Source organism: Acinonyx jubatus, chromosome C1 (genome assembly GCF_027475565.1).
Source record: "Acinonyx jubatus isolate Ajub_Pintada_27869175 chromosome C1, VMU_Ajub_asm_v1.0, whole genome shotgun sequence".
Classification (NCBI taxonomy): domain Eukaryota; kingdom Metazoa; phylum Chordata; class Mammalia; order Carnivora; family Felidae; genus Acinonyx; species Acinonyx jubatus.
In genome coordinates, this window is record NC_069381.1 from 31110558 (window position 1) to 31181115 (window position 70558).

The following is a 70558-nucleotide window of genomic DNA, read 5'->3' on the forward strand; positions in this document are numbered from 1 at the left end:
GGGCTCTACTCACCACACCTGGGTTTGTTGCCACCTTTAGGGAGTTCCTTGATTGGGTCCGGTCACCTCTGGCCTGATCATTCCATCACCTTGATTCGATTGCGGGTGAAATCTCCCCCAGCATACCAGTGATGGTGGGAGCTCACCGGATTATTTTAAATCCACTGAACTCATTTCCTTTAACTGTCCAGTGCCGGCTGGGTTCAAGTGAAAGGCAGGGCGCCTCTGCTCCCCGGGTAAGGCCACAAGATGCAGGCGCTCTGAGGAGTCATGGACATGTCAACTCCAAGCCCCTGACTAACCGCTTCCAATCACACGACTGAAGTTGCCTACTGTCCCCTGTTTGAATACAAAAAGTCCCTATTTGGGGCACCTGGCTGGCTCAGTCGGTTAAGCTTCTGACTTCGGCTCGGTTCATGATCTCTCAGTTCGCAAGTTCCAGCCTCGCATGGGGCTCTGTGCTGATGGCTCAGAGCCTGGAGCCTGGTTCGGATCCTGTGTCTCCTTCTCTCTCTGTCCCTCCCTGCTCACGCTCTGTCTCTGTCTCTCTCTCTCTCAAAAATAAATAAACATTAAAAAAAAAAAAGAAACAAAAAGTCCCTATTTTACCTCTCTGATCATTCCTTTCATCTTAAAACACTCTCTTGCCGTGGGCCCCATGACACCCCGTGCTCCTGGGTTTCCTCCTGCCTCTCAGGGTGCTCATCTCCAGTCCGCTTGGTGGACTCCTCAGTCTGTCTGGGGCCATAAATGCTGTTCCTTGCTCCTAGGTGCTGTCCCTCCTCCCTTAATATCCCTTTTGAAGGGTATATGTTTGCAGACACCTCTCAAATGGCACGCATCGCTCAGTTCTCTCTCTGAGCTCCTGGAGGACACCCAAATGTCAACCCATGTCCTACAGTGCACTTGATTCTTAATAGCTCAAAGCTAGGACCCTCCACCTGCCCATTCTTTGTCCCGTCAGACAAACCTGCTCTTTTTTTTTTTCTTAATTTTTATTTATTCTTGGGAGAGAGAGAGAGAGAGAATGAGAGAGGGAGGGGCAGAGAGAGAGGGACAGAGAGAGAATCCCAAGCAGGCTCCATACTGTCAGCACGGAGCCCTATTTGGGGCTTGACCTCACAAACCGTGAGATCGTGACCTGAGCCAAAACCAAAGTCAAACACTTAACGGACTGAGCCAGCCAGGTGCCCCTCACCTGCTCTTCTAATCTTCCCCATCCACCCTGCTGCCTAAGCCAGAAACTCGAGTGCTAAGCTTACCTCTCCCTGTATCTCGCTCCCAACGAGTCAGTAAGTCCTGCCCATTCTGCCTCCTTAATTCATCTCAGATGGCCCCCTCCATCCTCACCCCCTGCGCAGCAGAGACCAGTCTAGATTCTGTGCGATAGCTTCTTACCTGCACTCCTTGCTTCCTCCTTCGGTGTAGTCCACACGCGGGATCTGAGCAGTGTTTCTAAAACGTGATTCTAGCCCTGCCTTTCTCCTTCTCAAAGTCCACTCTCTGTAAGGTGGCTTACGGAGCCCCACCAGGAGAGACCGCAGCTCAGCTCTTCGGCATCTCTCTTGCAGAAACTCCCTAAAACCTCCACTGGCAATGACCGTGTCACCACAGAGTGCTCTCTCGATGCCAGGTCTTCTTCTGTGTCGTCTCTTTTCCCCGGATGTTGCTGCCATAACAACCCCACGTCTTTAGCTCTGCTAATTCAGCACCTCTCCCCACCCACCCTCGACCCTTAATTTTGGGGCCCAGGCAAGGACTCCTGATGTGGTCTGGCCACTGTGCGGCCTCCACTCCAGCCACGTGCGTCCCGCTCTCAGTCTCCTTATAGGTGTCCCCTGGGAAGTTTCTGTCTCTTTCCAGAGCCACCGAGTCTGGCGTGGCACCCTTCTATGTGCTTCCATGGCACCCTGGGCCTCCCCTATCAGCACTTTTCACAGGGGTTTCTGATGACCTTTTGCTCGTGTCCCGTCAGATGGTAACCATTTTGTGACCACAGAGCGCTGTTGTCCTACTGGCTGTTTTTCTGGAGAACCATGACGAATACGGTCTATTAGGAGTTCAGGAGTTCATGCACACACATACAGACAGTAATAGGACAGGGTTCACTGATAAAGCAGAGGTTCTGCTCCAAGGTGGGAGGCTTAGTACTGCTATCACCTCCCGCTTCTGCCCTGAATCAGAGGAATAAAAGAAAAAAATATATTTTTTAAGTTTTTATTTATTTATTGTGGGGGAAAGAGAGAGCAAGCGCAAGTGGAGGAGGGCAGAGAGAGAAGGAGGGAGAGAGAGAGAGAATTCCAAGAAGACTGCACCATCAGCACAGAGCCTGACGAGGGGCTTGATCTCACGAACCGCGAGATCATGACCTGAGCCCCAACCAAGAGCCAGAGGCTCAACTGCCTGAGCCACCCGGCCTTTCTTCCTCTGGAAGACCCTCAGAAATGGCTACTATTGGTATCTTGGTTTAAAGAAGAGGTGCTCCGGGGCACCTGGGTGGCTCAGTCGGTTAAGCCTCTGGCTCTTGGTTGGAGCTCAGGTCATAATCTCACGGTTTCGTGAGTTCAAGCCCCGCATCAGGCACCATCTGGCAGCACAGAGCCTGCTTGGGATTCTCTGTCTCCTCTCTCTCTGCCCCTCCCCCACTTGTCTCTGTCTCTGTCTCCCTCAAAAACTTTAAAAAAAATTTTTTTTAAATCTATTATAATACTGGGAACCAAGAAGGGGTTTCCTTGATGGACCAGAGACGATTAGGAATCCCTGAAAGCCAGAGCTAGATTGGCTAACAGGGACACATCAGCGACAAAGATGAGTACGTGAGAATCCCACACATTTGAGGAATTCTAAAATCATAAAAGAAAGAGGCACAACGGAGACAGAAGGGGTGGTTGTGCCTTCTGTCGTTACATCCACGTCCCCTTATATGCCCGTCCCATTTCCCCAAGTGGTCATTTAATGACAAGAGCACAGAACCAGGTGTCCGGATTCTGGTTCTGGGACTGTTCCAAGGCCGTGTGGCCCTGGGCAGCTGTCTCTCTCTCTCTGGGCATAGTTTCTTCTTCCTTAAAATGGAGGTAACACGCCCGCCCTGTGACATTCTCGTGGGACAGAGTGAGAAAGGTATGGGAACAGCTAATGCAATAACCAGAGGGAAGCTCTAAACTCTCCTTCATTCCTTCTTCTGCTCCAGGACCTTCTTCCCCGGCTCCCCATACCCAGGCCTGGATGGGAGCTCAGTGGTTGCTCGGTGAGTGGGTCAGTATTGCTTTTCATTTCATGTTCAATCTCTTTCCTGGGCATATGCAGCAGGCTTTCTCATGGTAGGGAGGTAAGGGGCTTCTTCTAAATTCCGGCAATGCCTGGACAGGAGCAGAAGGCGCCTGTCAAGGCTCCTTCCAGGATGCTAGAGAGTGGCCACCTCCCTTGTGGGCCACCTAGGGCGGACCCTAATGGGCAGAGGGGCCCCCGCCACTCCCTGGAGAGCCCTGTCCTATGACCCACTGCCAGTCTGCCTAGAACTGGTTTTATGAGCTCTGGATTGGGTTCTGCCCACACCATGTCTCTAACTGACTGGTGGGTGATTTGGGACAACCCTCTGGGCCTTTGGTTCTTAATTTGTCAGGTGGAGAAAGCTGTACTCGAGGATCTCAAAAGTGCCTTCCAAGTCAAAATGTTGTAGAATCTGGGACTCTCTTTTGACAGAGTCGGAGTCACAATGGAATCAAGCAAAGAAAGAATGCAGAACGCTGAGGCCATCACACAGACCCTCATTTCTCAACTGCGAGCCATGCAGAAGAAGCTGCCTGGCCTCACTCCTGCTCAGCGTCCTCTTCATCGCACTCCTCCTGCCCCCTCCCTGCCCCCTGTCCCGCCTCTTGTCCCTGTGACTTCCCTGCCTCTCCAGCCTATGCCTGCCTCGGTCACCAGTTACTCAGACCAACCTGGTTCTCTTCCTACATCATGCCCAGACCACTTGCCTCCTCTTACGGGTTTCACCCCTTCCCAGTTCCCTGCCTGGGGCCCTTCCACCCTTGCCTGCCCCCCTGCTCCTCCCACCACCCGCCTCCCCCCTCTCTCTCTCACCTGCATCCGCCGCCCCTTCCGACTGGCCCCCCTCTCCTCCCACCCCTCTCCCTTTACCCCTGCCCCTCCTCCTCACCCTACTTCTTCCCCCACCTTCATGGGCCTTGGGCCCAGATAGGCCTCCCCTGCTCCTAGGACATCTGCCCCCAACCAGCCCTCACCAGGCCTGATGATTCCCACACTCCATCATGGAAGCCTCGCGTCCCTCCCAGAACTCCTGGGAAGGTGATGTCCAGCATCCTGGTGACATGGTGAACACGGGGGGCACTGGATGATGACCAGCAGGCACACAACCAGGAGGGGCACTTCCCTCAGGTAAAGGTCTCTTTCCCCCATGTCCTGGTTATCTTGCTGCCTGAGGATAGCATATGCCTCCATATCCATTCCTTACATCATATAAAAATGAGGATCTTATTATTTTTACTTAAGAGACTCCACAGGGAATAGAGCTTGGGGAAGATTGCTGAATTCTGATGGTCGTTGTTCATCTCAACACTTAAGTCACGGACACCCACACACACACAGGTATCTGTGCACACCCCCAGGTCCAGGTCACCAGAGATCAGCACGGGAGGTCCAGGCAGCTCTGGCCTGATGATGGTGTGAATGGAATGTTCCAAGATGCTCTGTTTTCCAGCCCTTTTACGCAGTCTGAAAAACTTGGTTCTGATCTCTCAGTTTGCTTCTGTATCATGTTGATTGGTTGAGGTCCATTTGTTCATAGAAGACCTTTCTCCTGGGATAAGGAAACTCTGTTTTCAAGTTTGTTTGTTTAGAGAGGCAGAGAGAAAGAGAGAGAGAGAGAGAGAGAGAGAGAGAGAGAATCCCAAGCTGGCCCTGAGCCCATCACAGGGCTCAATCCCAAGAACTATGAGATCATGACCTGAGCCAAAATCAAGAGACAGACACTTAACCAACTGAGCCACCAACTGAGCCACCGAGGTGTCCTGAGGAACCTTTTTTTTTTTTTTTTTTTTTTTAACACCAGGAGCAGAGTCAGCTGAGTTAATCATTCTCTTGGGTTCCTAACATGCTTGTATCATTGGCCTGAGGAAGTCCCCTCTCGTGTTCTATTTATTCACTTTTATGCCCATTTCTCACTTCTTTCCTCATGTAAACACCACTCAAAATATTTTGACAGGTATGTGTATGTATTCTCACAAAATCTGTGGTGTTATTTTGTGAGCTGTATTTTTAATTTTCATACATGAGATTAGGCACTAGGTTTCATTCTGTTTGCTAACTTTCACCCAGCACTCTATTTTCAGGATGTGCCTACGTGTGTGTGTGTGTGTGTGTGTGTGTGTGTGATCTCTGCTTCTAACTTCTGCACTGTCTCCTGCCAAGCTTCTCCCCCAGAGGACGCACATCCATTTCCCCAGGGACAGTCACACACCCCAATGCTCTGACTCTTCACCACTGTGGACAATTCCAAACCAACCATCCTTGTATAGGCCCACTTGTGACGCCATGTGAGAGTTCTCAGGGATGGGTGCCCAGCACTGAGACCACTGAGTTAAAGGGCCTCATCTTCCATCATTCACAAACAAGTGTTCTTGTTGGGGTGAGAAACTGTTCATTAAATATTATTCATAAAGTGAGTTCAGTAAACTCCTTCTGGTCCATCTATGCCCAAGACCTAGGAAGTGAAATGATATTATCAAACCTATAAGATGACTTTTGGCCTTTAATAACCAGCCTACATTTCACAAATTTTCCTGGATCTCAGGTGATGTTTTTTTTTTTTTAAAATCAGTTTCTGGAGTTTCGAGGCAAGTGCACACACATATGAATCAAGACTGTAGACTCTCTACTTGACCGCCAGCACTGGCCAACATTAGCTATGGGTCAACGCCTCATTGTTGGCTTTATTTACAAAATAACTGCTTGTTGGACATCTTCTGCATCATCTTTGCCATTTGTTCTTGTAATTTTTAGTATTACTAATTACAGTAGTTGCTGCTCTACGCCAGTCCATAATGCCTCACACTTTCAGAAGCTGTTGGGATCTTTGGTAAGTTCCTTTTCCTCAAGCAGATTACTTTCCCTGTGTCCCTAATCCTTGTCTGGTTGGTTGGCCAGTCTCCCTTGGTAACTGTCCTCTTATACCACCTGGGCTTATGGCTAAACCAATGGAAGATGCGGGACTGGTGATGGCCGAGCCGGAAAGAATGCAGGGGCCTGCCCTCAGAGAGACCATGGCTGGGGGGGTCCTGGGTAACTTCCTTCCAGGTACACCATCTCATCTGTATCCCAGAAAAATCCAGAAAAGTCCTCTGTGACCACCAAGGCTTTCACATGCTGAGAACGCACCTTTTGCAGGAAGAGGGAAGGTTTACAGTGTTTTTATCAAAGCCATGATCTTTTCAAGTGGCCCTTACCCTGAAATTGACAAGGTAGCATTGCTAAATGTATATGCCTAGGGAATCACTACCACCTCCAGATATAGGATCGCCCCCAAATGTTTTTATGATCCTTTGCAGTCAATACCATCCACCCCAAATCCTCAGGAAACATTGATTGGCATTTTATCCCTGTAGATTAGTCTTGTGTGGTCAGGAATTTCATATAACAGGATTTACCCTTTCATGTCTGATTTCATTCATTCCGTATGCTGTTTTTGCCATTCATCGATGTTATTTTGTCTATCAGTAGTTCATTCTAGTTAGTGCCGAATGGGATCCCGTTATATTAATACATCAAATTGTTTTTCCATTGCACTTGTTGCTAGGTGTGACAGTTATCAGTTTGTTGCCTCTCAACTCCAAATCTACCCTTCATTACCTGCTCCGCAGTAGTAAGATAGCTCTTTGAAGCATTTCTCACTTGCATCGAGAACAATATTGAGCCATGGCAGTAGATGGCGCTGGAGGGACGTGGCAGGAGGAAGAAACTTCCCTTCCGGGGCCCAGCGGGCTTCTGTTTGCTTCAGCTCCTCTGCACCTGCTACCAGAGATGAACGCATGGGCACATCCTCTGCTATGCCCCAGCTATGCATCCAGATGTGGGCTCACGGCCTCAGGCCTAGCCCAGTGCCCACTTCACTACAGCCCACTTCATGGACTCTGCAAACCTCAGGCCTCACATGCCCTGCTGGAGAACAGACCACCGACTCCCCTGGGCACCAGCCTGCCGGCCTCAGCCCACCGGCTCCCGGGGGGAGTGTTTCCAGGGGCCATCCAGACACGGGCACAAGCACCCCAGGCCTTCACCACTCTGCCTGTAAGGTTCCTGACTTGGACTCTCCCAGGGCACTCCCCGCCAGCCTCTGCCACCAGCAACCCAAAGGGACATTTGATGCTGACCTGGAGACCATCGGCCAGGCCTTGCACATTTTTCAACAAGGTGTGAATCCCAGCTTGAAGGAGAGGACCCTCTTCCCATCTGCTCCCTCCTTGGATACTCTCCTGCCTTAGAAGGTTCTGTACAGTTCTCTTAGGGTTACTCCACTGCTAAGGTAATAATTTTTACGATTAAATTTTCCGTATTCAAATTACTGTGTGGCTCCTGTCCTCTGATTGAACCTTGACAGATATGTTAGACATTTGTATGGTTTCAGTTTTTTGGCTATTATGAATAAAGCTGCCGTGAACATTTTTGCCTTTGGGTGGACATATGTGGTCATTTTTCCTGATAAACACCCAGAAGAGGAATTGCTGGGTCATGTGGTAAGTGTGTAAGATATTTAAGAGAAATTGCCCAACCATATTCCAAAGTAGTTGTACCATTTAATATTTTCAGCAAAAGTCCTGCTCACCTCCATGCCAGCACCTTCATATTGCCAGTCCTTAATTTCAGCTATTCTCGTGGCTATGCAGCTCCCTGACGAATAATGGTGATGAGTGGGTTTTTAAAGTGTTTATTTTTGAGAGAGAGAGAAAAAGAGTACAAGTGGGGGAGGGGCGGAGAGAGAGGTGACACAGAATCCAAAACAGCTCCAGGCTCTGAGCCCCAACATGGGGCTTGAACTCACAAGCCATGAGATCATGACCAGAGCCGAAGTTGGTCGCTTAACCGACTGAACCACCCAGGCACCCCTTTTAAAAATTTTTTAAGTGTTTATTTATTTTTGAGAGAGAGAGAGAGCTCATTTTATGAGCAGGGAGGGGCAGAGAGAGAGGGAGACACAGGCTCCAGGCTCTGAGCTGTCAGCACAGAGCCTTGGCTCAGGGCTCGAACTCACGAATGCAAGATCATGACCTAAGCTGAAGTTAGGTCATGGGTGGCTGCTTAACCGACTGAGCCACCCAAGCGCCCAGATGTTGCGTGTCTTTTTATGTGCCAGTTGGCAATTTGTATATCTTCTTTTGTGATACATTTGTTCTGACCTTTTGCCCCTTTTTACTTTGGTTCTCTTATGAAATTATAATTTTATTAGGAGTCTTAATGGTGTCTTTTAAAGAGATTTTAGTTTTGATGAAATCCAATTTATCTTTATATTTCAGGGTTAAGTGCTTTTTATGTTCTAAGAAACCACTGCCTACCATAAAGTTATGAACATTTTTTCCCCACATTTTCAGAATTCTAGAAGTTTTCAACTTTTATGTTTAGGTCTATGACCCATTTTGAGTTAGTTTTGTGTACAATGTGGAAGGTCAAGATTCATATTTTTCTATGCAAATATCTGGCTGCTGTAGCTCCATTTGTTGGCAAGATTACTTGGCATCTTTGTAAAAGTCAATTGGCCATGCATAAGTCTATTTCCGCACACTGTTCTGTTCCATTGGTCTATAGGTCCATCCTTACGCCAATACGCCAATACACTGTTACTTTATGTAAGTCTTAGGTAGCATAATTCTTTCAACTTGGTTCTTCTTTTCCAAAATTGCTTTAGCTATTCAAGGTCTTTTGCATTTCCAAATAAACTTTAGTCAGTATGTCAATTTCTTCAAAAAGCCTGTTGGGACTTTTACTGAAAGTGCAATGAATCTGGTGATAAATATGGAGGGAATAGACATCTTCATAATTGTTGTGTCTTTCAATCCATGAACATGGTATGACTTACTCTCCATATATTTAGTCTTTCAGTTCTCTCATACCACACGTCTCTGACCATTCCTCTGCAATCATATCTTATTTTGATGACAGCTGGGAAAAGTTTTCCACTTTTAAGGACCCAAGTGATTAGATTGGGCCCACCCAGATAACGCAGAGAGCAGAAGTGGAAAAGAAATGAAAGACAGAACCCTGGGAAGCACTCGAGCTCATATAGTGAGCCGGGCCTCATGACCCTTCTCTCAAGAGAGGGTGCCCCCTGGAACTGCAAGGCCACGGGCCAGAGCCAAGGCAGTGGTCATGCTGGAGGACCCTTGGGGTGGAGGATGCCAGCCTTGCCCCTGGCAAGCATGTGACATTGGGACACTTCCTTTACCCATCTCCCGTACCCACAGCCCCAGCCCCAGGAGGACAATGACACTGGCCAGAAGTGACTAAATGTTAACATACCTTTCTGTCCCTTCCTGACAGGGAGGGGAAGGGGTGCTCCAGGGGTCAATGGTTGCTGTAGTTCACGGGGTGGAGGTCAACTGCTATGTTTACTGCTGGTATCGAGTGGCTGAAATAAACAAGACTGTCCCCACCATATGCATGAGCAGAGCTCCTGGACCTGAGAGCTCAGAAAGCAATGTATGAGGGGTCAAAAGCAGTGGCCTTAGCTCCACATTACCTTCCCCTCTATTTGACTCTGGGCATCCCTTGCGGAGTCTGTGGGGAGAGAAGGCTTTGAGGGCCTGTAAGCAGGAACCCTGTGAGACAGCCAGGAAGCTGCCCGGCCCAGTCCCATTCCATGGCCCACGGACATCCCTGTGGCAACAGAGTTCCCGCACAGGACTCAGAGACCCAGGTCGAGGTTTCAGGCCCTTTTCCGAGACGTACTGCCCTCTCCTGCCTCTCAGCCTTCACATCGTCCTCCTCGTTTTAGTCACCTGGAACCCGGTTTTCTCTCTCGCAGAATTAAGAACCGTCTTCAGAAGGCAACACACAAAACCATTTCAAACTGACTTTAATCTTTTTTTTTTTTTTTTTTTTTTGCTGCCCAAATATTGTACATGCAGAAGCCATGTGAAGAATTTTCTCCTCAAGGGAATTGGCAAGAATGTTGGACGAAACAGCCGGCAGTCCTCCCAGCCGTCCACCTGCTACCTAGGAGCCACAGCAAGTTTGGGAAGATGCTGCACATAGAAAACGTATAGAGCGCAGATATAAAAGGCTAATTGCTTCTTATCTAAACAGTGTGCTTGTCAGTCCCTATCAGCTATCTCTTTCTTTGCAGGATGCATTTGGAAATTCTAAAAAAGGGGTTCCTGCCTCCTGTGAATTTACATTCTAAAGGAGTGGATGGAATAATCAGGCCAACTTTTCCTAAGGAAGCAGCCACTCTGCCTGCGGAGATGATGTCTGGTGAGAGATTCTGGAGAGAGGAACGGTTTTAAGAAGCAAAATACTTTGACAGGAAGTAAGTGCCCTCTCTCCTCCCATCAGAGACCATTGCCTTCAACGTCCTCAGGTGTTCAACTCTCCCACGGATGTCATTCTAGAAGCAGAAATGAGGACTGACCCGGTCTCATCTGCTGGTGGGGATACTGACCTACGCAGGGTGCAGCTGAGGTTGTGACATCACATCAGCACCGTGAAAATTGTCCATTGTAGACAACCCTTAATTATTTCTCATCATTATGCAAGAAGAAAAGAGGGAGAACAAACCACGAAGAGGGGGAAGCAGAGTCTGTTAGGATTCCCAGAGTTCTTGTCAGAAGCAGCATCTGGGCATGGACGGATGAGGACCTGCACCCAGTTGGGGCACGAGGGGCTGGAAGGTTCCGGCCCGTGGAACCAGGTGCACCAGGCTCAAAACCCTCCTCAGCTCCAGATCAGACTTTTAAAACCTGGAAGGAACCATGGAGCAACTAGCAAATGCTCTGATTTTGCGGATGAGGAAGCTGAGGCCCGGAAAAGAGAGGAGTCTTGCACAAGGTCACAGTTTTGAACAAAACTGTATATAACAGCCTTCCATTCCCTGTAACCAGCCGTCCAGGCCACTGACCCGTGGGGCGGATGCTCTGTTGCCCATAGATTCCCAGGGCCCATTTCTGTTAGCCAAACTCTCTGGGCCCCAGTCTCGCGGACCCTTCCTGACAACGGGGTGGACTCCTTGGGGTGGGGGTGGGGGGTGGGGACCAGGGCCCCTGGCCTTACTGGCTAAGTTTCCAACTAGAGCCCTGGAACGTTTTCCCAAAGCAGTAACGCACTTTTCAACGAGCATCGCCCCAAGCTAGTCTAGGCCCCTGACAGAATTCTCTTACTGGTGTGGTTCTCCTCACAGGCACAGCCACTCTGGGCCCACAAAAGCCCGAGCTCAGGGTTGGGGGAGGGGGGGAGAAGGAGTTGCTTTGCTACATGGAAAGATTAAGCCCTTTGTCAGAGAACAAGGTCCCACCATCAGGCACGCCAACACCTGCGGCCCAGTCGGTGCCCGGGGGGGGGGAGACCGAGTTGCTCTCTTTGGCATCACCGACATTGCTCTGAGATGCTCAGGCACTCTCAAAATAACCCTTTCCCAGCCAGACCAGGCCAATCCAGCCGCCATCAGGCCTCGCCTGATTGGGCGGGACCCCCCTGCCTTCAGTCGCGAGTGTTTGGTTTTGCCCCGTCCTCTTCTGACCTGAGTGAAAAGCAGACTTGAGGGAGAAGGCAGGGGGGAGTCTACACGCCCATCGCTTCCCTCTTCGTTCAGTGAGAGAGAATCCGGTACAGGAAGCAGCATTTTAGAGAACCTCTTTGCGGGCCAGGATATTGGAGAAAACGGCGAGGAGAGGGAGATACAGGGAGGAGTCGGGCCGGGAGGCAGGCCTCTTCTTTTCCGGCTCCTTGCAGACGCCGCGGAAACGCTGCTGGACAACCTGGCCCGGAATGGTACACCATCTCCCGCGCCCAGGCGGGGGGCACCTCGTCTACACCATCAAGCAAAGGCAGCCATTTCTTGCACAGAGTTTGCACAGTGCAGGAAGCAATCAGAGACACAGAAGAGCAGCCTTACTGAAGCTCTGCTGCTTTCTGGGCCGAGGAAGAGAGGGAATGGGAGGCAGCCGGAGCCCCGGAGTCCCAGGGTGGGGGAGGAGCTCAGCGTCTCCTGGGCAGCAGGGCGAGGAGCAAGAGCCCCGGTCGCGGGTCAGGGCTCCTGGTAACGCAGTCTAAGATTGTGCTACATTTCATTTCCAAAGACGGACCCTTGGAGGTCTCTAGTGTCTTTAAGGGGTGGGGGAGGGGCCTGCTCTCCTGGAGGCTGGCCCTGGCAGGCGTCATGCCCCTGGGAGAACCGGCGATCCCACCAGCGATGGGCTACACGGGTGCCCTCTCTCTGGAGCCCCGGGGCTCTGCCTCACCCCCCTGGAATGCTGGCATGCCCCAGAGGGCCTCCTTAGCCCACCACTCCTTTCCTGGGAGAACTGGGAGGTGGAAGAGACCGCACGGGGAGTCGTTTTGGAGATGGTTCTTCCCTGAAGGATCAAATCCCCCTTGTCAAACCTAGACTTGGCCCCGTTTACTGGAGCCTGATTCATACCAAAGGCCCTCAGACCTTCCTGTAGGGAAGGAGTCTAAGAAGGAAGTAGGACACATGGAACAGAGCAGAAACGTGAAGACAGATGCTCTGAATCATCCATCACGGTTCCTGCCCACAGCCCAGCAATGCCGGAGGGCCACCCCCATCTCTGCCACATCCTCCACGAATCCTGCCTGAGCAGAGGAAGGGGAATGGCAGAGTCCCATCCTGTACTCAGCTCTGGGTTTCACCTGGGGTGAGGAGGCCTTCAGAGCCAGGAGGCTGTACGTGGCAGCGAGTCGGTCCCAGTTCAGGGAGAACTCTGGAGGAGATGGTTCCTTCCTTCCCCACCATCCTCTCCTCAAAGATGCTGCCCTCCCCAGGGAAGGAAAGGAGTCTCACTAGTGCTCCCTCCCCTCCTGGGACAGGCTCGCTCCCAAACGGTTTCTCAGACAAACCCCTGGATCCAGGAGGGTGAGAAACAGACCCTTAAATCCAGCCATTCACCGTCACACACACATCAGTCTCATGTGACCTCACCATCATGGGGGGTGGGGTGGGGGGGAGGGAATCCACTGGGGATTAGTAACTTATTTGGTGCCAAGGGTTAAAAAGAATAATTCCCTAAGGTCTACCCGGGGAGGATTGCTTCCCACTAGAGAGGTGGGAGAATGAGTGGCCCAGCTCTTGGGCAGTTTTGGTAGCTAGGGACTGTAGGCAGGCCCAAGTCACCACACGTCACGCCCCATCTCTGGCTAGAAGTTCCACGGTGCTAACCAACCCTCCCCCAGAGGTGAGGGCATCGTTGCCTGCAGCTACCCAGAGGCCATTGCTCTGCGGGCAGCCCTCCACCTTCTCTGTCTTCCTGGGCCCCTAGAGGAATGAAGGTGATACCCCTCAGTGATATCCCCCGTTCCCTGGGGATGACTGTGTGGTCTGGGTCTCACCACTCAGTGCTACGTCAGCAAATGTCTACACTGTCCTGTGGATCACTACGAATCCCCCCATTCCAAAAGTGTAGAGTACGTTCACACCGTCCTGAGGGAGGCCGCTCTGAAGATGAACACCTCACTGATAAAACAAAAAAATACCCTTTTGTGAGCGAGTTTCCTCCCTTTCCCTACCCTAGGGTCAAAGAGTAGAGCCCTTCGCCTTATTTTTAGAAACATGAGAAATGCATGCATTACCCAGTCCCGACAACAGGAGAGAATTTCTGCCTAAAGAGAAAACTCGACCCAGCTGCCTCCTCCCTCGCTCTACGCCCACAGCAGTCCTCATCTGTGATCAGACAAGGATGGAGGCTCCGGCAGGAGCCAGGAGCCCATTCGGTTCATTTCTTACTGCCCGTACCCACTTTCTGTCTGTGGGCAGGGCCGATGGGGTTTTCCTGGGAGAGAGGTGACCGGGCTCTGGCTTTAACCTGATGTGGCTTCCTGCCAGGAAAGGAGGCCCTTTGGGCAGAGATGCTTCCACCTCCACCTGCCCTCAGAATCCGTCTCTCTGCCCATCCATCCAGCTTTGGTTACAAATGGAGCCCAAGCACTCAGGCCCAGAGACCCCTCCCTCCACTGCTCGGCAGGGTAGCTCCCCTCCACCTCGAGTAGGTGGGTCAGAGTCATCGCAACACGTGGGGCTGACGCCGGGGAAAGAGGCAGAGGGACAGTCTTCTCCACACCTTGACCCCTCCTGCCACCTCTTGGCTCCCCACCAGACGCGGACCCAAGGGCTACTGTGTCCCTCCCCTGGGCAACCTCTAGCCTTTTGCCCTAGACCCGAGGAGGAAGAGGACAGATTTGGGCACTTCCTAGCAGACATCTCACAGGGCCAGTCCAGGCCCCGGTCCCCACCCACAGGGCCCAGCTGTCAAATGAAGTCAGGGTTTTGGAGTGGCTTTGGGAAGCTCCAGACAAGGGTAGAAAGAAAGCAGAGGCAGGTGAGGCGCCTAGGGCCAGCCAGGCCACTCTCCAGAGCGCAGCTGCGGAGCGCAAGGAGGTGGGGAGGCAGAAAGGGGAAAGTATTGCTTGTACAGAGCTGGTGTCTATGGCAGTCTAGCTGAGTCCAGAGCCAGGCTGTCCATGGGGCCAGAAGGCTGGAGCCCAAGTGAGTCTGAGCTCCCACACAGGGACCCTGGTCTGGAAATGAGCGAACAAAGAGAGACCCAAATGATCAACCTCATGCAGCTAATCCCCAAAGGTCAGACGGGATTCTCAAGGGGCACAGGGCAGGTCAGCCCCAGCGCCCCCCATTCCAGTAAGCAGCCCCACCCTCAGCACCTCCTCCACAAGCCAGGCCCCCCCCAGCATGAGCCCAGAGAGGGACAGGACCACCCCCAGGGCCTGGAGAGGACACAGGTGCCCCCAGGAACCATCTGCTGGGGCAGATAACATCCCCCTTCTGAGGCCAGCCTCCTGGATGTCAAGACCCTCCACGTCCACACCTCCTGGGATCCACTGGGAGAGCTCCTTTGGCATGTTGGAAGTGAGGAGGTTCGGAGGAAGACAGGAGGTGAAGAACATGCCTAAGGGAGGTGCCAGCACTTCCCTCTAAGGGGCCTGGCCAGCAACCCTGGGAACTAAGGCTTCCTAGCGTCTCACCCATAGGAAGGAGGCGGCTCCGGCCTGAGGGAGAAGATGGTCTCCAAGCCCTCAGCTCCCTGGGCATCCTCTGCTCCCCAGGCCCCTGGCCAGGGCACCAGATGAGCATGGCACATGCTGCAGATGCATTCAGTGGGAAGAGCTGCCAGAGCGCTCGGGTGGGAAGGAGGGCGTCGGGTCCCAGAGGGGCCTCGGGGTGGCCAGCTGCAGTGGGTGCTACATTCCTCAAAAGAGAGCAGTGGTGCTGGGAGAAGCAAAGGTGGAACAAAGGACAAGACAGAAAACTAAGCAGGGACCGCCAAGAGGCGGCCCGGGCGGGGACATATGGGCTCGGCCCCGGGCACAGGGCCAGGCAGGACGGACTGGCGGCCACGGCCCCCATTTTTACCCCTGGACTCGGGGGGGATTGGTGCCCACACAACACTCCTTTGGGTTTCTTTTCAACAAGACACAGAGGGATGTGGATTGTAGCCCATGTAGTCACCAAGACTGACCGTACTCAGACAGATGAACAGATATAACGTGGTCACACACAGACATAGACACACACACACACACACACACACACACACACACACACACTACAGTCTCCACTGCCAGCTGGGACGGGCCCAGTAGCCAACAGGCATGCAGCAGGGCAAGGGGGCCAGAAAGACACAAAGACTATGTACAAGGGAGGGGAGGCCATCAGGCATCCCTTCCCACACTACATCCTGGCCTCTTCTGGAGGTCCTTAGGAGCACGAGGGGCTGGTGGCACTCTCCAGGGAGGACTGGGACAGGCGCCTGGTGAGGGATCCAAGCGAAGAGTCTGCCACTGAGGACGTAGGGAAGAGTTTGTACCAGCCGGCGACCGCGGCACTCAGGTCCAGCTCGTCCAGCATGATCTGGGCCATGCCCATGAAGCATTTGTGGTCCATGCGGCCGTAGTCTCCCCAGACGATCACCTGCCGGAGGGGTTGGGGGTGGCTGGTGAGACAGAGGCACTGAGCCAACTCCCTGACTCCAGGGCTCAGTAGTGGGCCCAGGAACCTGCAAGTTTCACCAGAGCACAGATGAGACCGAGAGAGCTGGAACGAAGACTGATCTGGGGCAACAGCTTACTGAGCACTTAAGATGTGCCACAGGCTCGATCCTACAGACTTATATCTATTATCTCAATTGTTACAACCATCTAGGTAAAGGGGTTGTGTACCGTTATTTTGACAAAGAGGACACTGGAGCTCAGAGTGGTTGATTAACTAACCCAGAGATATACCGTAATTGGTGGCAGAGCTGGGATGAGAACCTGGGTCTGCCTTCCAGAGCCTCCCAGAATCCCAGATGACAGCCTTCCCCATTAAGGAGCAGACTGAGAGTCCAGGACCTGAGTCATAGCTCCCAGTCTGCCGCTGGCTCATGGTGGAGCTTGGGGAGACCCCTGGCCCTCGCTGGACCTCAGTGTCCCCGTCCATAACACTGGAAGAGGGGACTAGATGAGCTCAGTGATTTTCACACTTGTGTTTTTATCGGTGGATCCTTTTTACAAAGCGGAATCCCAATATATGCGTGCGTGTGTGTATGGAAACAGACACCCAAGATCACCCCTTCCCCCACAGAACCCTGGAGCTCTACAGCCCTTGCCATTTGCAACTCTGAGGGCTGTTGCCATGCAACCGCCTCAGCCCAGAGGAAGGGCCCTAGATGAGCAGTCGCACGGCCCAGACAGTCCCTGGCTCAGGCCTCCCCTCCGCCACCCACGTGGCCTCCGGCAAGGCCAACAGCCACAGCCACCACCGCCAATACCTAGCGAGTAGCTGTCTGTGCACCAGGCGCTATGTGAGGCTCTTCACATGCACCTCTCGTTTACTCTTCACAACATACCACCCGCAGACCGTGATGGAGCTGGAACTTGAACCCAGGACTGAACCCAGAGCCCAGCCCCACTGTGAACTATCCCCACTTAGCCTCTCGAGCACCTCAGGCGCCTCATCTGCGGCTGGGGGTGATGATCCCTCCCTCCCAGTGCTGTTGCGGAGGGCACCGCACTCTCAGGCAGTTGGGGCAAGGTCACCTCGGCCCCGGGGTCACCCTGGCAGTGCAAGTTACCAGCTGAAACCTCACACGAGTCACTTCCCCTTTCTGAGACTGCAAGATGGGGATCATCATACCTACTTCCCAGGACCATCTCGAGCACAAAAGGAGGTCAGGACTGGAAAGCACTTAACACAGAGCCTGGCATGGAGCTGATGAGCAACAGACATTAGCGCCGGCTGGAAAGAGAAGGCGGCGGTCACACCCTGCTTCTACCTACCAGCAGGGCAACCTGGGGGACAGTGGAGCTGTCCCCCTGAACTCTGGTTTCCTAATGAATCAACCAGGGGCAATAACACCTCCCTGGGCTGTGAAAACAAACGTGTAAAGCGCATCAATGCACCCGGTACGGTGCCCAGCCTGGGACACATCGTACGTGAAAGAGATCTGAAATGACAACCTGCGGTTTTTGAGGATTGCCCCATCACACTCACCTGCAGCACCTTGCCCTGGGGCCCCTCGTCAAAGAGCAGAGCCTGCTGGTACAGGGGGTCACAGGTCTTCTTGGCGACCTTTGTCTTCTTTTTGGCCAAGCAGGCCCCATTCTCAAGCAGGTAAACCTTGATATAGGTGGCTGCGGGATGGGAGAGAGCATGATGGGAAGGGTCCAGGAGAGAATGCTATGCCCTGCTCCACCCCCTGACATCCAGCTGGCCCTGGAGGTGACCAAGGTGAGTGGGACGAGCTGACCAGTGGACAGCAGTAGAAAAGATGGACTCGAACACTGACTCGTCCGTCCTCCCCTCCCCCCAACCCTGTCCACTGGCCTTCCAGGCAAGCCAAGTCGAGAACACGGCTCTAGGCCAAGGGGCAGCTGAGGATGTGCTAGACTCGGAGCTCAGTTGCATACCCCTCCCTGGCAGGACCCCAGATGGAAAACCCCTCTCCCTGCTGCTCTGCCTTACCTGGGAGGGATTTGGAGCCTGGTTTGGGGGTCAGGCCCCGGGCCTCAATCACTTCCACCTCCAGCTGGCCACTCCGGTCCATGATGGCAACGTGCACGTCCCCTGCAAGGGAGAAGAGGGACAGTCCAGGCAGAGGCAGACGCAGGGGCAGGCCGGCCAGCTGCTGTAGAGAACGCCGTCTGCAGAGGACGCTACAGCACTGGAAAGGGCACAATATGCAAAAAATTGCATGTGCCAGGATTGCTCTCGGGAGGCCACTTGAGAGCAGGCTGTGAAATACTTTGATAGGTCCCCTGAGGAGAGGCAGGGGCATGGCCCTCGGTGGGGGCCATGCTTGAGTAACAACAAATGGCTGCCAAATTCCCAGGCGAGGCTGGTTTCCTGGGGGGCTTCTGTCTCACCGAACAGGACAGCAGGTTTGGGGACAGAACTTCCGGCGTCAGGAAGAAAGCGAGGGAGGCTGTGGGTTTGGCGGCTCTTATTCACCTTCTACGCAGCAGCCCTCCACCACGCCCCAAAATACATTTTGTCAAACGAATATAGACAAAATATCAGTTTGAAGAGACGCAGAGATAGGAGCTTGTGTGGGACAGGAGGCCCCTGCCTGGGAACGAGGGGCCTGTTCGTACCCTTGCCAAAGGAGGGAGGAAAGGCCGGCTTTCCTGGGAGCAGAGAGCTCAGAATTCCTCACTGTGCTCCCACAAACGATTATCTCGCTGAGGCAAGTTCTGTGTGAAGTCATGTCAGTTATTTCTAGAACTCTTCGCTTTGTTCGACACCAGTTAGCAGAATTTGAAATTATGCATTAGTCACTTGGAGCATCCTTCAAAGGAGTGCAGAATCATAAGCCTGATGCGGAAAGATGAAAATGGGCCAGACTTTGGGTTCAGCCACCCGTTTTAGATACACTGAGCTATCGTGCAATTGTTTGTATTTGCATACTTGGGAAGATGGGGATTTATTACTTTCAGGAAACCTCCTGGAAGTCATCGCCCTCCCTCTAGCTATTTCTGACCTCCCCGTGGGGGAGTGGGAAGGGGGAGGTCTCACTGTAACATCCCTAACAAGATGAGCAAATACAAGCCTGTCCTTTCCACTTCTAGACACCAGGCGGCGCCACACACAAATGTTCTAGGCTGTGGTGGTGCAAAAGCCTTGTGGAGATGGCTGGCTCCTCTCACTGCCTCCCAGCCCCTGGCTGGGCCTAGGGCTGGGAAAAGCAGATTCCCCAGGCCCGTAAGAGCCTGTAAGCAAGGGCTGGGAATTAGCCAAATCCTACCCAAGAGCCAGAGGAGAGCTGAGGGGTCCCCGTGGACCCCCCCCTTCCAGCAGACAAAGCCTCCTGTGTAAGCACATTAGAGCAAGACAGGGCAGTATGGTGGGATAGAAACCCAGCTCCACAGCTTGGCTTACGGCAGAGCACTGTCTGAGCCCAGCTCTCTCATGGGCTGTGACGTCAGCACTTTGAACCTCAACACTCTGAACCTGTGAGGTCAACATCTGAACACTGTTCAAATGCAGACTGAGTCCAGATGTCTGGGTCAGACTCCTAGGTAGGACTGATGGGGAAGCTAGTTCCTGGGAGGAGATGCTTGAAGCCAACACAGTATCTAAGAGAGGGAAAGAGGGAGGGAGGGAACGAGAAGTGCAGCTCAAAGGACCAAGTGTAGACTCGGGGAAATAGGTCCTAGCTACAAGGAAGGGAGATGAAAAAATTACTTAAAAGGCTTTTAGGTGCCAGGCACTATTAAGTAACAAGTCAAAGAAGACACACTTCCTAAGGAGTTAATGAAATACTTCACTCAAAGCAGCGAATAGGAACTCAGTGAATTGTTGTTAGATTGCAGTACTAAGGCAGGTATTATTATTCCCATTTTACAGATGAGGAAATTGAGGCCCAAAGAAGGGAAGTGACGTGGCCAAGGTTACACAGAGCATCAGTGGCAGAATGGACTTGGTGAACACCAACGCTGTGATGATTTTTGTTCACCGTTTTCCGCCCAGCACTCAGCACCGCCGGGCGGGTAGCAGGTGGTGGGAGAGTGGGGGGGGGGGTGCGTGGTGGTGAGGGCAGGGGTGTGCTATAAAGCTGCTGCAGGGTAGCCAGCAGAGCCAGGCTGGCTCCCCTTGTCCTCTCTGATGAGAGACAGACTGAGGAGTGCCGGGCTCCTTCTTGGGGCACAAAAGCCGGAGTGAGGGCTCCTCTCTGCAGCTCACACTGTATCACACGGGGCCCCCACCGAGCTCACCCCTTCCGCCCTACTTGCTCTGCCCTCAAGGAGACTCACCCATTGGTGGTGTTGCCAATGTCTGTCGCCCCACAATCTGGGCTGGTCCCAGCCCATCCAGGAAATCACTAAACTGGCTTTCAGCCCCGAGCCGGGTGGTGGGGAAAATGAACCTGGAGGAAGAGGCAGAGGGGTATGAGGTGGTCTAGATAGTGAGATGCAGTGGCTTTGCCCCAAGGACACTGGGCCATGCCCCTCTGTGCCTCAATTCCCCACCCCCTACACAGTACGAGAACACTACTTTAGCTGGGAACAAACAGAACTGCTCATCTCTGCACATTGAAGAAAAATACTTTGATGTCTCTTGAGAAATAATAAAGATAAAATGTTATTCAATCCTCAAGCACCAGGATTTCTAAGATAACCCTTAGAAGGCAGGGCTTGCTGGGCACCTGTGTCCTCCCCAGGGGGGTATGGATGCCAAGAACCAGAAACATAGGCCAGGAATTTCAATGCCTGGAGCAAGTTCCGAGAACTGAGGTTTAGTTGACCATATGTTTGAAATCCAAGTCAATAATCTGAGGTGGTGCCCCAAACAGCAGCCGAGACCAAAATAACACAATTACAGGGTTGAGATAAAAGGCGAGTGATGGTGGGTGGTCCCTGGTTGTGGGGGGCTGGAAATAGTAACAAGCGAACTGACAGTGATTGAAAGTTGGCCAGACGCCAGCAGCACACTGAATGCTCAGCATACATTATATCATTTCACCCTTATAGCCATTTCCACGCTCCAGGGGCTATTATTCAGTTTTACAGATGAGAAAACAGAGGCTCCAAGAGGTGAGAGACTTGCCTTGGCTTCAAAACAGAGAGGATGCCCAACTCATAGGGTCATGGCGGGGGGGAGGGGGAAGATCAGGGCAGGTGATGCATGAAAGCCCCAGACAAACAGGAAACAAAAAAATGGTAGTTATTACGTTGCTGCCGTTAACATCAAGGGGAAGTGCTACTTGTTCATGTCCTCAAGCCTAGATGTTCTGGAGGTGGCCAGCAGAGAAAGGCCAGATACTAGAGGGCTGACCCGGGTCTTCTCAGGACCTACGAAGGACCGAAGTTCTAAGACCTCCTAGCATAGCCTTGGTTCCTGGCCTGAGAGATCAGGTTGTCCCAGAATGACTCCCTGTTGGAGAGTTTGGCCTTGAGTTCCCCTTGGCCAGTGACAGGCAGGGAGAAAGACACAGGACATACCCTTGTTGAAGAGGGCCTGGATCTCCCCAACTAGGAAGTTGGCTGGGCTCTACTTCCTGGGAAGGGGCTTCGAGGCCCACCCGCTCTTACTGGCCAGCAGCAATAGCCTCATACTGAATTCTGAGGAAAATGGGGGGATCTGAGAAGGTTACATACATAAAGTAACAGACTCTCAAGGTCACAGAATTAGAGCGTAGAGCTTGTGAAAAAAAGATTATAGAGTCCAATGGCCTTAATTCAAATCCTGACTCCACCACCACCGAATGGCTGTGACCTGGGGTAAAGGACCTTACCCTCTTCCCATGCCTCAGTCTCTCCACCCATAAAATGGAGTTATAATGGTACCGACATCCCCCAGTGTTGTTGTTGTGTTAAATGAGATACTATTTTTGCTCTGATAGTAGCTGGTAGATCCCAGAGTAAAAGGCACTCACCTGATGCCCTGCATACAGTAAGATGCAATAAATGTCACTGGCCATTTGCATTCATGGAAGTGGGCACAGTAGTGACATATGAGGTCACAGAATCCTAAATAATAGAGCCACAGGGTCCTAAAGTCAACGGGCCTTGATGAAGCCAAACCAAAAAATCTTAGTCATATAACCAGTTGCATAGATTTAGGAGAGACCAAGGGAATATCTAACCCAGTGACTTTCAAATTTTTAACTGTAACCCCCCCTTCCCCCCCCCCCCAGGCAACAGAAGAAATATATTTAACACCATGGACCTCTGTGTATCCATATATTAAAAAAACAAAAATTCCCAAGGTAATTCATCCTCACTCCACAGGATATGTTTGAATTTTCCATTTCTTCTTCTAATGTTGGTTTTGACCCACTAAACTGATTTCACTTCCTGCCTGAGTCACCACCCACAGTTTGAAAAACACTGATCTAGTCCAACCTCCTCCTCTAAGCCCCAGGCAAGACCACTTGCGAGAACTCCATTCATCTGAGCCATAACAATGGTTTCAGAGAAGAATTTTAGGATCACATTTTCCTTTCGAGCCCTCTCCTCTGGAGCAAGGCAGCATGTAGGTGCTGGGGGGGGGGGGGTAGGGGGTGGGGATGAGACATACAGATGGGATACACTGCCCTGGGGCTGCTGGGGGGTATTTGGAGGGGAAACAGCAGCCTGGAGCAGAGGAAGACTGGGGCCTAGGCGGCGGACATCCAGGGCGGGCAGGGACGCAGAAGAACCCGGACATCCGGACTGGAAACCCCCACAGGAAGATTTCCCAGCCCTGCCCCTGGAGGGTGCAGGAGGGTGGGGCGGGGACCACGGTGGGCATGGGCTGCACGCACGTGCCCTCGGAGCTGTTGCTGTTGGTGCTCCCATCGGTAGACTCCCGGCTGCCCTGGCGTGTGACCCGACTCCGCATTTCCACGGCGATGCCTGTCTCTGTGCTCCTCCGGATGTTGCTGCGCAGCTTCTTGGTGGCCCCTTCTGTGACCCCCCCCGAAAGCACAGAAAGGGAACAAGGTCAGATCGCTGAAGAGGCTTCGGAGAGCGTGCTGCCAAAGTCACCTCCTGGGAAGGGGCAGGATGGGCAGGACTCGAACTGGAGGCAGGGGCACAGGTGAGCTGGGGCTGCAGGGTGGGGGGATCACCAGGTGGAGACCAGCCCTGCAGCCTTCACTCAGCCTCATCCCTGCCAGGCTCCCTGATGGCCACCTTCCCAACGCAATTCCAGCCTTTGCCCCAAATGGTTACGTGCTCCTTTCTCTTCTGGAAAGTTTGCTTTCTCTGGCATTCCCAGATTTGCTTTCCCCCTTACCCTCATGAACCCTATCACACCCCGACCTCGCAATCCACCTGTGACTCTGATTCCTTCACAGGACCAACAAAAAACCCCATGTGAAGTTTAGCCACTCTCACATTAACCCACATTCTCAATGTGGGCCTGAATGTGGAAAGAGATGTGTGTGGCGGGCTGGAGGGGCCGTTAGGGAAGCAAGACTGAGAGGGACCACTAGGTTGGCCTGAATTGACCTTGGTTCTGAAAGAGAGGTCTGCAGAAGAACTCCAGAAGCCATGCAGTGAGAGCTTACTCGGTGTCTCTGTACCTCTTGTTTGGAGGGCCCTCTACCCTCACCCCAGCCCCCCCTTAAGCCTTGCAGGGAACACAGGGCACTTTGCCTCTCCTAGCAGTGCACCATCCTGCCTGGGTTTCCATGGCAACCTCCTCAGCATTGCAGTGAGGTCCCACTAGACACCCTCTCCTCCTGGGGGTGGGGGGAGCAGAAGACGAGTGGAAGGTTTGCAGGGCTTTCCCCTGCTGGCGCTTTGCTGCCTACGGAGCTTCATAGGGAGGAAGGGGCACTCAGATAAGGACTATACCAAAGGAGCCATTTGCTGTCACTGGTTAGAGGCCTGGGCAAATGACGAGTGGAGATGCTGACAGGGATGGGGAGGCTGGGAGTGGGGCCGGCAACACCGCCTCCAAAAGCAGTGGGGAGGGGGGAGTTGGCTATGCTGGCAACCTCCTCTCTTGGTCACACCCAATGGTAAATTGGGGAGGGGATGTTCAAAACACCAGCCTGCGCAAAGGGGAACTTTATTCCTCCTGCTTCGTCCTACTTACCTTTCAGGAAGTCCCACTGGGAGAGGGACGGCTGAGAAGGCCGGCATCACTAGCAGATGGGATGGGGGTCCTGGGAGTGGGGATGGGCTGGTGGTGAGGAGGAATGTCTTCTCTGAAACCACCCCAGCTTCTGGGATATTGGAATAGCTACTAACCATGAGTCAATGAGACCGCTGATATGACTGTTTGCTGGCCTGTTTCTCTCCCCCCCCCCAACCTTTCTCTCTCTCTCTCTCTCACACACACACACACACACAGTCACTTTAGCTCATGTGTATTTCTTTCACATTGACATAAGCAGATATACATGAGTGCTAATGATCACATGTATGAGTACAGTGATCTCACACACCAGGTCACGTATGTTCATATAATGGGCACACAGTCACAAATGGTCCTACCAGGTCTTAGTCATACGTACACATGACATACTCTGCCACGGACATGTGACCTTCATGCCCTAACACTTGGAGTTGAACCCATCCACTCGATCACACACGTAGATACAAGCTCATAAATGGTGTGTGACCCACCACACACACAGGGCAATAACAGTGGGTGTAGGGGACTCACGGTGTCCCTGGCTCCTAACTGCCACACCCCCTCTAACCCAGTTAGGAGACAGAGGGTCTGTGGGAGCTGCACTTTATCCTCCCTTCTCATATCCCTCCCCCCAACAATACACACCCTAAGCTGAAGCCAGAGCCTCACCACCCCATGGCCCCAATCCCCCCTCTTCTACAACTTGAGAAGCTTTGACCCAGTTGGGAGAAAATTTACCTTCTTTGACCTACCCAACCCACTATGAGCCCCTGGGAAGGGTGTCACAGAATCCTGAAGTGTTGGAGACGCCTCGCTGACCTCCTACTGCCATAGATGGGGAGCCCAAGGTCCACATGCTCATAGGGCTGGGGCCAGACCCCAGGCCCACACTCTCCCAGTCTACTGATAGCCAACTTTTCACCCCCTCCATCAACTCCACATCGATTTGAGAGGTGATTCAGCAGAGATTCGGTTCTGTGTCTTTTGAGTGGGGAGAAAGTTCTTGCAACATCAGAGAAAATTCCTCTACTGGTTTGATACTTGTCCAGTCTGAATTCTATCCATCTGGGGAATAACTTTATGTAGCCTCTCTCTCTCTAGAGAACTGGGTTCCTTGCAATAGTTCTGTGGTTCCTGGAAATTGAAAGACTCAAGGAACCATCCCATCTGTCCCACCACATAGAAGGGAGAGGCAGTCGGAGCGCTCAGCACCACTCACAGGGCATCTCCTGGAAGGGTCCTGAGTCCTCTCCCCACCTTGACCCAGAGCCCAGAGCTGAGGTGGGAAGAGCTGCTGTCCCTGGTACTGAAAAGAGGAGCTCCATTTGGGCAAGGGTTGGAATAGCCCAGGGTGGGCCCTGAGTAGACCCAGCCTAAGGCCAGGCCAGAACCCACCTATGTCCTAGGACCCTAAAACTCTGACCCTACCTTCATCATTGCTCCCACAACTTAGAGAATGTTAGATACAGACGGAAGCTGGGAGACCATCTCTATAGTTCCATTTTATAGAAGAGGAAATAGAGACCCAGTGGAAATGTGACTTTCCCAAGGACCCACGGGGAGTTACAGAGCCAGAATGAAACTCTGAAGTTTCAGGGTGAGTTTCTTCAAGGCCACTTTAGGAAAATGTGAGGAAAAAACTGGAAGGGGCAGGCCGGAGGCAGGAGAATTAGAGAGGAGGCTGGGGCAATAGTCCAGGCTAGATATAATGGGTCCTGAACTAGGACACAGGAGGAGATGGGTGGGGCTGGAGCCAATGCAGAGTATGGACAGATCAGGTGGAAGGAAGCTCCTGGGAAGGGCAGACCTAGAGCTCAGAAGCTGGGGTCCAAGAGAGGAGTTCTCCCCACTTCACACAGCCCAGCCCTTCAGGGAACTGAGCCATCCCGTCTGGGGGCAGCAGGGGCACCCTGCTAGGATCTTTTCCCAGAACCGAGTTTCCAGAGCCAGTGCGAGGTAGCCCATACATCCCCCTGGGGCCAGACTCTCCTACCCAGAAGGAGGCTCCAAGTTGGGACACTGGCAACCTCAAGACTGGGGAGAAAAAAAATGGAAAGAAAGAATTACAGATGGGAGAGGAGTATGCTACTGGTGAGAGGCAGAGTTGTGGGGGCTAGAGAACTCACTTCTTGTTGGGTCCTACTGTGTGGCCATGGGTAATAATAATACCAACAATTTACCAAGTATCTATTATGTGCTGGCATGAGTCTGAGTGGCTTTGCATATCCTGTCTCATGTAATTCCCTGGAAAGTCTGCAAGACAGGTATCATTGTCCTTATTCCACAATCAAGGAAGCAAGCTCAGAGAAGCAAGGTAACTTGCCTGAATCACCCAACTAGTAAATGACAGGGTGTGGCTGTGAAGGCCAACTTGAAGTTGTTCTCCAGGAAAGTGCCTTCTCCTCTCCAGGCTCAGATGCCTCATCGATAAAATGAGTGTAGGGGACTAGATGATCCCAAGGGGCCCTCCCTGCTCTCCCATTCGGAGATTGGATGATTCACAGAGAATTTTGGTTAAAAGGGCATCTGGGCAATTCTCCTGGCTCAGGCCCCAGGCCTTCAGCTGTACCCATGCCTACCATGGAGACAAGTGATCCAGAAGCCTCACCGTCATTCATCTCCCCTCGAGGCTTGAGATGTTCTTGGTGTTTACTCCAGTCCCTGCCTGTTGACTGTGGAGTCTGGGTAGGTGGACAGCCCCAGGCAGATCACCAGAATGTCTCCCAGTGACTCAGGCCCCAGCCCTGACCTTGGAAAACCATCTGTTCAAATCACTTCGGGCATGAAGAAGCCTCTGGGTCTGAAGCTGAATCAGCCAGATTCCTAAAGCCAGACTCCTGGAGCCCAATACCTCCTCAACCTCCTAATCTTAATCCCCCAACCTTAATCCCACCCCTTGGTTCTGTGCCAGCCGAACTCCTGGATCCCCATCCCCCTGATTCCCTAGCACCAGGCCCACACTGCAAACACAAAGGCCATGCCTTCTGGGCCACTGATACCTGAAGCCCCCTCCCCATCTAACATTTCTCTGAGCTAAAAAACACACTGCAGCTTGATTGCTGGAAAAGACCATCCCACGTGCTCCTGTGAAGGGCTTTGTAAAAATCTATTTTAAGGCCTGGAAAAGTCTCCCACCCTCAACTGGGAGTCTTGATGAGCATTCTCTCTGGATCCTCCGGCGCCCCCGCCCCCTCACCACCCCCATCCAGCTGCCTATTTGAAGGTTTCCTGGGGAAGTTGTTACTCTGAACAAAATAAGCAGGAAGAGATTTTAAAACAAAACCAGCTGGTGTCTGGGCTGATGCCACAAAGTGAGGAGGTCTTGGGAGGGGAGGGCTGGCTCCTCCTCCGTGATGTGGGGTCCAGGGTGACTGTGTGTGACAAAGTGGGTCACCCCCCAGTCCGAGCATCACTAGGACTCCAAAACTAGGTGGCTGAGAAAATACGTTTTTCAGGATGTAGCTGTTAAGGCGTGTGTGAACGTGGCTTTGGGAGGTATGTGTGTGTACGTATACGTGTGCGACATGTTTCTGTGACCATGGGCTGTTGTGTGTGTGCGTATGCGACTGTGCTTCAGTGATCTGGGTCTGTACATTACTACTCAGAGGGGCGGGCTTGTGCGATTTGCATGACTGGCTTCATTGTGACCATGCACAAGCGTGAATGACTGCAGTATGATTTCCCGGCAGTAAGGGTGAGTCACCTGAGCAAATGAGCACACACCGTATGATGATACAAGGTGTGTGTGTCTCTCTTGTGACTTGGTAATGTGTGGCTGCATTCCTGCGGCTATTTGTACTTGGGAAATTCAGAGAATGCAGGTGAGACTGTATCCTGTGGATGCGTGTCTGTGGAGCCGTGCCACTTAGCACAGTGCCAGGAATACGGTGGCTGTTGAATGCGTAAGGGTGCGCACGGAGGCAGCACAGCGTAAAGTTCAGGAGCATGAACCCCGCAGCCCGGCTGCTTTGAATTCAGGCTCCAGTGACCCGCTTGCTATGTAGTTGGGGGCATCTTACTTCCCTTCTCTTGCTTGAGGATCTGCCTCATGGAGTTTATGGGGATCCAATGAGTCAGGACATGTACTGGACCCAGAGTAGCAGCTGGTATACAGTAAGTGCTATATAAGTATTTGTAGGCATGAGGACGCCCCCTGGGTGCTCTGTCATTGCAAGGTACCCCACCCCACCCCCTCTGTGTCCCACGTCCCCTCACCAGACTGGGGGAGCTGGAGTGTGCTCTTGCTCCACTGAGTCAGGCCCACGATGGCCACCATCTTGGCCCCAAGGCTGCTGCGCCGCTTCTTGGCCGTGGTGGTCCCGGTCCCACCCCCAGCCTGCTGGGAGCCACAGATTTCACCGCTGATGCTGGAGCTCCGAACCACATTCCTGGAGGCCGCGGCCGAGGCCGGACCAGGCTCCCCGTTAAACATGGTCCGAGGGGCGGCAAGGCCTCAGGCAATCCTGTGGGGGGAGGGCAGGAAACAAAGGGGTGCCACATCAGGCCCTGGGGTCACTCTACGGCAGCCCACCACTTCCTAGCTGTGTGACCTTGGGCAAGTCACTTGGCCTCTCTGAGGCTGTGAGGATTAAACGAATCAATAAACATAAAGAGGGTGCACAGGGTCTGGCTCAATAATGGAACTATTCCTATTAGCACATGGCTATCCTGGCAAGTGACCTGGTTTGGCCAGGTCAAGGCAGAGGCTGTGGAGTAGTACGGCCCACTCTTGAATTCCAAAGGCCTCTACACACTGGCTGTGTGATCTTGTGACCAAGCACCTCGCGGCTTCAGTGAACACCTCAGCAAAACGAGAAATAAAAGCACTCACCTCACAAGACTGTCGAAAGGATTAAATTAGAGCATGTGAAGGCGCCAAAACAGTGCCAGGCACGGAGTAAATAGTAAGTGTGATTATTGTCATGGCCAATAATAAGAACAGAGACAGCAAGACTGGCCCCAGCCTGTGGGGTCGGGGTGGGGGTGGCGGCTCCGGAAGGGGCCCTCCTGCTGGAAGGGACAGCACAGAAAAGTAGAAAGAAGCAGGCACAGGTCGCCCTTAAGCGCACCACGGAGTGGCGGCCCCTGGAGGCGTTTTGATCTGATTTCCTCCCAGTCTCTTTTCTATGCATTTTTAAAAATAATTGAACTCATAGTGCAAATACAATTTTGCATCCTGGTATTTTTCGTTTAACATCATATCACAAGCATTTCCCACTGTCGTGAACGCTTGGTATAAATGGTTTAACGCCACCATAATATTTCATTGTATAGAGGTAGCATAATTGACTTAAGTATTTCAATATCGTGACCTCTTAGATCGGGTCTGACTTCCTCCTCTGTCTCCTGTCTTCTTCTTTTTTTTTTTTTTTTAATGTTTATTTATTTATTTTGAGAGAGAGAAGAGAGGGAGGGCAGAGAGAGAGAGAGAGAGAGAGAGAGAGAGAGAGAATCCCAAGCAGGCTCTATGTGGTCAACACAGAGCCCAACACAGGGCTCCATCTCACAAACCATGAGATCATGACCTGAGCCAAAATCCAAGAGTCGGATGCTTAACCGACTGAGCCACCCAGGCGCCCCTCTCCTGTCTTTTAAACAACATCACTCAACACTGCTTTGATCTACTTATTTCCTTAGGATTGAGTCCCAGAAACAGAGTCACTAGGCTGAGTGTGGATACCGCTAGGAGCCTCCCCAACAGCCACACTCCCTTCCTGCTTCTTGACAGAGCGCTGGTTTTGTGCAGCTACCACCCCATCCCATTTCAGAGGCAGATCCTGATTAGTTCAAGCCAATCAGTGAGCGGCCCTCATCTTGGTAACTCGTACTGGTACAAGGGAAGGCATATGACTAAGTTGGCCCGATCTGACTCAAGGGGAAGATTTGGATTCCATGCTTACCAGCGAAGTGGGGTCTCTCTCCCCACTTCTTCCCTCAAGACTCTTCCCCCTAGAGAGGGCCCAGTCCCAAGAGGAATCCAGTGTTGTCGAGTGCAGCACAGCACAGACAGAAAGGACCTCGGCCACCCTGGAGCCTGCTTTTCTCTGGCCTTCCAGTTATGTGAGATAATGTGTTTTCCACTGCTTAAGCCAATTTGAATCAGTGGTCTCAGTTACATCCCAAAGCATCCTACCTGATACCAAGGACATAAACATTTCTCTGATTCTTGTAAAATATTGCCGAATTCCTTTCCAAAGCTGGATTCAAAAAATATCGAAGCCCCCCCAAATTTCCAGGCCTGTGCAGAGTGCCGAGGATACAGCAGCGAGCCAGGCCGACTTGGTCCTGCCTGCTCAGAGCCTCCAGTCCAAGAGAGACAGACAGCGAGTGACTGATTACGTAATTAAATATTAAATTGGATTGTTCTGATGAGTGCTAGGGAAGACAGAGGGCATTGGAAGCCACTCTGGGGGAGCTGGGTGGCTCAATGTTGCAGAGATGGGATCTCCAGCTATCGGCCTCTACAGCTCGGCTGAAGGTCCAATGCTGCGGCAGGTGCCCTCTGCTCAGAGTATGGGAAAAACGGCTGCTCTGGCAGGCTCTGCACACAGCCCTTCCCAGCTCTGTCTCAGCCTACAGAGCTCTTCCCAGGGCAGCCCATCTCCGGTCACTTTGCTCGACCCTCTGCTCTCAGCCCTGTCACCCTGAGGGAATCTGCCTTTTCAAAAGGACATAGTTGAAGTGTCAGGTCAGGGGAGAAGGAGGGAGGAGGGAGGATGCCACTCTAGAGGATTTCAGTCCCCAGATAGCTGTGAACGGTGGCCACTTGGCCTCCTGGTCAGCATGGCTCCTGCCAACCAGGCAGATTAGGGCTGACAGTGGGGATGAGTCAAAGCTGTGTTCTCCCTTCTTTGTGGTTGTCTGGACTGTTTTCGCTCACCCTGTGATGTACACAGAGTCCCGGATTGTATTTCTCCATCCATCCCCCATTAACCTTGCAGCTAATGGAAAGTCCCCCTGGACTTGGGCCTATGATGATCTCTTCTCTTCAGTTTCCAATTCTAGTGCCAATTTGTGTGGGTTTTTTTGGGTACCTGCATGGTCTTTTGGTGAATGGTGGGAGAGGGCTTCCAGCGTAAGCCTAATTTACTCTTTAAAGTATTGCTGTTAGGGGCGCCTGGGTGGCTCAGCCATAAGCGTCTGACTCTTGGTTTCAGCTCAGGTCATGATCTAATGGTTGATGAGTTTGAGCCCTGAGTCGGGCTCTATGCTGGCAGTGCGGAGCCTGCTTGGGATTCTGTCTCTCCTCTCTCTGCCCATACCCCACTCATTTTCTCTCTCTCTCTCTCTTTCTCAAAATAAATAATAAAATAAACTTTAAAAAAATGTTTAAAGTATTTTTGTTAGGTGTATGGTAATCTCCACGTCACAGATCAGAAAAATCAAGGCCTTGCCCATCCTACTTGGCTACGAAATGGCAACACCTGGACTCGAACCCAGGTCTCCTCTTCCCACAAAGATGTGAACACACTCAGCAGTTCCTGCCCCACCAACCCAGACCTCACCCAAAGGTGTAGGCCCATCCCTCTCACTCAGGCTTTGCCCTGGGTCTCCGGCTTTTTGAAAACTCTGCAAGAAAATTATCTCTGATGAGAAAACCCTCTCTGGGCCAGGTTTCCACAGCAGGCACAAGCATCTGGGGGCAGTAGAAACCCCACCCAGACACAGCTGGAGAAGCAAGCACTTCCCTAGCACAGCCTACAGGAAGCTCAAGATTATCACTCCCAGGGGTTGAGAAGGGAAGAAAGTATGGGACAAAATTCCTGACCCTGCCAACCCAGGGGCTCATGTTTCCTCATGAATAATGAATGACATTGACAAGCAGAATGTTTGACATCCAGGACTCTGCACCATCTGGAGCCACTTTCTCATCTTTAACTACCCAGGGATCACCCAGAGGGGCCTAGAGAGCTGGTGAATGCTTCAGAGGGCCCAGCCAGATAGGCCACCCTCAAGGGGACAGGAGGAACCAGACCCAAAGCAGTGGACCCAAGGTCTTAGGGCCTGACCTCTGGTGCAGGAGTGCTGGGCAGGGCAGCCTGGGAGAATGAAGAATCAGGAAGTGGGATTAGAATGCCTATGGATTCCTTGTGTCACTTTCTCTGGGCCTTGGTTTCCTCATCTGTGTGTAAAACGAAGGGGTTGGATTAGGTGATCTCTACAAGGACAGTTACAAGGACTTTTGTAACTGGAGAGCAGAGCCTAAGGACACATTCTGCATTGGCAGAATGGGGGCTCTGGCTGCTTCTCTGACAGTCAGTCTAGTTCAAGAGGGATAAGACAGAGGGGCACCGGGGTGGCTCAGTCGGTGAAGTGTCTGACTTTGGTTCAGGTCATGATCCCATGGTTCATGAGTCCAAGCCCCACATCAGGCTCTGTGCTGTCAGTGTAGAGCCTGCTTGGGATTCTCTCTCTCTCTCTCTCTCTCCTTCTTTCTCTCCCCCTCCCCCACTCGTTCTCTCTCCCCCACCCCCAAAATAAATAAATAAACTTAAAAAAAAAGAGGGGTATGGGGTACCTGGGCGGCTCAGTCAGCTAAGCATCTGACTTTGGCTCAGGTCATGATCTCACAGTTCGTGAGTTCGAGCCCCGCGTCGGGCTCTGTGCTGACAGCTCAGAGCCTGGAGCCTGCTTTGGGTTCTGTGTCTCCCTCTCTCTCTGCTCCTCCCCCACTCACGCTCTGTCTCTCTCTGTCTCTCAAAAAAAAAAAAAAGGTTTAAAAAAAGGGGGGTAGACAGAGAGACAGAGCCAGCCACCTGGCTCCCATATAAGTCCTACTTATAGCACCCTCTGAGCCATGAGACCACAGGGACGGGGAAGGGGCAGCAGGCAGAGATGGGGGCAGAGTGTGAGGGGCCAGCAAGCCACAGAGCACAGCATCTCACATATTGGTGGTTCCAAGAGATTGCTAAATGACCTATATCCTTTCTACAAAAGTCACTTCAACAATTCTCTGCCTCTGAGCAGGACTGTCCCTTTCCCAGCCCAGTTCATGGCACCTCAAGGAAGGGAGCCCTTCCTCGCCGGGTCACAGACACCTCACTCTGGAGTTCTCTCCGCTGACCCCCATCTACTGCCACAGCAGCATCTACTACTATGGCTCGGGTGTCCCCTCCAGGGACGAGTCCTACTGTCCCCACTCCTGCCAAAGCTCCATGCCCGCAGATACCTTCCAAGCTCCCCAAGCAAGGAGGCTAGTGTTTTCTTTCCAGTTATGGATGTTTGGCCTCTACCCTGGAGTCACAGTACCCGAAGTGCTCCCCAGACCATCTCTTGAATCCTGACAGCTGGGGTTTCAGAGCTCTGCCAGGCTACCCAGGTCCCTCATGTGTCTAACCAGATCATAAGCCTGTTTTGAGAGTCAAACAGGGCCATCCAAAAGCCCAACATAAACCTAGCTACCCACTCTTTCAACAGGAGAGACCAAGGAATCTGTCACAGGGTGATGGACTGGTAGGTTGGAAGGGATGGCAAATAACTGAGGCTCTTACCACCTCTCTCCTTCTTCCACCCACAGCAGACATCACTAATCCATCTCTTTCCCACCAAGGACAGATTTAACCTCAGAATCCCTCTCAACACAGCTCCAGCACCAATTGGTGAAAAGTGGCCCATGATTTAAAACAGATTTGCCAACCCCATTCCAGCCTGAGTCTTTCATTTTGCAGAGTGGGAAATCAAGGCCCAGGGAAAGAGACACACCCAGGGTCACACAGAAAGTTGGTGACAAAACTAGAGCTCCAACCCAATTCTCCTAACTCCCAGGTCCCATATCACCTGGCAGGTGCTTCCTCCCCACTTTGAAGAAAACCCAAACTCACCCAACTGATGAATCTGAGCGTGGTGTTCCACATCACAGGGGGCTGTGCCCCTACCAACAGCACACCCCTAGGGCATTTACACGAGGCTTCTGTTAACTTCTGCCCAGACACCAGTTTTCAAGAAAGGAGGTGAAGGCAATCAGGGTAGCTTCTAGGAGGAGGTGATGTGATAAGAGTCTGGAAGGAAAGAGGGGAGTTTAGAGGAAGGGCTAGTGAAAACATCTATCCTTAAGGGCTTCCAGGAGCTTGCAGAGTTAAGAGACAGACTTTTGAGATGGCTATGGGATGTTGAGTAAATCATTTAAACTCTCTGCTTCTGTTTCCTACTTTGTAGAAAGCATCTCAACTCCTGGGTCCCCGAATCTGCCTGTAGGCACGTTAATGTCAAACTACTGCTGCTGAAGCCCACCTATAATTTTAAGACTTTTAACACACGAGGGACAAATGGAGGTCCAACGGCTAAGGAGCTCTACATCTTACTCTTTCTTCCTCAGTCCTCCCTCCCACTGAAGGGATGTCCCTCCCCAGATACTGTGAGATACCCCGGGATGGGGGGGTGGAGCACTTCTGGCTCCACCCCCAGCCATGTGACCCGGAACAAGTCATTCAGCCTCTCTGAACTTCCGGCTCCTCTTCTGTGTGGGGGAGTCTACTTGCCACCTGGACGCAGCCCCACTCTCCAGGCTGGACTTGGTGTCGGATGGGATAACGAGGAGCAGGAAAACGCTGATTAAAAACACAGGCTTTGGAGGCAGACCTACTTGGTTCAAAACCTAGATCTGTCACTTGCAAGCCGTATGACGCCAGGCAATTTCCTTAACAACTCGCCCCCCGCCCCCTCCCCGAGCCTACTGCTCTTCACCACTAGAGTGGGGATAATAATGCCTGCCTTAGGATTATTAGATGAGATGCTATAAAATAAGGATCGGTAACGTGCTAAATGCTCGGTTGGCCAACTACACTGTTACTACTCATAATGGTGCCTTTGTTAACAGGGAAGGACTGTATGGGTGTCAGTGCTCATTGGGCCGGACTGCGCACCGGGTGCAACCACTTCGCGGGAAGGCTCAGAGACCGAGAGGATCACCTCTCACCTGCTTCCCCCCAGAGCGCAGGACAGCGTGGGATGTGGGTCCCTGTGCCTCTCAGTTGAGGTGGGAGCTGGCACGTGAAACTGTGCTTTTCTTTGCCAGCCTCTCAGCTCCTGGGCCCTCACTGGGTGCTGGGTCTGACTTTTGAGGGCCCTGACCCAATCCCAGTCCACCACCAGGGCTTCCCGCTGCATCTCCTGTACCAATCTGTGTCCATGTCAGGGGCCAGTGTCTGCATCCACAGAAGGGGAGAAGGGTTCTCTTTTTTTCTAGCCCTGCTTTACCCCACCCCCAGAAAAAGATGGGCGGGTGACAAGGCTGGCATATGGTGGGGGAGGCAGGCTGGGCTGAGGGAGCACACCCAGCTTGCATGGGGAGCACCATGCCAGGTCTCCTCCTGATTATGTGACCTTTGTCTCCCCCAAGCCACACTCGCATGCACAACACTATACACACACAGGGGTAGACACAGGGCACTGAGTTTCAAGTGTGTGGTCACACACCATACCGACCCAGACGGATGATATACACTTAAGACATAATCACCTACGTACACAGCCAGGCACACGCACCCCCAAGACAAAAGTGCACAGAAGCAGCCACATTGACAGTCACAGGCGTTTGCAGACTCACATATGTGTACACACCCACGCACACTCAAACACACACCCCCCCTCCTTGGCCTCTGCCCAGCCCAGGGAGGTGGGAGGAGCCCCATCCCTTTAGTGGGCAGGGAAGTAGGAAGGGTCATACCTGGATCCTGGGTTCTCTTGGCTGAGGCACGCACACCAGCTCTGAGCAGGTGCTTGTGCGAGCTTGAATACGTACACACTCATACCAGCTCCAGCCCTGAGTACCACCCTCCTGGCCCCCATCCCTGCAGGCTGGACAAAAGAGCTCATCGGTGAGGTTTGTGGTGAGGAGATGAGAAGGCTGGCAGGGAGCAGCTGCTGTCACCATGGCTACCAAGCTGACCCACTTCTCCTCCACCCAGCCTGGCCCACCCAGCCCAGGCAAGGGAGGAAAGGCAGCTTTGGGCAGGGGGGCCCTCTCCTGTCACACACAGTAAAGAGTCTCTGAGGGTGTGGTGAGGGATGGGTTGAGCACCAGGCTAGTTCCTGCATAGAAAGGAAATAGCCAGACATTCTTTGAGGAGGGCAGCAAGGTGCTCAGGATATAGCCCCTGCAAAACCTCGCCCCTGGCCTCCCTCAGCTTTGGCGCCTCTGGCCCCAGGGACCTACGTGGGTCATGTGCCTACCCTGGACACATTCTCAGACACAGTCTTCACGGCAGGGCAGAGGGTGGGGCAGCCGGACCCAAAGCTCTGTCCACAACTCCAAGAGCTCAGGACACTGAAGGGCAAGATAGACCCAGAGCCGGTTGCACCCTGTGTCCTGCTCAGATCAAGGTTCCTGAGGGCAGGGCTTGTCCTCCCCATTTGAACCAGGGGCTGCTGAAGACACGGCCATGCCTTCATTCCTCAGACAGAGCTACCATGTGTCTTTCCTCAGCCAGGGGGCTCCTGAGGACATGGCCATGTGTCTTCCCTCAGAACTGGGGAATATAGAGGAAGCACACAGCCTTCAGACAGCTCAGTTTTGTGAGATCACTCACAAGGCAGAATGAATCACTCCTGCAAGACAGCTTGCCATAGCTCCCTAATTCTTTCAGGAGAAGGTAAAAACCCCTCACACCAAGGCCCACAAGCCAAGTGAGCCAGATCGTCCCGTGCTCTTGCTCCGCTTCTGTATTCCAGCTGCACTTGCCTCTTTTCCATTCCTCAAAAGTGCCCTGTGTCTCCTGTCTGCCTGGAATGTTCTTCTTCAGCTGACCCCCACCCTCCTGTTCTGATGCCCTCTGTTTCTCTGCGTGCTGCCTTTGCCTGGCTAATCCCTAGTCATCGCTCAGTCCCAGTTGGAAGGTCATTTCCTAGGAGAGTCTTCCCAAAATGACTCCCCCTGTCATGCTCTCCCAGACTCTGTACTGTCCCTGCCCGTTATGGGTTGAATTCTCCCCCCCGGGAAAGATATGTCGAGGTAGTAACCCCAGTACCTCAGAATCTGACCTTGTTTTGGAATAGGGTCATTGCAGATGTCATTAGTTACACTGAGGTCATGCTGGAGTAGGATGGGTCTCTAATCCAATATGACTGGTGTCTTCATAAGAATGCAACCACATGAAGGGCGCCTGGGTGGCTCAGTTGGTTAAGCGTCCGACTTCGGCTCAGGTCACGATCTCCTGGTCCATGAGTTCGAGCCCCATGTCAGGCTCTGTGCTGACAGCTCGGAGCCTGGAGCCTTCTTTGGATTCTGTGTCTCCCTCTCTCTCTGCCCCTCCCCTACTCCTGCCCTGTCTCTGTCTCTCAAAAATAAATAAATGTTAGAATGCAACCACATGAAGGCAGAGACACACAGGGAGAATGCCACATGATGATGTGGGCAGAGTTTGGACTAATTCAGCAACAAACTGAAGAACACCAAGGATTGCCAGCGGTCACCAGAAGCTAGGAGAGAGCCACGGAACAGCATCTCCCTCAGCGGAACCAATCCTGCCACCTGCCTCCAGGACTGTTAGAGAATAAGTTTCTATTGTTTTAGGCCACCCAGTTTGTTATAGCTGCCCTAGGAAATTCATATACTGCTATTCTTAATTTGTTTAATGCCTGTCTCCCACACTCCACCTAAAACAGAAACCATATCTTCTTCACCCTGAACCTCCAGTGCCTGGCATAGACCTGGCTCTGTAAAAACGTGTTGAGGGCGCCTGGGTGGCTCAGTTGGTTGGGCGTCCGACTTTGGCTCAGGTCATGATCTCACGGTTTGTGAGTTTGAGCCCCGCGTCGGGGTCTGTGCTGACAGCTCGGAGCCTGGAGCCTGCTTCGGATTCTGTGTCTCCTTCTCTCTCTGCCCCTCCCCAACTTGTGCTCTGTCTCTCTATGTCTCTCAAAAGATAAATAATGTAAAAAAAAAAAAATTTTTTTTTAAATGTGTTGAAGGAATGAATGACAATCTCAAACAAATATTAAATTGACAATATTTATATCTGGATAGTAGAATTGTGAGTTATTTTTATTTTCTTCATGTGACATACCGTGTTTTTTTAAGCTCCCACTTTAGAAACTGTATTGATGCTATCATAAAGAAAAACTAAAATACATATTTTTCTTTTCAAAATATACATTAAAATAACAGTCATTTCCACCAGTACGTGTTTTGTGAAGAGGAAGAAGTTCTGCTATATGCTTGATAACTACTTTTTCATCGATTAATTGATTCTTCCTTGTGTCGCTAGAGTACTTTCTCGAGTCAGATTTACAGAGCTTGAGCTCTGGGGCCTTTTGGGGCATAGATTCCAGGTAGGAGGGGCCAGGCAAAGTATGCATGCTTCACAGCCATCTCAACCATCCACCCCTTCTCATAGCTCATGGGATCTGGCCAGATGTGCCACCTGTCACCTGATGGGGGCTGTTAGACTTGGCACTTAAGAACACCACCAGCCCTGGCTGAAGGCCATTCCCAAACAAAAGATCCTACCCTCAAACTTAAATATTTACACAAATCACTTGGGGATCTTGTTGAAATGCAGATTTCAATCCCATGAGTCCCAAGTGGAACCTGAGATTTTGCATTTCTAACAAGGTCTCAGGTGATACCCATGTTGCTGGTCTATGGGCGACCCAAGGCACTGAAAGTTAAAAATTAAATACTCTGGTTGTTCTTCAAGAGTGAATGCTTCAGGGGGTGCCTGGGTGGCTCAGTCAGTTAAGCGTCCGACTTTGGCTCAGGTCATGATCTTGTGGTCCATGGGTTCAAGCCCTGCGTTGGGCAGACAGCTCAGAGCCTGAAGCCTGCTTTGGATTCTGTGTCTTCCTCTCTCTCTCTGCGCCTCCCCCACTCATGCTTTCTCTCTCTCAAAAGTAAACATTAAAAAAAAAAAGTGAATGCTTCAGGATGAGGAGACTAGAAAAGGCACATTGGGAAGTGCATTGCAGAATACCTCAAAAGATCGGCAGGATTAGGAGAGATAGAAGTGGCAGGAGAGAAATGGAAACTACCTGGGAAGGACCAGAGAGGAAGTGTTATGTTCACAGGATGGTGAATAGGGCAGTGCAGTTGGAACAGGAGGTAAGTACAATTGCGGAAGAGAAGGCTAAAAAGGTAGGCTTGGCACAGCCAGTGAAGGGCTCTGAATGCAGGGCTAAGAAGCTTGACTTTAATCCTGTAAGGAGTGAAATCTGACATGACTTGGATGTAATGTTTTACAGAGCTCAATCTGACACTGAGTGCAGAATCAGAAGAAAGCCTGACAGAAGGAAAAACAGTCAAAAAGCAGATAAGAAGACTGCACTGCTTCAGACAATGCAGATGGGAAGAGGAAAAGGGTGGTCAGGAGTCATGAGAAGGCTTGGGGCATTGCCTAGAGTTAGTGATGGGACAAAGTTGGGGAGAGGAAAAAACAGAATCCAAAGTGATTTATAGGAAGGGTAGAGACTGAGAGCTGCCATCAGCAAAGCCTGAGGTCCCAGAGGAAAACACTGGCTTAAGGGGAAGATGAGTCCCATCTTAGATGTGATGAGCCTGAGATAATACTGCAACTCCCACATAGAGGCATTGGGCAGGTAAGCAGATTCACTGGAGCTCAGGAGAGCAATAAGTGGGCAGGATTTGGATGTGTACCCTGAGGGGAAAAGTGGCATATGGAAAGGAAAGAGAATGCCCAGAGGGGAGTACAAAGTGAGCAAAGGGCGAGGGATAGGAGGAATATAGAATCCGCTGAAGAAGGGAGTATCAGCAGAGCAGTCAGAGAAAATGCCATGAGTATACAGATGGCCAACCTGGAGGCCCTACCACACTGTCACATCAAAACCAAGGGAAGACTTGCCCAGCCAAGAATGTAGACGGGCAAGGAAAGTCTAGGCCTGAAAAAAAAAGCACAGCTTGAATAGAAAGCAGGATTTGGATTGGTGGAGAAGAGGACGGATTCCCTGGGGAATGTCTGGGCTTCAGCAGGATCCCAAGGGGCCTGGGGCTCCCAAGCACTTATTCCAGATCAGCCCTAGCACAGGAAGGACGATCTCCTCACCTGCAAACACACTTAGTGCTCACACCCCCAGAACCTACAGAACCCCTCCCCCACCCCGGAGCAGAGAAGGTGGGATAAGAGGTCTTTGGAGCAAAGCCTTATTGTGGGGATGCACATAGTTTATCATCCAAATAAGACTTTTGAGAGTAAGCAGAGATGCTACCAACAATCACACCAGGACCACAGGTGTATATTAGGGTTGTCTCAGCCAAACACAGCCCTACTCTTAGCCTAGCCACAGCGGGGGGGGGGAAGGGGGGAGAGGATGGTAGATCCTCCAAAATGCCCGTTTGATCCCTGTTCTCCCTTCCTAGATGGGGTGGCGGAATTGAGAGACAGGCGATAGGAGCAGGCAAGCTCATCCTCCGAGGCAGGGGCCCCAGCCAGAGCATGTTGGTGGATGGGGAAGATTTCGCTCCCCCCTCCCGGCAGCACCATGGACAGCGGCCGGTCCGCTCGCTCCCCTCCCCCTGGCCCCTGTTTCTCCAGGGCTGCAGCGAGGCCGATCAATATTTCATGGGGGAAGGGGCTCTGGTTACCAGCCCCACGCCTAGCCGGAAGGCGCCACCCGCTCCCGCCGAGCTCTGGGGACCCTCCCCGGGAACCCAGCACACCCACGGCACGGCCCGGCTGGGGCAGGCGCCACCTTCAGGCACGCTCAGCATTCCCGGGCCCACTGCTCTGCGCCCCCGCCCCTGCCCGGGCACAAAGACCCGCGCGCACGCCACACGGCTTCCCGCGGCCACTCAGACACACCACATATTCGGATGCGTGCTGTACAAAGCCAGCGGCCACACAGAATAACAGGCACACACCGCACCCAGCAGCCAGCCACCTAGACACACAGCACACACACACAATATGCTTCACAGACACGCACCACGTGGAGATGAGTTCACTACAGACCCACACGCACATCAGACACCCTGCCACACATACGCAAACTCACATGCTGCACAAAACTCCCTCACAGAGAACCTCAGATTTATCCCACGCAATACATTTACCACAGATGCACATATCACACGCTGTGTGCACACACACGTACGACATGCGCTCAGAGTCCTTCAGATATATCGTTCAGAAGTACATCACCACGGAGAGCTACATGGATCTCACACACACACACACACACACACACACACACAGAGTCACACGCTCGTGCACACACACAGTATGCTAGAGAGTGACACTCATCTCACACACACAGTCACACACGCACGCACACATGCACACACCATGCCAGAGAACTACATTCATCACACACACACACACACACACACACACTCTGTCACACACACACGCGCACACACACACACACACAGTATGCTGGAGAGCTACATTCATTACACAAACACTGTCACATGTGCATGCATGTGCGTGCACACACACATACACGGTATGCTGGAGAGCTACATTCATCACACACACACACACACACACACACTTACTCTCTGTCACACACGCGCACACACACACACTATGCTTTCACAGAGACCCTCAGACATTCACCATGGATACAGGAGCACATGCCTCACACTACCCAGGCCCCCCACCCTCCTGGAGCCCAGGCCTGCCCCCCTGCTGTGGACATGGTTCTGGGGAAGAGTCAGGCGGGACCTCCACCCCTCCTGCCTGGCCCCAGTGTTGACTCCTGTGGATAAATTCTGTGTCCTCTGAGGACTCCCAGGGTTGCTGCCCAATCCCCGGGGGCAAGTAGGCAGCAGCACAAAGGGATGGGAAGGGGGTAACTGGGGAAAGGGAACCTTTGAGACCCCGAAGCCTCCTGGCTTTGTGGCCCCGGGGCCCCAAGCTCTGGGGCACCAGGCTCCAGGGATGGCCTTGCCCTCACTGGCAGCTCCCACGGCCTCTGTGCTCCCTGGGACTCCGGCCCTCTGGGAGGCCCCGAGGTTTGTGTTGTGCCTGGGGACCAGGAGAACTGTGGAGTCTACAGCTCCTGCTCTCCCCAGGAGTGCCCACATGCTGCCTCAGAGATGAGGGGGCATCCTACCGCCATCTAGACACCCCAACTCCAAGAGCCTCCCTCTCTTGTGGACTGAGGGAAGAGTGGCACAAATTCTGTCTGCAGAATAATCATGGCAGGATTTTCTGAAAGAATCTCAAGACGGGGCATGTGGTGAGGAGAGGGAAGCGGGCTGGCAGAGCAGGAAGAGACCCCTAAGTTTTCCAGGTAGGTGGAAGGCACCTTCAATATTACCCAGGTGAATAGTCCATGTCTCTGACATCCCCACACCACTTCCCAATTTTGCATTATCCACATAACACTGTGTGCCCTGTCAACAATTTCTGCCATACTCTTGTACTGCTCCTTATTTATTGTGCTGACATTGACACTTTTAACTTACACGCATTTCTTATAAGTAGAAATTTTGTGTTACTACTATAAATGCAGCTATTATTGCTTTTAATAAATAGAAAATGAAAGTACAATACCTACAGTAAAAGCAAAGCTGTATTACTAAATTTTAGTTACCTGGAGTTGCCAGTCAAGACCTCTTTGTTAAAAAGGGAAGGGCAGCAGTGTTGGCAAGTTGTTAAAGACATACTGGCACTTTCTCCCTGGGACAAATTTGGACTTGATGGAGTGGAAAGGGAACCAACTTTCTCACTATGGGAGCCAATGCTCTGTAATGACAGGTCTGCGAGCCACTGAAAGTCACCTCAGGTCTCACTGAAGGTGCTACTACCCACGGTGGGAAGCTCTAGGCTTGGGCACAGTGGCTAGCTGGAGCCCTGTTACCACAGTCCAATCTGGTAACAATAATCCTTAGAAATTGCTCAGTTCTTTCCCATTTACAAATTATCCTTAGAGCCACTATCTAGTATGAGCTGCGTACCGGGAATTATCATCCCATTTCCGAATGAGAAACTAGAGGCTCTAAAAGACTAAGAGATTTGTCCAGAATCACATAGCTGTACAGGGTTAAGTCCACGAGTGGGAGACCCTCAACTCTACCTGTCTCCATGTGTCTCATCTCTGGGATCCCTTGTTCTGGGCTGGCCCCTTGCTGGGCAGTGGGCAGGAGAGGGAGAATGGTAATCTTGTATTTGCCTGTGAGGCCCTCACAATCCTGAAAGGCCAACAGGCAAGTGAGTAAGTAGTGGAGGGTAAGAACTTTTACTCTGGAGTCACACTGTGTGTCCCTAGCCATAAGTCACCTCTCTGAACCTGTTTCCTTGTCTGTAAAATGGGGATAATAGTAGTACCTATTTAATAGAGCGTGAGGATTCAATGAAATAATGCATGTGCATAGTGTTTGGCACGAAGTAAGGGCTCAAAAATGTTTACTACGAGGGAAGTACAAAGAATAGAATTAACTCAGATAAAAAATGGCTGACGGTGGGGAGCGGGGAGGTAGGCATGGCATGGTTCTTCATAGAGGAGAGGAAATGAGTTCCATCTTAGAGAGTGAATATGATTTTGGTAGGAGAACTATCCTGTCTGCTCCCACCCTCCTCTTCCTCCAAAGACAACTGAGAAAATTTTGGGTCTCATCTATCTATCTCTCTGCTCTGGCCTTTGAATGACAACTGACAGGCTCTTCAAAGCCTGCCCTAGCATTGCTGCCCCAGGAAAAGACACCCCTTTAAGTCACATGCCTGGGGTGTTTTCTCCAGGTGCTATCCAGATGGAAGGGTGGGGGCCAGGCACAGCCTGGCGCTCTAAGGATTCTAGCAGATGTCTTTTAAAAAGTACTTGCCCAGATAACAAAGACTCTCCCCACCACCACCTTTCCATAAGGGGGTCAAGAGCAACGTCTGCAAATCTGACTTTGAGAGCCTTCCCAGCAGGCTGCAGTTGATTGGACCAGGGTGGGCACCTGACCAACTCTGAGCCAATCAGATCCTCTCATACAAGTTTGGATTTGGATCTGCCGAACCCTGGGTTCCCTCTCTGAATGTGGCGGGAACGCAGGACACGGTAGAGGAACTATAGGTAGTTCAGGGTCTGGTAAAGCAGGACAAACCAGTCCGTGGAGAAAGAAAGCTAAAGGCGGCCAGCAAGGTGCAGAGGATGGCTGTTTCCATTTCTCCTGGCCTACAGCTTCTGCCTCCCAGAGGCTAACGATTTTTCTGCCCCTCAGTTCTCAGGAATCTCTTGTGTCCTGGTAATAAACCCTTCTTTATTACCGAAGCTGGCCTGAGTCGGTTTCTATATACAAGCAGAGACCCAATTAAGACGGGGGAGAAGCTGGGAGCTAAGAGGCATAAAGATGGACAATCCTGGAGGGGAAAAAAAAAAAAAATCACTGTGCCTGCCCTGGATGAGCTCAGCTGACCGGGAGATGAGGAAGAGTCGACCTCTGTCGAGATGTAGACTCTGTACAGATGTGGCCGAGGGAGGGTGGGTTAGCTCTGTCCAGGAAGCGCCAGGGGGGGTCTTCAGAGGCTTCACAGCAAAGGTGGCAGCTAAACCAGTTTTGAAGAGTGAAGGACGTTCTCCAGGGAGAGAAAGCTGGGGTGGGGAGGCATTACAGGCGGCGGGAACAGCAAGTGCAGAGGCACAGAGGCACAAAACAGACTGACGTGTTACAGGAACTGCCAGCAGTTCAAAGTGTTGGGGGAGCAGGGAAGACGAAGCTGGAGAGGCCGGTCGGGTGCAGATCACAAAGGGCTTTGAATTCTATGCTAAGAAGATGAGGCCTTTCCTGTCAGCAATAGGGAGCTATTGAAGTATTTTAAGTAGCAGGGGGTGACAGGGTCAGTTCTGTGCTTTAGAAAGATCGCTCTGGGGCCCCCACGAAGAAAGGACTGGAGAAGGCAGGCCTGAAGGCAGGGAGGCCAGTTAGGGTACTGCAGCAGTGATTCATCTAGCCCTTTCATCCACTGAGCAGCTCACTGTGTACCTACTGGGTGCTGGGGCTGGGCAAAACAGGACCCCTGACCCCACGGAGTTCACAGGCCAGCAAGACAGAGAAACAAGGGAGAAGCAACTCAAGTGTCCTGAGTGTCCTGAAGAAGCACGAGGTCCCACGGAGGGGGGCGGTGTTCAGTTTCTGGTTGTTACACTTCACTGTGGAAACGCTACAAGAGCTGGTATCTCTCTGAAGGATAAGTAGGAGTTAACAAGGCACTAGAGGAGTGCATTCCGGGATGAAGGAACATGTGTGAAAGTCCTGCTGCTGGGAGAGAGGAGAATGGTACCAGATGATCGAAAAAGGTAGGCAAGGACCAGATCACACAGGGCCCTGTAGACTACATCAGAGTCTGGCTTTTATTCCAAGAAGTCTTAGAAGGGTCTTACACGGGGAAATGATACAGTCAAACATTTCTCTTTAGAAGATCACTCTGGCCACAGTGTGAAAAATGAAACAAAGCGGGGCAAGAACAGAAACGTACAGAGCCCAGTCTAGGAGGCTATCGCTGCGGTTCAGGTGGGCACCGATGGTGGTCTGGTATGGGGCGGCGGGCAGGGAGAGACACAGGACAGCTAACACGATTGCTGAGGGTGGCTGTGGGCTGTGGGGGTGAGGGAGAGGGAGGTGTCCAGGAGAACTTCCAGCTTTCCAGCTTGAGCAAGTGGGTGGATGGTGGCAGCAGAGATGAGCTGGGGATGTTGGAGGCAGAGCAGGTGCTGGCAGGCGGAGCTGGGGACCTGGGTTTGGACTCTAGGCTGATTGTGAGACATCTAAATGTGGTTAGACCTGCAGGGCTTGAGCCCAGAAGAGATCACTCAACTCAAGAGAGTAAGGAGATTACCGGGCAGTGGAGGAGGAGAGGGCAGGGCAGCGTGACGAGACGAGAGCAGGGACAGCTGGGAGGAATCCTGGGGGCAGCAGGGCCTGGGGGCAAGAGTGACCGAGAGCTCTGAGCCTGGCAAGTGAGAACCACAAAATCCAAAGGTTAATTCCCTCAGCCCCAGGGGGCATCAGGCTTTGGCTCCCACTCTCCTGGCCAAGCATCAGGCCTCAGCACAGACACTTTCCAGCAGAGACAGCCCTCTTCTTCCTCCGAGTTACCTTCAGACTCAGCTCAGGGGACCCCTTCTCCTAGAGAAGACTTCCCTGGTCCGGGCATGCACTGTGCTGTCCAACAACCTGGGTTTGAATCCCAGTTCTGCCTCTTGATAGCTGTGTGACTTTGGCCAAATGTAACCTCACTTTCCTCATCTGTATAATGGTAATAATACTACCTACCTCATGGGGCTGTTTGAGGATGAGTACTTAGCAGAGAACCTAACACACAGTAAGCACTAAATAAATGTTACTATTATTAACATCCCGCCCACCTTGGGACAGTTAGTCATGCCCTCCACCTTACACCTCCTCCAGTTGGGAACTATTTGTCAGTCTGTGTCTCTCCCAGCCTCTCCCTACCCCTACCCAATTTGTAGGGCTACGTACGATGGAGGGCCCAGTGCTAAAGGAAAATGTGGGACCCCTTGTTCAAAATTAAGAATTTCAAGACGGTGACAGTAAAACTGAGGGTGGGGTCCTTCTAACCCAGGGCTCCGTGCAACCAGACTCGTGAAGCCAGTCCTGTCCCCTCCCCCACCCAGCCCTGGGCCTGGCCTGGAGTAGATGTCAGTGCCATGCTACAAAGTAACATGCCAAATGACATTGGAATGGGTTCCATAATTTCCATCTGGAATTTCGTTTTATCCTTCCTATAGAAATAACATCAATCCAGTTTTATGGTTGAGGACACGGAGGTCGAGAGATGGGGTGTGCCTTGCCAGAAGTCACCTGCCTCGTGCAATGCAGAGCTAGGATGTGAATGTAGACCAGCTTGGTGCCGAAGCCCTGCCTCTTACCCTCTGGCTTCCTGGGGAGGTAGGGAGAACCTGGCCCCAAGGGGTGAACGTTGTCAACAAGGCCCAGGGGGAGGGAGCTGAAGGGACTGGGACTGGCCCCCTCCTGGGGAGAGCCACATAAACAACGAGCTCCCTGGGCACCAGGGCTGCTACACAGGGAAGGGAGTGTGAGAGGGCAAAAGGTCACTCCTGAGAAGGCTCTGCCCGAGAGCCGCAGACCCTAGCCCACGCTCTCTGGACATGAAACCCTGCCTTCTTGCCTTAAAGCCCTTCAGGGGCTGCCATTGGCCTCAGGATAACTCCCAAGCCTTTAGTATCCTGCTGGACCAGGGAGGTCCGCCCTCTGCTACCTGTGCACTCTCTACCCTCTCTCCTCCACTTCTGTCCTCCCCTCCCCCATACCAGGCCCCACCTGCCATCACCCAGGCCTTAGCCCACACTGCTCCCTCTCCTCATCGCTGCTTCTTTGCCTCAACTCCTGGTCACTCTAGGCTCCCTGAATCTCTCCTTTTGACACACGATACAGGGGCAATCACCTGCCCTGGACCATCCTGGGCTAGAATGCAGGCTCCATGGAGGCAGGGCTGCTTGGCTCACAATGCTTGGTACATCAGGTGTCTGAAGGCACCCCTCTGCAACAGAGGCAGGAGGGTCCTGCACTCCTCCTCCCCTTCTCTCCACTCCCCCCTAGTCCTCTTTTTCTTGTCCAGGCATTTCGAGCTCAAGGTGGGAGAAGCTCAAACTTGCAAGGGGAAGAGAATCATCATAGAGTATCCTCCCCACGCCCCACCTGCCAGGCTTGGGCTGGGTGTTGTACATCCAGTTACTGTATCTAATCCCCAAGCACCTTCCAGATGGGGGTGGGCACTATGAATGTAAATTATTCCCATTTTCCAGAGGAGTCTGAGACCACCTGCCTGAAGTGGCAACAGAGCCTATAAGTGGAGAATGCAGGATTTGAACCCAGGTCTGTCTGGTGCCCAAACACCTGGCATCCCCTCTGTCCCTATGAGTCACTGTTTGGAGCCAGCTCCCTTCCAACCAGGGAGAGTTGTTTCTCACCCATGCCTTCAGTTCACACACACACCCAGGCAGCTCAGCTACCCTGTGAGATCAGCAAAACCCTAGTGCAGAAGGCAGCACCCCCATCAGTGAGAGGCCGATGTAGAAGTCACCCCTCCCCTGGGTCAACAAAATGCCAGTGTAGTAGAAATACCCCCCAGGTCAGCCAAACACTAATGGGGGAGACACCCCCACTGTCAGCAAAATGCTGGTACCGGAGGTATACCCTGCACCCCAAGTCAGCAAAAAGCCAGTGAGAGAGAAACTTCCTCACTCCTCTCTGCCCAGGGCCCATGACATGGGCTGGGGGTGCACAGAGTCCTCCAAGGTGGTGCTCTTGGGGTGGGGTAGGGGGAATCAATGGGGCTGGGGCGGCAGCTGCCGAGGGGGAGGAGGCTGCAGCTGGGGAGCCGGGCAGACTCGGGTGAGAGTTCTCACATGGCACTAATGAAATCAACCACCAGCCTGCCCCCCCTTCCCCAGGGACCCTCCAGCCTCCAGCTGATGCAATGCCCAGGCCAGATAATTGTTTTCTTCCCTCCTTAAAGGGCCAGCTGCTGTTGCAGCTGCAGACATCACCCAGACCCCTGAAAGACCCCACAGAGCGTAGCACCTGGTTAGGGATAGGGGGAGCCCAGAAAGTAGCGGCTTGGCCCAGGCTCTGCAGAGGAAAATCTAATTAATGCCCGAGACCAGAAAGGTCTGTGAGCAAGGAGGGAGAGATGAGAGTTAAGACAGAGACAGCGCCTGGCCCACAACCACATGCCCTGAGGGAAGGGAACCTGGTCCCGGGCTGGGTCCCCAATACCTGGCTTCTTTCTGCCTGCCTGTCCCGTCAAGTCCTTGGCACAGGGGTTGCTAGTGAGTTCAGTAGTTCTCTCCCAAGCTTCCCTGAGTGCCAGGTACTATGCGAAGCAGTTCAAATCCACCATTTCATTCACTCCTCCCAGCAGAACTGGAAGGTGGGACTGTTTTACTGAAGGAGGCTCGGAGAGGGGAAGGGATTTCCTCAATAGCAGCCAGAAAGTGGCAGAGCTGGGTCTGAAGTCAAGTTTGCCTGACTCTGGACTTCATACCTTGCAGAAGGTCGAGTACGTGTGGAACCCCAGGGCTGGAGGTCCCTATGCCAGGCAGCCCAGCACTGAGGTCAGGAAGGAGGGTCTTATGGGCCCTAAACAGGTTCAGAAGGGCACAGTGCTTGGTTTAAGCACAGATTTCACAGACCCCTTCCCCAGTCACCTCCCCCAACCCCCAACCAGAGAATGCCCCATTAGGCTGCCCACATGCCCCCAGGGACAGTTGGCAGCTGCCTGATTACAGACTAATTGGTGGCTGGCAGCAACTCTTGGGGGGTGGGGGTGGGGGGTGGTGGTGGTTAGTTAACCCTCTGGTGACCAGGCCTAGCCCAGAAAGGCCCTCTCCCCACCACTTCAGGCCCCAAACCCAAGGACCCTAGACTTAAGAAGGCATCATAGGCAGAGGACCGGACCAAAGGGGCATCAGGCTTCCTCTCCACACCCAGACAACATCCATGGGGCTAGAGGTAGACTCTGACATTCACCTAGGCTCCCCAGCCCCAAAGTGGCAGTGCCAGCCAGCACCCCTTGTTCCCTGGCCTTGAGTACGGCATTGCCTACGCCATCAAGACCACAGGAGCTATGGGCGCTCCCTGGATTTCCAGGCCCAGAATACTGGGAAGAAACCCACTCCTCTGGGCTGGGTTATCCAGACAAGGGGATGTAGGCATGGGTCCAGGCAGCCTGGAGGCTAGCCAGTGAAGCTACCCTCCCCCTGAATGAACGAGTGTCCAGGTTGCCCACCAAGAGTCCTGCCAAGCCTCCCTGAACTCCCCACCATGGATTGACCAACTGCCTTTCCCAGTTTCCCAAAAGCCCCCTCTTCCCCTCCTAGGGCCGGAGTGAGCACCATCCCTTTCCTTTCATGGGCTGAGGGGGTTCTCTAGGCACCACAATGGTGTTTCATTGGGAGGAAAGAGTGGCTGCTTGTCAACCAGGGCACAGGCAGGAGGGAGAAAGCAGGCTGCCTTCCAGCTCCCTTTCCAGGAGAGATTTTAAGCACTTTCCAAAAATGCCATGCGAGGCAATGCTGTTGAAGACCATGGCCCCAGGTGCTCTGAGAATCAGCAAAGAACTCAAGACTCTGGGGTCCTCTACCCCATTTTCCAGGTTTCCTCAAACACCCCACGTTCCCCTCTCATACCTTAGCCCCCACCCCAGAGCCATCAAACACACTCTGCTGATCCCCTGAGGCCCCGCCCCCCCCCCCGACCCTGCACACTCACATCCTTACGTGGCTCCTCACGGCCCGAGCCCCCCTCCCCCGCTGGTAGTCCCCCAGACCTCCGCAGCCCCCTCCCCACGTCCACTCCCAAGCGAGCAAGGCCTACTGACTTACCCGGAGGTGCGTCCAGGGTCCAGACAGGGAGGGGTCTCCGCCGGGCTTGGCGGCTCCACAAGGCGGGGCAGGTGCTGCCCCGGGACCCCGCCCCGCGGACCCGGCGGTGGGCGCGGCCCCGTCCCAGGCGGGCGGCGGACTCCGAGGGGGTAGGGGCGCGGGGCGGGGAGGGGCGGCGAAAGAGGCTCACGGGGGCATCGCCCGACACCGGGCCGGGCAGCTCCGCTCCGCCCGCCTGCGCTGCTGGCTCCGCAGCCGCCACGGTTCTCAGCCGCCGCCGGGTGCAAAGCCCAAGCCCCGGCCGGCGGGAGGCGAAGAGGGAGGCGGGGCCTGACGGGGGCGGGGCCTCGGCCGGCGGGTGGGGCCACTGGAGGGGCGGGGCTAATGGGGGCAGGGCCTTTGGTGGTGGGCGGAACCTAGGGAAATGGAGAGAGTCTGGGTTTGCCCAGTTGCAGGCCACCCAGGGTAACAAGACCAGCCTCGAAGGGTTTGGGGTCTAGAGGACGCCTCAAGCCTCTCCACGTCTCTCGGACACTCTGGCTTCATGACTGGTCCCCCTCTCCACCACCATTTATATCTGCACTTTTTCATCCTTCCTCCTCTTTGGGGAACCTCGCAGGACATCACTGGCACCATGGTACCGCTACTCCCTGCTGGACCAGATCCAGGAAAGTCAGATGGTGGGAGATGAGGAAATGACTTACAAACTCAAATGCGATGTATAGGTGGAAAAACTGAAGCCTAGAGAGGAGAAAAACCTTGCGCAAGTGCCTGCTGTGAGGAAAAAAACTTTCTGTGACCCGAAAATGTGGAAGACCTGAAGCTGGATCCCACAACTGGCCAGAGGGGAAGCCAGGACTCAATTCCATTCGCATATTAATTAAGCTTTTGTTATCATCTAATCTACATCAGGCCTAGAACTAGGGCCCGTGTTGTAGCATGAATGCTCTGGAGCAGCAGGGACATTAGATTGGAGGGACAAGACAGAGACCAGGGAAACGGCTGGAACAATGGTAGAGGTGAAGGGTGGGGAGAGCAGAGCCTGTGAGGATGTGGGAGAGGAGGGAGAAATTGAGGTTCCCCTGTGCTCTTCCCATGCTCCCTATCACAGAGACATGGAAACCAGGGGCTCCCTTTGGAATCATGGTCCCTTTGCACATTTGATGACAACTTAGACAAATGTGCAAATGTATGCTTTGCAGATAATTTTAGGGACTCCAGGGACAAAGGATTGGGTGGAGGGTTGATTCTTAAGTGCATATAGAAGAATAAACATGCAGGAATAAAAAAAAAATCTAGAGAAAAAGGAATGGAAAGAGATTTTGCCTTACCTGATATTAAAACATAACGTCCAAGTACTTAAAGCAGTATGGTATTGAAGCAGGACTACACGAATCAGTGAAGCAAAATGGGGTAGAGGAATGGATTCAACTCCACAAAGGAATTCGGGTATGATAAAGATGGCACTTCAGGCAAATGGAGGAAATAGGCCTTTCAACAAATGGGTGAAATAACTGGCAAGTCATTTGAGGAAATGAGAGAGAGCTGTGTCCTTACCTTACACCGAAGTAAATTCCAGGTGAAGAGCATATTTATATAACAACACCAAATGTACCAGAAGAAAGCATGAATGGATGTTTTAATAATCCTAGAGACGGAAAAGACTTTCCTAAGCATGGTGAAAGCTAGAGGCCAAAGGAAAATACCGATAAAATTTAAAACTTCTATGGAGAAGACGATAGACACTATAAAAACTTCTATAGAGAAGAAATTATCATACTCAAGTTTGAGAGACAAATGACAGACTGGAGACCCTAAATCCCAGATGCCCTCTACTACTGTCCCCTGAGAAACGGGTGAGCAGAAGGGACGGCGGTGGCTGTGAGAGGGCCAAGCACATTGCGGAGGCTCCTCCCACAGCGCCCTGGCCAGCGCCCACCTGTTCAGGGGCCGGGAAGCCCCGGAAATCCCAGCCGGGCCATCTGGGTCCACAGCAGGTGCTTATAGCACAGCAGAGCCAGAGTCAGCCCCGATGTTGCTCACCACTTCCCTCGTGTGGCCATCCTGGGAACTGTAATCCTGTAATCCAAGGTTCCAGTTCGTGCAGCTCTCAGACGTTAAGGTGGGATTTTTTTTTTTTTTTTTAAGATTTTATTTTTAAGTAATCTCTGCACCCAGGGTGGGGCTTGAAATTACAACCCAGAGATCAAGAGTCGCACGCTTCACCGACTGAGCCACTCAGGCGCCCCATGGGATCTTTTTTTCTTAAAATAAATAACAGCTAAATTTTTGAGGAAGCTAACAATGTTCTAGGCATTGTACCAAACACTTAACATACAGCATTTCATTAACGCTCAAAGCTGCTCTTCTACGTCCACTTTATTATCACCTCCATTTCACACATGAAGAAACAGGATTTGAGGAGAAGTGACTTGTCCAAATTCGAAGTAGCAGCATCAGGATTCAAAGCCTGACTCTTGGTCCCACTCTTGATATGAGAAAGTCAAGGCCTTGGAAGAATTCAATGAGACAAAGTTTTTTGAAGTTAACCTTGAGCCAGGCTTTGTCCCAGGTGCTGAGGATTCAGTTGAGAAAAACAGTCATTAGGGGAGACAGGCAGAGAAACATTTCTGACACAGTGAATCCTGGGAACAGTCAAGGCCCTGTTAACCATGGGGGAGAGAGGAGAGGTGCAGGCCCTTGAAGCTGAGTCCTGTGGAGTTTGAGAGAGGGGTGAAGGAGTGGGGCAACACTTACAAGTCTGGGTGGAGGATGAGTGGAACTTAAGGGAGGAGCAGTGGTCTGAGTCTGACTCTGGGGTAGGTTAGAGATGAGGCTGGACAAATATACTAGGGCCAAGTTCGAGTTTGGGCAAGAAGATTTTGAGAACTTTTCTATGGTTCCATAGACTTGGTCTAGGGGTCACCTGCTCTGCTGACCCAACCTGCCTCTTTCCTCCCAGATAGTCCCCACCTGAGCTCAGGGTACCGGTTGCTTAAGTCAGAAGCCTGGGAGTCACCCTTGACTCCTCCCTCGTCCTCACCTCCATCCAGTTCATTATCAGGGCCTGCGCAGTCTACCTTTTAAATACTCCCCAGGTTCATTTGCTGCTATCCGTCCCCCATGGCCGCTCCCCTCGTCCACACTGCCCTGCTCTCGCTCCTGAATCCACTGCTGGCAGTGACTTGGTGTGGAGGCCTCAACATCTCCAAACTTTCACACAAGAGAAAGCCTTCTAAAACAAATCTGTCCACATCTACTCTCCTACTGAAAACCCTTTTCATTGACCCATTCAACAAACATCAAGTGAGCGTTTGTTACATGTTAAATACTGAGGACACGACAATGAGAAAAACAGAGAATTTAAAGTCTGTTAGGAGGGCAGACGTCAATCAAATGACTCCCACACCAAAATAATACATAATTACAAACTGGAATATGTGCCCTAGGAGGGCCTGACCTAGTAAGGGAGGTGCTAGAATGCTCCCCAAGGTACTTCATCTCAAGTGAATAGCAACCAGAGCAGAGTCAAGGATAGGGTAAGAGCTTATGCAAAAAAGCTTCTCTGAGTCTCAGTTTCCTCATCTGTACCATGGGGCTATTTATAGTTGTGAGGATTAAGTGAGTGAATATATAGAAAGGCCTTAGAACAGGTCTTAGGACATGATAAATTTTCCATAAGTGTTAGCTATAGTAACAATAATTATTATTTAAATTTGCTTTAAGTAGAGAGCCAATGACGGTTTATCAGCAAAGGAGTTAAATCATAAAGAAGTATTTTTTAACGGTCATTCTTGCTGCAGTGAGGAGCATGGTTTGGAACAAGGAAAGAGCAGATTGGGGGGGGGTTAATGAGGGTGATTTTGCAGGGGCCCACTGAGAGCTGTGGGGCATTTAAACCAAGGAGGCAGAGAGCATTTGGAGACATTTTGTGATTCGGGTGGGCGAAACCACTGGCCTTGGTGTTTCGTGGTAGGAGGCTGCGGGAGGTGGCAAGGGGCTCCCAACATCTCGGCCCTAGCAACAGGGTGGGTGGTGATGTTCTTCACCAGATTGGGAAAGCTTGGAGGAGGACCAGGACTGGGGGAGGTGCTGAGGCCAGTTATGGATGTGTTCAGGCACAGGCACTGTGGGGCGTCCTAGATACGGGATGCAGAAGCAGCTGATTGGGTCTGGAGTCCAGGGAAGAAATAGTGGCTGCAGACACAAAATTGAGATTGTTGGCAAATACTTGAAAATTCAACCTCAATCATCCCGTCTGTAAAATGGTAGGAGGAAGGAGATAGCTAGGTGATTTTTTTTTTCTTTAAAGGTTTTATTTTTGAGAGAGAGAGAGAACGCACGCAGGGGAAGGGCAGAGAGAGAGGGAGACAGAGGATCCGAAGCAGGCTCTGTGCTGGCAGCAGAGAACCCAGACTGGGGCTTGAAATCATGACCTGTGAGATCATGACCTGAGCTGAAGTTGGACGCTTAACTGACTGAGCCACCCGGGCGCCCCAATAGCTAGATGATTTTTAAGGTTTCTCCAACATGTGTAAGATTCCAGTTGTTGAGGCTGGTAGGACCACAGAGACAAGGAGGAAAAAATCCACGTGGCCTAAAAGATTTGGCAGAGGCTCTTTGGAGGCTCTTTGCTATTCTTTCATCACACTATCTTTTACTGAGCAGCTACTATGAGCCAAAAGTTCTCCTGGAGTTGGAAGAGTAAGACCTTGCCCTTGCCCTCAGGGAATTCAGTTTGGTGCTGGGACAAAGCAAAGGGCAATTACAAAAATGTAACCCAAGTACCCGAAGGCAAGCTTGGGAGACCAAGAAGGCTTCCTAGAGGAACTGACATCCAAGACAACACCTGAAATTCAGGCAGAAGAAAGCCCTGTGGGGAATCTGGGCTGGGGAAGATTATATGGTTATTTTAGAGATTTTCATCCCTCCCGATTTTTTCATCTGGACTCTGCCCTGAGAGTCTATTTCAGGTACCAGGGCCCAGATACTAGTAATTGCATTTCATAGGCTGTGTTAAATTGGTCTTCTAGATCCTTCTCCTCAAGGCTCCTTGTGGCCTCAACTCCACATGCTAGCATTTGCTAGGGCTTGGATGAAGGCACAGCAAGAGAGGCGCCCAGAGCACAAACTTAGGGAGGCCCTCACTCTCAAGGGTGTGCAACGTGTCCTTGGCCCTGCTCCCCATTCACACCCCCATTCCAGACTCTCCGGTGCTCATATCTTGCTGTCCACACACAGGGCTCTGTTTACAAAGACCCTCCCCCACCCCCATTGGCCTGGTGAAAGCTCACTCCTGCTCCAAGGTTCAGCTCTATCTGAAAGTCTACTGCTCTCACCACCCATCCCTGCCTCCACCCTAGGCCAAGGTGGTCCTCTGTGCCCTAACAGCATGGTAACGGCTGCATAGTGCAAACCAGACTCTGGCATCAGAGCCCTGCTGTGCTATTTATCATCTGTGAACCACTCTCTGAGCTGGTTTCCACATGTGGAAAATGTGGTGCTGACTTCACAGGGGAGTTGTAAAGATTAAATGAGAACATGTATGTAAAGTGATCTGCAGTGATTGGTACAGACTCCTCAGTAAGCGGTAGGTATTAATACTTTGTTTATACTTCTTCTAAAGCACTCATGTATTCTAATTATTCTCCTGTCTTTATCTTCACTATACCATAAGTTCCTTGGGGCAGGGAGGAGGAGGAGGAGAGGAAGGAGGAGGAAGATCTTTACAAATGACATTGAACAAGCCCTAAGACATGTCTGCTGCATAAATCAAAGAAATGACAAATTCTATGGAAAAAGTTCTGGGCAGGAAATCTGGAGCTTTGGGCTCTAGTCACATGGTCCCAGTGATGGCACAGTGCCTGCCCAACTTACACTCACTTGGAAGAAAAGCTGCCCAAACCACAAACCCTTTTGAGCCCGTTGCTTTAGACCACTTGGCCCCTTCATCTTCTAGACTTGAACAAATGGGGCCAGCACCAGAGCCAAGGGTTACCATTTCAAATATTAGCCGGTGACCTTTAACTAATGGCCTACCACAACAATCTGAGACAGGCCAATTAGAGGCTCTCTTGGACCAAGGAACAGAAAGAAACTGTCAGGTAGCGGAGGGAGTTGGAGTAGGCAGGTCAGAGACAAGTGAGCCTCGGCCAGTAAAGCCATGTGCAAGCCAAGATAAGAGGGAGCAGAGACCAAGAAGCAGCAGAAGCTGGTTAGTAGGAAGAGGAGAAAGGAGCAGCCCTGTGCAGAGATGGGGAGGGTGTCAGGGGAAGGAGAATGAATAGAACAGTGAGTCCTAGGGCTGCCTCATTCCTGCTGGCATTTCAATTCCAGTCCTCACAAGAAAAAATTCTTTATATTTCAGCTACATTGGGTAGATTTCTGTACCTTGCAGCCCAATGAGGCTGACTCTACTTGTTATGTTGGTCAGTCTCTGCCTTTCTCTCTGCACCTCAGTATGACTAGACCATCTCCATGGTCTTCTCCAGATCAATGTTTGCTTTGAACACCATGTAGAGAGAATGAATTTTAGGTTGTTGGCCACTGAGTTCATCATTAGTTACAGAGTGCCATGACATCCTGGCTCCCGAAATAGCTTGGTGACTGGTTAAAGAGCCTGTAGGAGGATCCAACACGTACCTGACTTTGAACCTGAGCCCTGCTGATAGTCTGCCTCCCCCTGTCCATTGCATCCTTTGTTGGATCACAAAGGAACTGAGAAACCAGGGCTGGTGTTTCTCCAGTGTCTTTGGCTGCTGAATACCCTACCTACTGCCTTAACACTTTCCTGGACCCACTTCAGCATTTCAGAGGAGTCCAGTGCCAGGTCTGCTCCAAAGAAAGTGCCACTCCAGGAAGATTGTGAACAAAGAAAGTTTCCTTCTTTGGTGCTAAGATTTCCTGCCTTCCAGCTGTTTGGCTCTCAGCCTGTGCCCTGCCGTCAGCTTTCCAAACTAACAACTATGTTGATAATAATACTTCCTTGCTTTTGTATGGTACTTTGTACTTTTCAGAGCATTTTCATGCTTGTCTTATTTGATACTCACAGAAACCCAGGGAGAATGGGCAAGAAGTGAGGTGTAGAGGATAATACCTATCATTTCTCCCATCACATCCACCCCCCCCCTTGAAACAATTTATTTTAAAAGAACTTAAAAAAGTATCCCTCTGTTCTTTTTAAAATACATGAAAATAATGAGACTGAGCTTGATTAAGTGACTTGCCCAAGATCACAGGGCAGGTAGACAGCTGAGTTGGAACTAGAAAGTTTCCAGTCACGGATCACACTTAAGCAGGACACATCTTGCAAAACACTGCTGGCCATGGCAAGGGACCTCTGAGAGACATGGTGTGCTCACACTACTGTCCCTCCCCCCCCCCCCCCGGTTTTTAAAAATGTTTTATTTACTTTTGAGAGAGAGAGCGCGTGAGCAGGTCCCTACCTGCAGAGGGGGGGCAAGGGACAGAGGATCCAAAGCAGGCTCTGTGTTGACAGCAGCAAGACTGATGTGGGGCTCGAAATCACAAACCACGAAATCATGACCTGAGCTGAAGTCAGACGTTCAACCCATTGAGCCACCCAGGCGCCCCCACCCTGCTGCCCTTTTGAGGCCTCTGGGGATCGTTCACCATCTTACTGCTCTCGTCCCTACAGAGACTTGGCTACCCTACAGTGGCATGGGTAGCACCAGGAGCCCACAGAAGGTTAGATCCAAGCATTTAGTAATGGTTCCTTACATGTTGGCAAAGATAAGCGCTTTTGGAAGAGTCCGTGTTCTTGCTTTGATTACAGAGCCCTTCACGGAAGGTAAGACAGGAAAGGAAAGGCTGAGTCCCTCCTTCAACCAGCACCTCTGAAAAAGAGGAAGCAGAAGTAATAGTTCTTGCCCATCCTCCTTTCCTAAACTCTACTCCACAGCAAGGACACCCTGTCCTGGCCCCTCTGTTTTGGGCCCCTTCACGAACTGTTCTCATTGCTGCACTGTCACCTGGTCAGGATGAGCCCACCCCTCCCAATCACAACACAGATTCAAGTTATCCTGGGAGACAGCAGTAAATTCTCACCTCACAGTTCTAACAGGGGTAGGCGAGGAAGCAAAAGAAGTGGGAAGCCTCTGTGCTTTCTCCGGGTCTGCCCTTGCTCCTTCCCCAGCGCCCCCTAGAGGGCATAGTGTGCTTCTCTTGTGGCATCACCCAGCCCCGCAACTCCAAACAGCACAACTGGGAAATGAGTCAAGGCAGTCAGCCTATCCAATGGCCCGGACAGTATGTCAGCTCAGGTGAAGACAAGAGAATAGAAAATGTGCTTGGAATTTTGAACAGAGGGAATTTATTCCAGAGGACAGCTTAGAAACCTGTTGGCTTGTAGGAGCAAAAGGGCAGGGTGGGGCAGAGAGTAATAGCTGCAGAAAGCTTCTACCAGGCTTGGAAGATCAAATGGAAGGGTGTTCCTGGCTCCTGAAGTGCACTTGTTGCCGACAGTGTGCGAGCTTAGTTTTTGAAATGATGCTGCTGGCAGAGCTGCTCGAGGTCACTGGAGCCCACAGGTACCCACTGCTGCCCCCCCCCCCCCCGGACCACCAACACTGCTAGAGCCCGTGACAGTAACCCACCACTGCTGGAAATGCTGAATGTCTCCGAGCCCATAACCACCAGCTGCTGCCAGAGTCTCCAGTGGATGCAGAGAGGAAATGACTTTGCCTGTCCCGCTCCGGTCCCATCTCCTGGCATACCGTTTCTCACCTGTACTTCCCATTCGCAGAATCTGACAGGAAGCCAGTTGGCAAAGGGAGCCTGGGAAATGTAGTTTTCAGGGCCCGGCATTCTTCTGTACAAAGCAGAGCATTGAAAGGCTAGAGCAATAGGCAAATGACCAGCACACATGCTACTGAAAGTTACACCTCATTTGGGCACCTTAAAGGCCATAGGTATTGGACGTTAGCTGATTACCTCATGACTCCATTTTCCCTTTTCTAGGATCCATGTGTTTCTAGGAAGCTGGCTCCCTGGGAGCAGAGCAGGGCTGAGTCAGTCAATCCCACTGGCCAGAATGATTGGTTCAGGGTGGTCATATGAATCAGCGAGTCCAATCAGGGAATTTCAGGATTTTTGCTGAGAAGGCTGGCACACAGGCTGTCTCTTCCTTGCTAGCAATGAATGAGGAAGCAGGAAGGCCTTGGGAGCTGTTGGCAGTCATCTTGGAATAATAATAGGAGCAGAAACCAGGAAGAAAGAGTGGCCTTGAAGACTGGGAGATTGATTTGGGGGCACATAACCCAGATGCTGTGGCCACTGTGTAGGAAGCTCTGGCAGAGGTGATCAGTCTTGTGCCCTTTATGGTGCCTATTAGCAACCCACAAAGCAAGACCAATTTATGAGCATCATGGAAAAATCTGGAAGAGAAAGAAAGTTCTAGGAATCAGCCACTTTTCCCATGGTCACATCTTGGACCAGTGGCGTTTAAACGTTTTTTATTGTACCTTCAATACATGTGTGACCAGTACACATGTAGCTGTATAAATAACTCAAAGCTTCACAACAGTTTTCACTGTATTTACCCTGCTATGTGCAATTAATTCAAATTTTCAATTCTATTCCATTTTTAAATAAAGCTGCTCATAAATTTCTAAATGATTTCATGAACTAATGGTTAGGACCTGCAATTTGAAAAACATTACCCTATACCATGCCATCATCAATTGCTGTAAAACTTAACTCTTGATTTTAATCATCCTAACCTTTGCTAACTTTCCTGCTTTTGTACCCATATTCCCTGTCTTCCTTTGCTCTGAAGGACAGTTACAGTGTCCCATGTCTTATTGGAGGTGAACCTCTCTCCAACCTGACACAAGAACACCAAGAATTTACCTCTGTAGCTATTCTCTTTTGCATTGCCAATTTCTGCCTGTCTACTGGAATGTTGAGTTTATAAAATTGCTCTAGAGTCTCTCTCTCTTTTTTTTAATTTTTAAATTTTTGTAGTTTTGAGAGAGCGAGTGAGGGGGGGCGGGGAGGCAGAGAGAGAGGAAGACAAAGAATTCCAAGCAGATTATGCACTGTAAGCACAGAGCCCGATGTAGGACTTGGTCACAAAATGTGAGATCATGACCTGAGGCAAAATCAAGAGTCAGACACTTAACCAACTGAGCCACCCAGGTGCCCCTAGAGTCTCTCTTCTTTAGAGTCTCTCTCTAAACTCTCTTGAGTCTCTCTTCTCTAGAGTCTCAAAAGTCCCCTTTGATCCCATTTCAATAGCCACTTCCTTAAGTCAACCCAGATATGGTTGAATGGGATAGGAAGAAGAAGGGTGGCCTAGAGGTGAACTCAGTAGAGGGATGAGGACACTGTCAAGAAGGCAAGTAGTGGGCATGAAAAGGAGAAGAAGGCATCACAATTTATGTGAACAGACAGAAATCAGAAGTGAACTTTTTTTGTGTGTGTGAGAGAGAGAGAGGTTGAGTGGTGAAGGGGCAGAGGGAAAGGGAGAGAGAGAATCTTAAGCAGACTTTATGCCCAGTGTGGAGCTCAACATGGGGCTCAGTCTCACAACCATGAGATCAAAGAGCTGAAATCAAGAGTTGGACGCTTAACTGACTGAGCCACCCAGGTGTCCTGAAATCACAAGTAAATTTTGACTCAAGAACTGCCTTCTTTAAACCCCACTTTTGGGGCGCCTGGGTGGCGCAGTCGGTTAAGCGTCCAACTTCAGCCAGGTCACGATCTCGCAGTCCGTGAGTTCGAGCCCCGCGTCAGGCTCTGGGCTGATGGCTCAGAGCCTGGAGCCTGTTTCCGATTCTGTGTCTCCCTCTCTCTCTGCCCCTCCCCCGTTCATGCTCTGTCTCTCTCTGTCCCAAAAATAAATAAACGTTGAAAAAAAAATTAAAAAAAAAACACCCACTTTTGAGAATCCTGCTCCTTCCTTTGTTGGTGGAGCCTGGAATCTGGAGTGGTAAGCTCAAGTTCCATACTAGCTCTGCCATTTCTGAGCTGGCTAACTTTGAATAAATTACATCTCTTCTTTAAGTTTTCTCATCTGTAAGATTAGTCTAATAAAACCTACCTTATCAAGCTGGCTTAAGGATTAAATTAGATAAATACGTGTTAGCTCTTATGATTAAGGCCTTTTCCCATCCTTATACAAAACCTTACCTCCCCCCACCCACTAATAATAATTACCATAGTGACCACTTGTTAAGCAATTAATTCCTCTGTGCCAGGCAATATGCTAAGGACCTTTCCAACTGTTTCCAAGCCAACAAGGATTCCCTGGCCACCTTCTTACTGCAGAGTTTTTTTTCCCTGATGATGTACTTGATATTTATAGAGTGTCTACCATGCATCAGGAAGTCAACTGACTTACTCACATTTCATTCATTCTCTAGATGTTAGTTAAGCACCTACTATGGTGCCAGGAACTTACTAGGTGTTGGAGATACCAAGATGAACGAGGCCCTGAACCTCGAAGGACTCACAATCCAGTCACATAGTAAGTGTTATGTAGTGAGGGGATGTATAGGAGATGTTCATTACCTGTGGCTTCCTTGGTCTAGACAACCCCATCTTTGGCTCCAGACCTAATGACTGATAGTGTTTGATTCTGTGTTTCTGGCTTGACTTTGGAGCCCTACTTTTAGGACATGCCTTTCAGTTCTCAACTCCCCATGGGCCATCAGGATGAAGAGAAAATTTTTGTGTTTCTTGTCTCTCCCTGCCTGGGATCCCCCTCCAGAGGAAAGAAATTTAGCAGATGTCCAAAAGACAGATAAATTGCTGGTTGGTTTTCACCCCAACACACTTTTAACACTTTCCGTCTTAATCTACTCAGTCTCCTAATTGCCAAATTCAATGGACTTTTTGTGCCTTTGCAGGTCTTTCTGGTATCACATATCATTTACTGTTCTTTGCATCTTTCACCTCTATAGCTCAGAGGGGTTAAGTAACCTGTTCAATTTACACCACTAAGAACTAGAGTTGGGACTCGAACCCAGAGTAGACTGACTCCAAAGCACATGCTTTAGCCAACATTCCCTACTGCCTTCCCAAGCAGACCAGTAGTCTAGGTCTGTGCTGTCCAATGTGTAGTCATTAAGTGCATATAATTATTTAAACTGAAAATAAAATAAAATAAAATAAAATAAAATAAAATAAAATAAAATAAAATAAAAAAATAAAATAAAATAAAAATTCAGTGATCCCTTCATGCCCAGGCAGACTCTCTTCATGAAGCAGAAATGATGGCCACTCACAGATCCTTATGGCTCAAGATCTCCAGAAGAAACGTCCTGTCTCTACTGTACCTATGCTTCGCATCTTTCAGAGGGCTTTGCTCAGCTTAGTTTGGGTCATGTGCCCATCTGTTCAGAAACTGTGACCTGTCTTAGCAAGGGTTCCTAGAAAACAAAGCCTGAAGAAGGGATTATGTGCCAAAGGCTTTTGTGGACGCACATTTCCAGGGCAGTGAGAATGAGGGGAGGGGGAAGCAGGAAAAGATGGGAAGCAATGCAAGCAAACGTTTGTTACTTCTTCACAATGAGCTGTGAACAGACACAGCTACTCTCTTGAGAGGGCCACCTACTTGGCCATGCAGAATGTCTCTAGACAGGTTGTATACAGAAATTACACCTTAAAACAGACCATCAGAGCAAGGAAAAGAGTGGATTGTTCTCTCCTACCACTTCCTGTCTCTTGTCTCCCAGTGATCACTGTGCCCTATGGGTAATGAAGTCTCCTGTACTTCTAGGTTGCTTCATTGGCCCCTTCGGGAAGCCAGAGCTCATGTTCTGTGAGGAGGTGTGTCATCAGGGTCTGGAAGTTTGCAGAAGCCAGAGGATATACGTTTGCAATTAGTTGGCCTCAGGCAGCAGAGCTGTGAGACCTCACTCAGAATTGATCAGCCATGCCTGTGGGTGAGGTGGACCAAGTAACTAATGGTCTGAGACTGAATCACACTGAGAGACTGAAGAGGCACTGGGCCAAGATGTGGGGATCATTGAGATCAGTCAGACTGGGTCACATGCCTATCCCTACAGCTGATGGGATATGGAAGAAACACTGGGGAAGGAAATAGCCCATCCTTCTTCCCCTTATGCCAGTTCAGATCCTCAGAGAATCAGATACTGAGGCAGGATTAAGTGCAAGGGATTTATTATGAAAAACACCTGTGAGAGAAAATGGGGCAGAAGCTGAGAGAGACTGACTGAGGACCACCAGATAGTGATGCAAATCTGACCCTGAAGGAAGGAGCGAGAAGGAAGGAGTTCTAGGTGGAAGGGTCTCTGACTGCAGTGTAGTTCTAAGGAAAGTCTGGCAAGGCCATTGAGGAGTCCTTGAGCCAAAGTCACCCATCAGAAGAGTATCCGTTTATCCTAAAAAAAAAAAATCCTGTCCTGAAATTCCTGCTGGGCTGTCAGTGGCCAGGAGCAGCCCATGGGGAGTGAAGCCTGGGAGAGAGGGGTGATGGATTTCATAGCTCAGCAGCTGGGCTGCTGAGGAGTTACACTTCTCCCAGTTGGAGATCTGAAAAGTGCATTCTCATGGCCACACACTCTCCCAGCCCAGCACTACATGCAGATGAAGAAGGATGGCTCTACAATCTAAAAGAAGAAAAAACATACAGTGTCATTTCAGTTGAAAGGGCAAAGACAACAAGCAGGCAAGACAACAAATGTCCATCTATAGCTTACAACGTCTCATGTATAATTCAAACTCTACCTGTTCCAACCTGAACCCGTGACTTCTCCATGCTCTGAAAAAGTCCAGAAGTCTTCATCTGGAGACCGCCATCCTCCTAACTGTGAAAGCTGGAAGTCATATTAAACACCTCTTGATCCCCTCTCCCCTGTCCCCCGAAATAGTCAATCAGTTCTCCAGTCCTTCCAATCCTACCTTGGAAATGTCACCTCTGCACTTGTACACTCTTCTCTCCATTCTCACTGCTACTGATGTATTCAGAAGCTCATTGCATCTTGCCTGAACTACTGTGAAAGTCTCCAGGGGTCATTTTACAATCCCATTCCATCTTATTATCTCTGCCACATTGTCTTTCAATGCCGTTTTGACCATTTCAATCCCTTTGTAAAAACTTCTGTCACTGGGAAGTTTTTGATGGCGATGGAGGTTTTGAAGTTTTGATGGAAGATGGTGTAGCCACAGTGGAAAACAGTATGGCAGTTCCTCAAAAAATTAAACACAGAATCACCATATGACCCAGAAATTTCACTTCTAGGTATATACCCCAAAGAACTGAAAGCAGAGACTCAGATAATTGTACACCAATATTCATAGTCAGCATTATTCACAGTACCCAAAAGATGGAAACAACCCAAATGTCCATTTATGGATAAACGATAAACAAAATGTGTTATATATACATAACAAAATACTACATTCAGCCATAAACAGAAATGAAATTTTGGTGTGATATGGATTAACTTTGAATACATTACGCTAAGTGAAATAAGCCAGACACAAAAGGACAAATATTGAATGATTCCACTTACATGAGATACCTAGAATAGTCAAATGCAAAGAGACAGAAAACAGAACAGTTGTCACCAGGAGCTGGAGGAAGGGAGGATGGGGAATTATTGTTTAATGGGTGCAGAGTTTCAACAGGGGGTGATGAAACAATTCTGGAGATGGACAGTGCTGATATTTACAAAACAATGTGAATGTACTTAATGTCAATGAACTATATACTTAAAAATGGCTAAAGTGGTGAAACAAACAAAAACAAAATTCCACACTAACTCTACTTAGCAGAAACTAAAACCCAAGAACCTTAATCTGACCATATGTAACTTTCCAGATGATTCTTCTTCCTTTTCCTCTTACTCTATGTTTCCTCAAGTGATCTCCTGCTTCCTATGTTTGCTCCAGTGGCCACCTACAAAAGGCATGCTCTTCCCCTAGTTCTCATTTTTTTCAAGACCCCCTTCAAAGGTCACATCCTTGCAAATCTTTCCCGAACTCCTCCCTGTTTCATACTACGTGGAAGTAATCCCTCCCTTTTTTGAACTCCTACAGCTTGTGAATTATGTCTGTCTTTAACACTTACTGCTTTTCTTTTCTTTTTAAAGTTTATTTATTTATTTTGAGAGAGAGAGAGAGAGAGAGAGAGAGAGGCAGAGAGAGAGAATCCCAAGTAGGTCCATTCTATCTGTGCAGAACCTGAGTGGGGCTCCATCCCATGAACAGCAAGATCATGAGCTGAGCCAAAATTAAGAGTCGGACACTCAACCGACTGAGCCAGCCAGGCGCCCCTTTTGGATCACAGAAGGCACACAAGGAGATAGAGAGGTATAGCTGAGGGTAGTCTAGCTGGCACTCTAGACAGGTCCCTCTACAGTGCTACAACTTTAAGGAATTTACCAACATCCCAGAACTGGTCTTCAACTTTATAAATTCAGAACCCTGATTTTAATAAGTAAACAGAGGGGAATCATCTCTCAAGGGGGCTCCTGGATCCACTAAGTTCACAGAGACTGGAAGTTACATAAGCCAGAATCCAATAGATTGATTTATAATGAAAAATGTCATTATCAAAAGAACTGAGATCCTCTAGGCAGCAGGTCACTAAATTCTGTCCCCATAGGTGAGACGTTTGCTGGGTGAGCAATCACACCAGGGAAGCACGTTGATCTTTTCTTAGCTGAGGCAGCCTGAGATACTCTCACCCACTATAGGGATGACACGGACAAGGAAATCCTAACGCTTAGGTCAGCTTGACTGAGGCAGGGCGTAGAAGGGCAATGCTAAAGTTTGCCTCTGTGACTGCCCGGTTTTGGGCTGTCATGGCTGATTAAGCCCTTTGGTTCACAGAATCTCTCTCCAAATAGGATATAGAATGATTGGTTGATAAGATTGACTAAGCATCTATTTATTAAATTACAATCACATTTGCTTTCATGAGATTCCTCCTGTATGACCTGGCCCAGAGTTTGGTTTGCTTTTTGATCGTGTTTGTAGAGAAACTCTTGGCTTACTGCCACAGATAGCTAATTTTAGGGTTGTATTAGTCAGCTTAGGCTAGCTAGGTTATGCTACGGAAACAAACAACTAAACCTATTTCAGTGGCTTGCAACAAAGGTTTATTTCTCACTCACCTTACATTACAGGTCATGTACATCAGCTGTGGCTCTGCACATCTTCGTTCTGGGACCAACCCTGGAGAAGCAGTTCTATTTGGGACATGCTGCTCTCAAGGCAGAGGAAAAACAATATGGTGGAATCATTAGATGGCCCATTTATTTCTGTTCAGAAGTGGCTCATGTCATTGCATATTTCATTGACCAAAGTAACACCAAGCTTGATGACATTAGTGTGAGAAGTATAACATCCCAGGGACAGACAGACCAGATAGGCAGGGTTTTAGAAAGGCAGGGGCAGAGAATATTGATAATAATAGTCTACAAGGACTAGTATTCAGCCTGTGCACCAGTATGACTGGTACCAGTTATAATACTATCAAAATAGTGAAATGGTTTTGTACTGATTAATGCCTGCTGTCCCAAGCCTCCTGAGAACTCCCCACTCCTGGGAACTACTACTCACAAATTAGCAACTAAAGGGTTAATATCTAGCACAGAAAGATCTCTCCAGGACAGTTTATGGACTGCAAATCTGCTAGATCAATGCTTGAGCCCTACTTGTAGTTAAATATGTTTATAATCACCTTTGGCTGATTTCCTCCACTATGTAAATTCTTATTAGTTTAATTCTGAGGGCAACCTGATTTCCAGGCTCTTGGAGGGAAACTGACTGAAGCCCCTATGTGCTGTCAATACTTCATTATAACTATCTAATAACACTAATTTGTGCTCATTCCTACACATTTTTACATCTTTTGCAACAAAGTATATGCAATAATTAACTTAATAAGTATTTGTAGAAAGACTCACTTAGCTTTTTCCCATTAGCTGAGCTCATCTCTGTACTATCTTAACATAGTATTTATTTTGGGTCTCTCTGTTTTGAATTTTTTTTTAATGTTTATTGAGATTGAGAGTGCCAGTGGGGGAGGGGCGGGGGGGGAGGATGGAGGACCTGAAGCAGGCTCTGTGCTGAACCCAAAGAGCCCTGGTGCAGGGCTTGAACTCACCAACTGTAAGGTTATCACCTGAGTGGAAGTCAGATGGTCAACTAGCTGAGCCACCCAGGCGCCCCATCTCTGTTTTGAATTAATGCCATTTCTCATGTCTGAAAATGTCATCATTATCACTAACTTCTTTATGACACTTCTGCAATTTGTGAAGCACTCTCCCTTACACTATTTCATTCAATCTCCCCAACCAACACTCCCAGGAGACAGGAATTAGATCATTTTACAGACAAAGAAATTGAGACTCAGTGAAGTCAGGTGTCGTATAGCTAGTTAGGTTTTGTTCATTCATTCATCAAATATTTATTGAGTGCTTGAAGTGAGATTTATTCAGGTTGGATCTGAAAACAATTTCCCTGAATTCAAGTCAAGGGCTTATTCCAGTATGCTCAACACCTTCATCACCAGGGTCATACACTCAAAGGGAAGAAATAATAATAGTGTGTTGGTTATAATGTTGAAGACCCCTGCAACCCAAGTCTCAGAAAGGCTCCAAGGTCATTTATAAAATTTAAGGTAACCACTAGCACCAGCAGCTTCATTTGTCTCTGTGCTTACACCTAACCCATTGGTTCAATGTAGATAGTCCCATTCCATACGTATTTGGTGAATTTATCGACAAGTTTTGGAGCTACTCACACTGAGTTTTGACACTTAATAGCTGTGGGACTTTGATCAAGTCACTTAACCCTTTGAGCATCAGTTTTATCATCTGTAAAACAGAAATACTAACGCCTTGGGACCAAGCGGTTGCGGAGACGAAAGAGCTAAAAAGATGTAATGCCCATTGTAACTGGGGTTTTCAATCGTCTTGATGAAGTTTTAAACTGCATTTAAATGAGAAAAGCAGTGTCTATGTCGACGTAAGGTTACCAGCGACAATTCTTGGGATGTGCTGTTCTTTACTCTGGAGTATATCATTTTACAGTTTTGGTGTTAAATCCCTTTTTATGGTACTGGTAGCTATCTTCTTTACCGGCGCACGTAATCTGGCATCCCCGTGTCGTCCTTCGTCCCCCCAGCTCTTTCCTTCCAAATTAAACAAACCCAAAAAAACAGAAAAAAACGTATTTCCTAACATTCAAGGGTGCGCACCACATCAAACGCCAAGCATAGAACACCAGGTGGAAGTCACCAGGCAACGCCTCCGGGTCCCCTAGAAGGGGGTGGGGTCAGAAGGCTCTCTGATCTCATCCCGCCTCCCCAGGACGTCGCCCCTTCCTAATTCTCGCGAGATTTCAAACAACCCAGCTTCTGCGCACTTCAAGATACTGGGAGTCAAGGCGCCAAGGGAGGGGGAGGGGAAGGTGGGGGGAGACGGTGCAAACGGCGTGGCCGCCATCTTGTTTGTGCCCCCGCTTCGCGCGCGCTCCGTTCTCCGTGACGCACGCTTCCCCCTCCCCTCCGCCGTGCCCAGGCCTCTGCATTGCCTGACTCCGCAGGAGCGCGGGGGCGGCTCCTGCTCTTCCCTGGACTCCTGAGCAGAGGCGTGTGAGTGTGCGGGAGCGTCTGTGGGAGGGAGGGTGAGAGGCGAGCGGCGGCGGGGGGAGGGGCAGCGCTTCCCGCCTTCGGCGGAGACCTCACTTCCCTCTCGCGGCTGCCGCTGTAGTTCGGTCCGGCCTGCCCGCCGCCATGTTGTGTTCTCGCCAGGCCCGCCGCTGTCGCCGCCGTCGCGCTCCTGGGGTCCGTGCGCCTCGTCGGCCCGGCCCGCGGGCTTTCTCCCATTGGCGGAAGGCGACTGCGGGGGGGCTCGCTCGTGATTGGTCGGTGGCGGGGAGGCCGCGGACCTGGCACCTTATTGGTCGCGCTGGCTCGGGCCTGGGGGGTGATGAAGGAGTCGGAGGCTGCGGGGATGCGCGCGTCTCGGGCTCGGACGGCAGGGCGGTGACCCCCCTCCGGTGCAGGCGTGGGGTGGAGGCCGGGGGCGAGCCTAGAGACCTTAAGGGGGAAGCAGGGTGATGGTCTGGCAGGTACTGTGGGGATAGCCTGTGCACGGCCCGGAGTGGGAGGCACTCCTAACTCCAGAGGTACACTCCGTGGAACATGCGTGGCCCATCATAGAGAGGCGTACAAGCCCCAAGGGTGCCATGCTTGGAAACGCTGAAACCTGAGTTAGGGTCTGAGACGGTCTTTGAGATCCAAGAGTGCTAGACTTGGAGGTGTTTTTGTTTTTTAATTCCAGTATAGGTAACATAGAGTGTTACATTAGTTTCAGGTGTATAACGTAATGATCCAACAATTCCCAACACCCAGTGCTCGTGGAGGGGAGTGCACTCCTTAATCTCCATCACTTGTTTCACCTGTCCCCCCCCCCACCTGTATTCCCCCCTGGTAACCATCAGTTTGTTCTCTACAGTTAAGATAGACTGGAGTTTAACACAGTTTGTGAATGACTTTGATGTCCATGGATGTCAGGTCTGAGGGCGTGGTATAGGAAAAAAGGCATCTGGGCCTTAGGGACCTACCTAAAGGATAGGATGAGATCAAGAATTTTGCTGGAGAGTGATAGCATTGAAACCAAGGTTTCAGAGCTACCAGACCTGGGTGTGATATGAGGAGAAAATAAACAGACCCAGCCTGAGAGGTGGATCCTAGGATGTGATATGAGGAGAAAATAAACAGACCCAGCCCGAGAGGTGGATCCTATTGGACCAGTGCGCTGGGCCTTCACCAAGTCTAAGGGGCAGGGGCATGAGGTAGTGACATCTATAAGAATGAGGAAGTGCAAAGCTTTGGGGGAACATTTTCAGACTTGGGAATTACAGTAAGGGAGCAATTATAGATTATTGGGTCTCAGGACCATGTGGCTAATTTTGTAATGTTGTTATATAAAGTTTTCCTGTATTGGGAAGGATAGGTCAGGGCTGAGTTTCTAAAGCTACACTTGCTGGCAGATATTAGATACTTGGTATTTG

At 50.9% G+C, this 70558-nt stretch overlaps 2 protein-coding genes across 8 annotated transcripts in view; one reads left to right on the forward strand and one right to left on the reverse strand.

Annotated features, from left to right (window-relative positions):
• Nucleotides 1-10055: 10055 nt before the first annotated feature.
• RIMS3 (regulating synaptic membrane exocytosis 3) lies at nucleotides 10056-59887 on the reverse strand. Of its 6 annotated transcripts, XM_027059535.2 has the most exons (10): nucleotides 59495-59887; nucleotides 59288-59372; nucleotides 58283-58398; nucleotides 34117-34293; nucleotides 28511-28758; nucleotides 22974-23115; nucleotides 20482-20594; nucleotides 18194-18295; nucleotides 17723-17862; nucleotides 10056-16162 (listed from the first exon to the last, which is right to left on the reverse strand). In XM_027059535.2, the coding sequence occupies exons 5-10, from the start codon at nucleotides 28725-28727 to the stop codon at nucleotides 15950-15952; spliced, it is 927 nt and encodes a 308-aa protein (XP_026915336.1). In that variant the 5' UTR covers nucleotides 28728-28758; nucleotides 34117-34293; nucleotides 58283-58398; nucleotides 59288-59372; nucleotides 59495-59887; the 3' UTR covers nucleotides 10056-15949. The 6 variants fall into 6 exon arrangements, with proteins under 6 accessions (XP_026915336.1, XP_053068241.1, XP_026915337.1 ...); XM_053212266.1 differs by lacking the exon at nucleotides 58283-58398; XM_027059536.2 differs by lacking the exon at nucleotides 59495-59887 and having other exon boundaries at nucleotides 59158-59290.
• A 9021-nt stretch (nucleotides 59888-68908) lies between these two features.
• NFYC (nuclear transcription factor Y subunit gamma) overlaps nucleotides 68909-70558 on the forward strand; it is a 65851-nt gene continuing 64201 nt past the window's right edge. Inside the window, exon 1 of one of the 2 annotated variants that reach the window (XM_027059531.2) lies at nucleotides 68909-69134. The gene's annotated coding sequence lies outside the window, so the exon portion shown is untranslated. The remainder of the gene's footprint in view (nucleotides 69135-70558) is intronic. The other variant, XM_027059533.2, reaches the window with a different exon arrangement.

What these genes read in the sequence shown, in the direction of transcription:
- RIMS3 (XM_053212266.1), bottom strand. Translation starts at nt 28,727, where the DNA reads ATGTTTAACGGGGAGCCTGGTCCGGCCTCGGCCGCGGCCTCCAGGAAT. An exon ending in AGCAACAGCTCCGAGGGCAC is followed by an intron (nt 20,595 to 22,973) that starts GTGCGTGCAGCC and finishes CTCTTCCTCCAG; the next exon opens with GTTCATTTTCCCCACCACCC. An exon ending in CCCAGGGCAAGGTGCTGCAG is followed by an intron (nt 16,163 to 17,722) that starts GTGAGTGTGATG and finishes CCCCTCCGGCAG; the next exon opens with GTGATCGTCTGGGGAGACTA.